The sequence below is a fragment of the Triticum aestivum genome, chromosome 1A (genome assembly GCF_018294505.1).
Source record: "Triticum aestivum cultivar Chinese Spring chromosome 1A, IWGSC CS RefSeq v2.1, whole genome shotgun sequence".
NCBI lineage: Eukaryota > Viridiplantae > Streptophyta > Magnoliopsida > Poales > Poaceae > Triticum > Triticum aestivum.
The window spans coordinates 300,813,343-300,885,431 of NC_057794.1; the positions used below are offsets into that span (position 1 = coordinate 300,813,343).

At 44.9% G+C, this 72,089-nt stretch overlaps 1 pseudogene; it reads left to right on the forward strand.

Annotated features, from left to right (window-relative positions):
- Positions 1-31,051: 31,051 nt before the first annotated feature.
- Positions 31,052-35,127, forward strand: LOC123182543 (disease resistance protein PIK5-NP-like; annotated as a pseudogene).
- The last annotated feature ends 36,962 nt before the right edge of the window (positions 35,128-72,089 follow it).

Sequence of the window (72,089 nt, forward strand, 5' to 3'; positions counted from 1 at the left end):
GCATTGCACCGGGGCAAAAAATTAGCATGTCCATCGAAGTGGCCATCAGCACGGCATATCTACATTGGAACGGTGCCATCCAGGGAAAAAATTGGCGGTGACCGTACGACAAGTTTCCAACCTATGATTTTTTCCTACATGGTAGATGCGTACACACTTAGGTATAAAAAACTGCAATAACTGCTCAATTAGCGTGTTTGCTTTTTCTCTTAAAAATTGAATTAATAATCCATCCTTAAAGATCAATTTGTGATTTATTTTTTAGCTGCGACCCTTTGTGGGTACCCAGGCTGTTTTTCTCGTATAGGGTACTCCCTCCGTTCCGATTTACTCGTCGTGCTTTTAGTTTAAATTTGAACTAAAACCACGACGAGTAAATCGGAACGGAGGGAGTACATAGGACCTATATCTCATCCTCCACTTCTTGTTGTGCCTGGCTTGTGACTATTACAATTTACGAGGGTATATAAGTTGGTAGAATTTTTTGTAAAGAGACAGGGTGGGACTATTGATTAGTTAATAAAGGAATTCAATTTTTAAGGCGGCATCAACTCTCTGGACTGGGCTGTTCAATTTAGGGGCCCATATATAATAGAGAAATCAGGCCGAGGTGTACACTACTGGATATGGAACATACCAGAGAGGAGGAGGCTCGATCGTGTGCTGGATCAGGCGGCGTACGGAGCAAAAGATTATTAAGTTTAGTACCACCTCGGATATAGAAAATAATATGGGCAAAGTGGACGGACGACGAACGGACAAAAAATGGACGAAATTACGGTGGTAAGAAGCAATATCCCCTTTATTATTAGCTATAGATAAATAATATTTTGAGTGGCATACTTTCATTGTCAACATAACAACCAAGAGATCTCGATACCTTCCATGCTACACACATTATAGGCGGTTCCCAAACAGAATGGTAAAGTTTATACTCCCCCTATCACCAACAAACATCAATCCATGGCTTGTCCGAAACAACGGGTGCCTCCAACTAACAACAATCCTGGGGGAGTTTTGTTTGCAATTATTTCAATTTAAGCATGGAACTGGGCATCCCGGTTACCACCCATTTTCTCGTGAATGGTGAATGGAGTCCACTCCTCGTGAGAATAACCCACCTAGCATGGAAGATATGGACATCCCTAGTTGATACATGAGCTATTCGAGCATACAAAACAGAATTTCATTTGAAGGTTTAGAGTTTGGCACATACAAATTTACTTGGAATGGCAGGTAGATACCACATATAGGAAGGTATGGTGGACTCATATGGAATAACTTTTGGGGTTTATGGAAGTGGATGCACAGGCAGTATTCCCGCTTAGTATAAGTGAAGGCTAGAAAGAGACTGGGAAGCGACCAACTAGAGAGCGACAACATTCATGAATATGCATTAAAATTAATCAACACTGAGTGCAAGCATGAGTAGGATATAATTCACCATGAACATAAATATCGTGGAGGCTATGTTGATTTTGTTTCAACTACATGCGTGAACATGTGCCAAGTCAAGCCACTCGAATCGTTCAAAGGAGGATACCAGCCTATCATACCACATCACAACCATTTTAATAGCATGTTGGCATGCAAGGTGAACCATTATAAACTCCTAGCTAATTAAGCATGGCATGAGCAACTATAATCTCTAATTGTCATTACAAACATGTTTCATTCATAATAGGCTGAATCAGGAATGATGAACTAATCATATTTACAAAAATAAGATAGCTCAAGTTCATACCAGCTTTTCTCATCTCAATCAGTTCATCATATATCATCATTATAGTCTTTCACTTGCACGACCGAACGGTGTGGACAACAATAATAGTGCACGTGCATTCGTCTAAGCTGGAATCTGCAAGCATTTAATACAAGGGAGAAGACAAGGTAATATGGGCTCTTGGTTAGATCAACAATAATGCATATGAGAGCCACTCAACATTTTCATCATGGTCTTCTCCTCCCGACCCCAAAGAAAAGAAAAGAAACAAAACTATTTACACGGGAAAGCTCCCAATAAGCAAAAGAAGAATGAGAAATCTTTTTGGGTTTTCTTTCAATTATTACTACTACATGCATGGAAAGTAAACTAGTTAAAAGCTACAACTAATTTTTTTGGTTTTTATTAAAGTTTTTCAAACACACAAGAGGAGGCTTAAAAAGAAAATAAACTAGCATGGTTAATACAATGAAAAAGTATGAGCACCGACAATTGGAATGAGTGTGTGAACATGAATGTAATGTTGGTGAGAAATACATACTCCCCCAAGCTTAGGCTTTTGGCCTAAGTTGGTCTATGGCCACGGCTCAAAGCTGCCCTCTCCGGTGTACGGAGGATGTCCTCTGGGTGCCACTGGTTGGCGATCTCCTCCGGATCCCACTGATAAACAGACTGGCGGTAAGGATCAAGTGGTGGCTCCGGCTCAGGCTCTGGAGCTGATGTCAGACTCCAGTATGCATGAACGGCCTCCGGCAACACGAGGTACGTGCCTGAAAATATGTTAAACAAAGAGGGAGCAGGCAAGGTAATAATCTCATAGTAGCACTTATCAAATATCAATCTATATTTAAGCATCTTCTTCTTATCCTTAACAATAAAATCATGTGCTACCATACTCTTATAATCTAGAAAAATAGGGGGCAGCAACATTTCCTCTTTCTCATAATGCCTAATAGGTATGTTAAAGTGTGCAGCGAGGCGTGAAGCAAAGATGCCTCCGAAGATGGGACCCTTTATACGGTTCAGATTTAACCGTTTAGCAACAATAGCGCCTAAACTGAAAGTGTTATCATGAAACAAAGCATGGCGCAAAATAACAATATCAGGAGCACTGAGATTTCCATTGTTCCCGCGACCAATTAAGCATCTACTCGCAAATATTGCAAAGTAACGTAGAACAGGAAAATGTATGCTAGTGATTCTTGCATCGGAAACTTTCCTCGTTTCCCCTACAACAATCATATCAATAAACCCTTCCACATCATTACGATGTGGTTCCTTTATGATGCCCGCAAAGGGTATCTTACAGACCCGGCAGAAATCATATAGTGACATCTCCTTAACCTCATCATATATGTGAAATTCCACCAAAGGTGGTGATTTCTTAGCATGAAAATAAAAATTTTGCACGAAAATATTAGTGAGGAGGAGATACTATTTGCGCTGGTCGCGGAGGAAGTCGATGAGGCCCGCATTCTTAGCCAAATAATAAAAGTCATCACGAATCCCGGCTGCTCTCAAGAACTCATCACAAGGACATTCGCATGGCCGAACCTCCGCAGTGCGAGGGATATTATATTTGGGCTTTTTATTCTCTTCACTTTGCTTATCCTTCGAGCTTAGGCTCAAAGAGGCCCTCAACGATCTCTTCATCATTTTCTTTCTCTGAAAAATTTCTGAAATTTTAAGTGACTCAAAATAGAAGTGAACCAAACTCAACAAGATTGATAGAAACTACTCATACAAGTGCCTAGAGGCCATATCATGCATTAAAACTATGTTTGACCACATAAATTTGACATGCAAGCTCAAGAACAGGGTCACCTAAGGAGCAAAAATTTGCAATAAATAAGGCACTAGAACAAAAACTAATTGGACCATTGGAGGAGTCACATACCGAAGAACAATCCCCCAAAGCAGTTTTGTGAACGGAGCTTTGAACAAGGAGATCGAAAATTGTAGCAAGATGAGCTAGAACTCCGGTTTGAGCTGGTGGGTGATTTTTTCTGGAGTAAGACCAAGTGTGTGGGTGCAAGAATATGTGGAGGGGCCCACGTGGGGTCCACGAGGCAGGGGCATGCCCTAGGGGGGTGGGCATGCCTTGGACCCTCGTGGCCAGGTGGTGAGGCCCCTGGTGTGTTCTCAGTGCCAATAATTCTTAAATATTCTAGAAAAAATCATATAAATTTTTTAGGGCATTTGGAGAACTTTTATTTTTGGGGGTTTTTAATGCAACGATAATGCAGAAAATAGACAGAAAATACTATTCTTGCTTTATTTAATCTAAATAACAGAAATTAAACAGAGGGTACAGAGAGTTGTGCTTTCTAACGTCATCCATCTCATGCTCATCAAAAGGAATCCAATAACAAGGTTGATCAAGTCTTGTTAACAAACTCTTTTCGAATAACATGAAACCGGAGAATTTTCGAATAACACTAAGTTACCTCAACGGGGATATGCATGTCCCCAACAATAAGAATATCATATTTCTTCTTGACAGTAGGAAGAGGAAATTCAAAACCTCCAATAGTAATTGTTGAAGTTTTTCCAATAGAATTGATACTGTGGACTTGAGGTTGTTTCCTCGGAAAGTGTACCGTATGCTCATTACCATTAACATGAAAAGTGACATTGCCTTTCTTGCAATCAATAACAGCCCCTGCAGTATTCAAAAAGGGTCTACCAAGAATAATAGACATACTATCGTCTTCGGGAATATCAAGAATAACAAAGTCTGTTAAAATAGTAATGTCTGCAACCACAACAGGAACATCCTCACAAATACCGACAGGTATAGCAGTTGATTTATCAGCCATTTGCAAAGATATTTCAGTAGGAGCCAACTTATTCAAATCAAGTGTACGATATAATGAGAGAGGCATAACACTAACACCTGCTCCAAGATCACATAAAGCAATTTTAACATAGTTTCTTTTAATGGAGCATGGTATAGTTGGTACTCTGGGATCTCCTAGTTTCTTTGGTATTCCACCCTTAAAAGTATAATTAGCAAGCATGGTGGAAATTTTAGCCTCCTGTATCTTTATTTTATTTGTAACAATATCTTTCATATACTTAGCATAAGGATTCATTTTAAGCATATTAGTCAAATGCATACGCAAAATGATAGGTCTAATCATTTCAGCAAAGCGCTCAAAATCCTCATCATCCTTTTTCTTGGATGGTTTAGGAGGAAAAGGCATGGGTTTCTGAACCCATGGTTCCCTTTCTTTACCGTGCTTCCTAGCAACGAAGTCTCTCTTATCATAACGTTGATTCTTTGATTGTGGGTTATCAAGATCAACAGCAGGTTGAATCTCTACATCATTGTCATTGCTAGTTGAGCATCAACATGAACATCATCATTAACATTATCAGTAGGTTCATGTTCATTACTAGATTGTGTTTCAGCATCAGAAATAGAAATATCACTGGGATTCTCAGGTGTGTCAACAACAGGTTCACTAGAAGCATGCAAAGTCTTATCATTTTTCTTTTTCTTCTTCTTAGAAGAACTAGGTGCATCAACATTAATTCCCTGAGAATCTTGCTCAATTCTCTTAGGGTGGCCCTCAGGATACAAAGGTTCCTGAGTCATTTTACCCCCTTTGGTCATAACTCTAACATCATTTTCATCTTTATTATTATTTAATTCATTGAGTAAATCATTCTGAGATTTAAGCACTTGTTCTACTTGAGTGGTAAACATAGAAGCATGTTTACTAATAAGTTTAAGCTCACCTTTAACTCTAGACATATAATCACTCAAGTGTTCAATCATACAAGCATTGTGTTTCAATTGTCTACCAACATAAGCATTGAAGTTTTCTTGCTTAACCATAAAATTATCAAACTCATCCAAGCATTGGCTAGCAAACTTAGTAGATGGGATTTCACCCTTATCAAATCTATAGAGAGAATTTACCTTTACTACTTGTGTCGGGTTATCAAGACCATGTATTTCTTCAATAGGTGGTAAAATCTTAACATCTTACACTTTAATAGCTTTTTATTTCATAGATTTCTTTGCCTCTTGCATATCTTCAAGACTGAGAAATAGAATACCCTTTTTTTGGAGTTGGCTTAGGAGTTGGTTCAGGAAGTGTCCAATCATTATCATTCCTCAAGATATTATTCTATAGCAATTCAGCTTGCCCAACAGTTCTTTCCCTTAAAACACAACCAACACAACTATCGAGGTGGTCTCTGGAAGCATTGGTTAGTCCATTATAAAAGATATCAAGTATTTTATTTTTATTGAGAGGATGATCAGGCAAAGCATTAAGTAATCGGAGAAGCCTCCCCCAAGCTTGTGGGAGACTCTTTTCTTCAATTTGCACAAAGTTATATATTTCCCTTAAGGCAGTTTGTTTCTTATGAGCGGGGAAATATTTAGCAGAGAAGTAATAAATCATATCCTGGGGACTACGCACACAACCAGGATCAAGAGAATTAAACCATGTTTTAGCATCACCCTTAATTGAGAACGAAAATAACTTAAGGATAAAGTAATAAAGAGTTTTCTCATCATAAGTAAATAGGGTGGCTATATCATTTAATTTAGTAAGATGTGCCACAACAGTTTCAGATTCATAGCCATAAAAAGGATCAGATTCGACCAAAGTAATTAACTCAGGATCGACAGAGAAATCATAATCCTTATCAGAGATACAGATAGGTGAAGTAGCAAAAGTAGGGTCATGTTTCATTCTAGCATTCAAGGATTTTTCTTTCAGCTTAGCTAACAGTTTCTTAAGATCATATCTATCATTGCAAGCTAAAAAGTCTCTAGCAGTTTCTTCATCCATAACATAACCCTCAGGCACAACAGGCAATTCATATCTAGGGGGAGAATCTTCATCATCACTTTCATCAATATTACCAGTTTCAATAATTTCATTCTCTCTAACCCTAACAAGTTGTTCATCAAAAAATTCACCTAGTGGCATAGTATTACCAAGCATAGAAGTGGTTTTATCATAAGCATCATGCAAAGCAGAAGTGGCATCATCAATAACATGCGACATATCAGAATGAATAGCAGGAGTAGGTGTCGCAAGTTTACTCATAACAGAAGGTGAATCAAGTGCAGAGCTAGATGGCAGTTCCTTACCTCCCCTCGTAGTTGAGGGATAAATCTTGGTTCTTCCATCTTTCAAGTTCTTCATAGTGATCAACAGATATAAATCCCAAGTGACTCAAAGAATAGAGCTATGCTCCCCGGCAACGGCGCCAGAAAATAGTCTTGATAACCCACAAGTATAGGGGATCGCAACAGTTTTCGAGGGTAGAGTATTCAACCCAAATTTATTGATTCGACACAAGTGGAGTGATACGTCTCCAACGTATCTATACTTTTTGATTGTTCCATGCTATTATATTATCAACCTTGGATGTTTTATATGCATTTATATGATATTTTATATGATTTTTGGGACTAACCTATTAACTTAGAGCCCAGTGCCAGTTTCTGTTTTTTCCTTGTTTTAGAGTATCGCAAAAAAGAAAAATCAAACGGAGTCCAATTGACCTGAAACTTCACGGAACTTATTTTTGACCAGAAGAAGCTCACGGAGTATCGGAGATGGACAACAAGAGTCCCAGGATGCCCACGAGGGTGGGGGGCGCGCCCACCCCCCTGGGCGCGCCCCCTGCCTCGTGGACAGCCCGGAGATCCACCGACATACTTCTTCCTCCTATATATACCCAAATACCCTAAAAACTTCAGGGAGCACAATAGATCAGGAGTTCCGCCGCCAGAAGCCTCCGTAGCCACCGAAAATCAATCTAGACCCGTTCCGGCACCCTGCTGGAGGGGGGAATCCCTCTCTGGTGGCCATCTTCATCATCCCGGCGCTCTCCATGACAAGGAGGGAGTAGTCCACCCTCGGGGCTGAGGGTATGTACCAGTAGCTATGTGTTTGATCTCTCTCTCTCTCTCTTTCTTTCGTGTTCTTGAGATGGTACGATCTTGATGTATCGCGAGCTTTGCTATTATAGTTGGATCTTATGATATTTTATCCCCCTCTACTCTCTTGTAATGGATTGATTTTTCCCTTTGAAGTTATCTTATCGGATTGAGTCTTTAAGGATTTGAGAACACTTGATGTATGTCTTGCGTGGGATACCCGTGGTGACAATGGGGTATTATATTGATCCACTTGATGTATGTTTTGGTGATCAACTTGCCGGTTCCTCCCATGAACCTATGCATAAGGGTTGGCACATGTTTTCGTCTTGACTCTTCAGTACAAACTTTGGGGCACTCTTTAAAGTACTTTGTGTTGGTTTGAATAGATGAATCTGAGATTGTGTGATGCATATCATATAATCATACCCACGGATACTTGAGGTGACATTGGAGTATCTAGGTGACATTAGGGTTTTGGTTGATTTGTGTCTTAAGGTGTTATTCTAGTACGAACTCTATGATAGATTGAACGGAAAGAATAGCTTCATGTTATTTTACTACAGACTCTTGAATAGATTGATCAGAAAGGATAACTTTGAGGTGGTTTCGTACCCTTCCATAATCTCTTCATTTGTTCTCCGCTATTAGTGACTTTGGAGTGACTCTTTGTTGCATGTTGAGGGATAGTTATGTGATCCAATTATGTTATTATTGTTGAGAGAACTTGCACTAGTGAAAGTATGAACCCTAGGCCTTGTTTCCTAGCACTGCAATACCGTTTTGCTCACTTTTATCATTAGTTACCTTGCTGTTTTTATATTTTCAGATTACAAAAACCTTTATCTACCATACATATACCACTTGTATCACCATCTCTTTGCCGAACTAGTGAACCTATACAATTTACCATTGTATTGGGTGTGTTGGGGACACAAGAGACTCTCTGTTATTTGGTTGCAGGGTTGTTTGAGAGAGACCATCTTCATCCTATGCCTCCCACGGATTGATAAACCTTAGGTCATCCACTTGAGGGAAATTTGCTACTGTCCTACAAACCTCTGCACTTGGAGGCCCAACGACGTCTACAAGAAGAAAGTTGTGTAGTAGACATCAAGCTATTTTCTGGCGCCGTTGCCGGGGAGGTTAGCGCTTGAAGGTATATCTTTAGATCTTGCAATTGAATCTTTTAGTTTCTTGTTTTATCACTAGTTTAGTTTATAAAAGAAAACTACAAAAAAATGGAATTGGGTTTTCCTCATACGCTTCATCTTTTTAATATCTTTCGTGAGTATGATGGAAAGGAAAATTGTGCCAAAGTTCTAGAAGAAGAATGCATTAGAATGTTTGGCACTAAATATTTGAATGATGAGCATGATTGCAATGTTGTTAGTATGAATTCCTTGAATATCCATGATGCTAATGATATGCAAAGCCACAAGCTTGGGGACGCTATGTTTGATGAAGATGATATTTTTTTCCCAAGCTTTGATGAGCAAATTTATTATGATGAAAGCATGCCTCCTATTTATGATTATTATATTGATGAAACAGGATTTGGAGAGGTCATGACTTTATTTTGTGATGAATCCACTATTTCGGAAGAGATTCCAATTGATTATGAGAACAAAGTTGCTATCTATGATGATTATTGTGATGACTTGTATGCTATAAAAAATAATGATATCCATGAAACTTGTCATCATGATTTTAGTTTTCAATTGGATTATGCCTCACATGATAATTATTTTGTTGAGTTTGCTCCCACTATTATTCATGAGAAGAATTTTGCTTGTGTGGAGAGTAATAAAATTTCTATGCTTGTAGATCATGAAAATAATGCTTTATGTAATAGTTATATTGTTGAATTCATTTATGATGCTACTGAAAATTATTATGAGGGAGGAATATATGCTTGTAGGAATTGCAATAATATCAAGTTCCCTCTCTATGTGCTTAAAGTTTTAAAGTTATGCTTGTTTTGCCTTCCTATGCTAGTTGATTATTGTTCCCATAAGTTGTTTGCTCACATTAACCCTATGCATAGGAAGTGGGTTAGACTTAAATGTGCTAGTCATATTCTTCAAGATGCTCTCTTTATGCTACAATTCTTATCTTTTATGTGAGCATCGTTGAAATCATCATGCCTAGCTAGGGGCATTAAACGATAGCACTTGTTGGGAGGCAACCCAATTTTTTTTAGCTCTTTGCTTTTTTTCCTGTTTAGTAATAAATTAATCATCTATCCTCTGTTATGATTGTTTTTTTTATGTTTTAATTAGTGTTTGTGCCAAGTAAAGCCTTTAGGACCTTCTTGGGTGATTGTTATTTGATCTTTCTGTAAAAAACAGAAAGTATGTGCTCACGAGAATAATTATCATTTCTTACCAGACAGCGATAAAATACCAATTCCAATTGAAGTAGATTAACGAACAAATTTCCTACGTCTTCCTAATTTCTAGGGATTTTTGGAGTTACAGAAGTATTTAGAACCTACAGATTACTACAGACTGTTCTGTTTTTGACAGATTCTGTTTTCTATGTGTTGTTTGCTTATTTCGATGAATCTATGAGTAGTATCGGAGGGTATGAACCATAGAGAAGTTGGAATACAGTTAGAATGAGTTCACAACAGTACCTAAGTGGTGATTTATTTTCTTATACTAATGGAGCTTACGATTTTTCTGTTAAGTTTTGTGTTGTGAAGTTTTCAAGTTTTGGGTAAAGATTCGATGAACTATGGAATAAGGAGTGGCAAGAGCCTAAGCTTAGGGATTCCCAAGGCGCCCCAAGGTAATATGCAAGGACAACCAAGAGCCTAATCTTGGGGATGCCCCGGAAGGCATCCCCTCTTTCGTCTTCATTCATCGGTAACTTTACTTGGAGCTATATTTTTATTCGCCACATGATATGTGTTTTGCTTGGAGCATCATTTTATTTTATTTAGTTTTGCTTGCTGTTTGCATAAAATACCAATATCTGAAATTCTTAAATGTTAGAGAGTCTTCACATAGTTGCATAATTATTCGACTACTCATTGATCTTCACCTATATCTTTCGGAGTAGTTTGTCGTTGCTCTAGTGCTTCACTTATATCCTTTTAGAGCACGGTGGTGGTTTTATTTCATAGAAATAGATGAACTCTCATGTGTCACTTATATTATTTTGAGAGTCTTTAGAACAACATGGTAGTTTGCTTTGGTTATGAATTTAGTCCTAATATGATGGGCATCCAAGAGGAATATAATAAAAACTTTCATATGAAGTGCATTGAATACTAAGAGAAGTTTGATACTTGATGATTGTTTTGAGATATGAAGATGGTGATATTAGAGTCATGCTAGTTGAGTAGTTGTGAATTTTAGAAATACTTGTGTTGAAGTTTGTGATTCTCGTAGCATGCACGTATGGTGAACCATTATGTGATGAAGTCGGAGCATGATTTATTTATTGATTGCCTTCCTTATGAGTGGCGGTCGGGGACGAGCGATGGTCTTTTCCAACCAATATATCCCCCTAGGAGCATGCGCATAGTACTTTGTTTCGATAACTAATAGATTTTTGCAATAAGTATGTGAGTTCTTTATGACTAATGTTGATTCCATGGATTATACACACTCTCACCCTTCCACCATTGCTAGCCTCTCTAATACCGCGCACTTTTCGCCGGTATCATACACCCACCATATACCTTCCTCAAAATAGCCACCATACCTACCTATTATGGCATTTTCATAGCCATTCCAAGATATATTGCCATGCAACTTTCCACCATTCTGTTTATCACACGCTTCATCATTGTCATATTGCTTTGCATGATCATGTAGCTGACATTGTATTTGTGGCAAAGCCACCGTTCATAATTCTTTCATACATGTCACTCATGCATCATTGCACATCCCGGTACACCATCGGAGGCATTCATATAGAGTCATATCTTGTTCTAAGTATCGAGTTGTAATTGTTGAGTTGTAAGTAAATAAAAGTGTGATGATCATCATTATTAGAGCATTGTCCCAGTGAGGAAAGGATGATGGAGATTATGATTCCCCCACAAGTCGGGATGAGACTCCGAACTAAGTAAAAAAAGAGGACATAAAAAGGAGAAAAGGTCCAAATAAATAAATAAAACAGGCCATAAAAAAGAGAAAAGGCCCAAATAAAAAATGAGAGAAAAATAGAGAAGGGGCAATGCTACTATCCTTTTACCACACTTGTGCTTCAAAGTAGCACCATGATCTTCATGATAGAGAGTCTCCTATGTTTTCACTTTCATATACTAGTGGGAATTTTTCATTATAGAACTTGGCTTGTATATGCCAATGATGGGCTTTCTCAAAATTCCCTAGGTCTTCGTGAGCAAGCGAGTTGGACACACACCCACTTAGTTTCTTTTTGAGCTTTCATACACTTATAGCTCTAGTGCATCCGTTGCATGGCAATCCCTACTCACTCACATTGATATCTATTGATGGGCATCTCCATAGCCCATTGATACGCCTAGTTGATGTGAGACTATCTTCTCCTTTTTGTCTTCTCCACAACCACCATTCTATTCCACCTATCGTGCTATGTTCATGGCTCACGCTCATGTATTGCGTGAAGATTGAAAAGGTTTGGGAACATCAAAAGTATGAAACAATTGCTCGGCTTGTCATCGGGGTTGTGCATGATTTAAATATTTTGTGTGGTGAAGATAGAGCATAGCCAGACTATATGATTTTGTAGGGATAGCTTTCTTTGGCCATGTTATTTTGAGAAGACATGATTGCTTTGTTAGTATGCTTCAAGCATTATTGTTTTCATGTCAATATTAAACTTTTGTCTTGAATCTTATGGATCTTAATATTCATGCCGCAATAAAGAAGATTATATGGATAAATATGTTAGGTAGCATTCCACATCAAAAATTCTGTTTTTTATCATTTACCTACTCGAGGATGAGCAGGAATTAAGCTTAGGGATGCTGATACGTCTCCAACGTATCTACAATTTTTGATTGTTCCATGCTATTATATTATCAACCTTGGATGTTTTATATGCATTTATATGATATTTTATATGATTTTTGGGACTAACCTATTAACCTAGAGCCCAGTGCCAGTTTTTGTTTTTTTCCTTGTTTTAGAGTATCACAGAAAAGGAAAATCAAACGGAGTCCAATTGACCTGAAACTTCACGGAACTTATTTTTGGACCAGAAGAAGCCCACGGAGTATCGGAGATGGACCATAAGAGTCTCGGGCTGCCCACGAGGGTGGGGGGCGCGCCCACCCCCCTGGGCGCGCCCCCTGCCTCGTGGACAGCCCGGAGATCCACCGACGTACTTCTTCCTCCTATATATACCCATATACCCTAAAAACTTCAAGGAGCACAATAGATTGGGAGTTCCGCCGCCAGAAGCCTCTGTAGCAACCGAAAATCAATCTAGACCCATTCCGGAACCCTGCTGGAGGGGGGAATCCCTCTCCGGTGGCCATCTTCATCATCCCGGCGCTGTCCATGACGAGGAGGGAGTAGTCCACCCTCAGGGCTGAGGGTATGTACCAGTAGCTATGTGTTTGATCTCTCTCTCTCTTTCGTGTTCTTGAGATGGTACGATCTTGATGTATCGCGAGCTTTGCTATTATAGTTGGATCTTATGATGTTTTCTCCCCCTCTACTCTCTTGTAATGGATTGATTTTTCCCTTTGAAGTTATCTTATCGGATTGAGTCTTTAAGGATTTGAGAACACTTGATGTATGTCTTGCGTGGGATACCCGTGGTGACAATGGGGTATTCTATTGATCCACTTGATGTATGTTTTGGTGATCAACTTGCGGGTTCTGCCCAAGAACCTATGCATAGGGGTTGGCACACGTTTTCGTCTTGACTCTCTGGTAGAAACTTTGGGGCACTCTTTGAAGTACTTTGTGTTGGTTTGAATAGATGAATCTGAGATTGTGTGGTGCATATCATATAATCATACCCACGGATACTTGAGGTGACATTGGAGTATCTAGGTGACATTAGGGTTTTGGGTGATTTTTGTGTTGGTACGAACTCTATGATAGATTGAACGGAAAGAATAGCTTCATGTTATTTTACTACGGACTCTTGAATAGATTGATCAGAAAGGATAACTTTGAGGTGGTTTCGTACCCTGCCATAATCTCTTCGTTTGTTCTCCGCTATTAGTGACTTTGGAGTGACTCTTTGTTGCATGTTGAGGGATAGTTATGTGATCCAATTATGTTATTATTGTCGAGAGAACTTGCACTAGTGAAAGTATGAACCCTAGGCCTTGTTTCCTAGCATTGCAATACCGTTTGTGCTCACTTTTATCATTAGTTACCTTTCTGTTTTTATATTTTCAGATTACAAAAACCTTTATCTACCATCCATATACCACCTGTATCACCATCTCTTCGCCGAACTAGTGCACCTATACAATTTACCATTGTATTGGGTGTGTTGGGGACACAAGAGACTCTCTGTTATTTGGTTGCAGGGTTGTTTGAGAGATACCATCTTCATCCTACGCCTCCCACGAATTGATAAACCTTAGGTCATCCACTTGAGGGAAATTTGCTACTGTCCTACAAACCTCTGCACTTGGAGGCCCAACAAATTCTACAAGAAGAAGGTTGTGTAGTAGACATCAGGGAGCCAAAGAATATTCTCAAGTATTAATAGTTGAGTTATAAATTCAACTGCACCTAAAAGACTTAATATCTGCAGCAAAGTATTTAGTAGCCAAGTAGTATGAAAGTAACGGTAACGATGGCAAACATAACAGTATTGGTTTTGTAGTGATTGTAACAGTGGCAATGGAAAACTAACTAAGCAAAGATATATATGTGAAAAGCTCGTAGGCAATGGATCAGTGATGGATAATTATGTCGAATGTGATTCCTCAGGCAACAGTTATAACATAGGGCGACACAGAACTAGCTCCAATTCATCAATGTAATGTAGGCATGTATTCCGAATATAGTCATACGTGCTTATGGAAAAGAACTTGCATGACATCTTTTGTCCTACCCTCCCATGGCTGCGGGGTCCTATTGGAAACTAAGGGATATTAAGGCCTCCTTTTAATAGAGTACCGGACCAAAGCATTAACACTTAGTGAATACATGAACTCCTCAAACTATGGTCATCACCGGGAGTGGTCCCGATTATTATCACTTCGGGGTTACCGGATCATAACACATAGCAGGTGACTATTGACTTGCAAAATAGGATCAATAACTCACATATATTCATGGAAACATAATAGGTCCAGATCTGAAATCATGGCACTCGGGCCCTAGTGACAAGCATTAAGCATAGCAAAGTCATAGCAACATCAATCTCAGAACATAATGGATACTAGGGATCAAACCCTAACAAAACTAACTCGATTAGATGATAAATCTCATCCAACCCATCACCGTCCAGCAAGCCTACAATGGAATTACTCACGCACGGCGGTGAGCATCATGAAATTGGTGATGAAGGAAGGTTGATGATGATGGCGACGGATTCCCCTCTCCGGAGCCCTGAACGGACTCCAGATCAGCCCTCCCGAGAGAGATTAGGGCTTGCCGGCGGCTCCGTATCATAAAACGCGATGAATCCTTCTCTCTGATTTTTTTTCTCCCCGAACGTGAATATATAATGTTGGAGTTGAGGTCGGTGGAGCCTTAGGGGGCCCACGAGATTGGGGGGCGTGCCCCAGGGGGTTGGGCGCGCGCCCCACCCTCGTGGACAGGGTGTGGGCCCTTTGGTGTTGATTCTTTCTCCAGTATTTTTTTATAAATTCCAAAAATATTCTCCGTGAAGTTTCAGGTCATTCCGAGAACTTCTATTTCTGCACAAAAATAACACCATGGCAATTCTGCTGAAAATAGTGTCAGTCCGGGTTAGTTCCATTAAAATCTTGCAAGTTAGAGTCCAAAACAAGGTCAAAAGTGTTTGGAAAAGTAGATATGATGGAGGCGTATCAGCCGTCCCTCCAGGAAGCATCTTCATGACCCGATGATGGGCCGAGGTTGCCCGTGGCTGCCGCATAGATGGGGCCCTCACCATCCACTTCAAGTACGATGGTGCCTCCATGCTGTTCTTTAAGGTCTTCGACGAGGAAGGCCGACAGTTGGAGTGCTGCCCCGGAGGAAGTAGCCCGCGTGGCGCGGCCGCGAGCATTGATCCTGCCCCCGACCTCATCGACGGCTCCTCCAACAGCAGCGATAACTCCTGGGAATCCAGCGACTCTCCCTACCCCAGGGAGTCCCCGGAGTCCAGCGACGACAGCTACATGCCCCCGAGCTCTCACCGTGCCTGGAGCGCGGCACCGACATCCGCTCGTGATCGGCGATGATCTGGATGGGGTTGGCGTCGGCCTCATGTGGCCCACTGTTGATGGTGGCATCGACGGTGATGCCCGTAGCTAGGGCTCCTTGAAGTTTTTCTTCTTTTGTTCCCTGCGAGGAATTGAGACAACCCCCACGGGGGTATGTAAAAAAAATTGTAATGCTTTAGCTTTGAAGTTTATTATTCCTAGTATGAGCTTGCAACTGTGTGTCTCACTCTAGCATTGCTCATTTTTGTTCTCGCAGTAGCTTTGCGCTCTACGCCGGCAGGTCCCAGTCCCCAGGCAGGCTTCAACCATCGATGGTATGCCAGGTCGCGATGCCGTGGTCAAAGCCAGGAGGTGAGCGGCCCGAGGTCCGGTAAGAGCTCCTGAGGCGCGATGCTCGGGAGGTCCCCTATGGCGTGCAAGCCGCTCCCTAGAGGCTGAAAAGGGAAGTAGCATTGCCGGAGCGAGATTACAGGAGTGGAAAACATCAGAAGGAGAGATTCACGCCGACATGCACATGTGAATTATCTTTTGGCAAGCCTGAGGTGATTCCTTCGTGAAGCGCCTGGCAGTATTAGCGGCGATGCTTCCAGGTAGGGCTCCTGCCGTCCTTTCCTTTCCCGCTCATCTGAGTGCTCTATGTCCTCGGGTCTCGACCCTCGAGCGCGGCTCAGCCGCCGCTGGTATGCCAGGTCGCGATGCCATGGTCAAGGCCAGGGGGAGAGCTGGAGAGTTAGTAGGAGCTCCTGAGTCGCGATGCTCAGGAGCCCCCCCCCTTTAATGTGCAAGCGAATTGCATGAAAAATGGATGGCCGGTAGGGCCGCCTGCACCAAACTCGAGGGCTCCTGTGGGTTAGTCCAAGAGAGGAGCATAACTCATAAGCGCGCTTGCTGTCCCGCCGCTGATCTTTCCGCAAGAAGATGAAGGCACTGAGGATCTAGTGAGGTGACATGTGCGGGTCAGGCCGCGAGTCAGAGCTCGATCCCTCAGTTTTGTCAGTGTTGCAGGGATGGACCCGGGCAGAAACGCCGTGGCAGCATGTGCAGCCCCAGTTGCGGGATGAGCAAGAGGCCGGTCAACAGCGCGGGAGGCCGCAAAGGGCGATAGGACATCAGGCAAGCAAGTGATAATCATAAAAAACACATGGAAGGAGGTAAGCCAGTTCTAATAGATGCAAACAACAGTACGTGCCACAGGGACAGACCCACGCAGCCTGGGCATGATACAGCCCAATGGGCGCACCCAGCTGAATGACTAGAAGATGCAGAAAGGATACATGTCGTAGGGACAGGCCCATGCGATCTGGGGATAATGTAGCCCATGGGGAGCCCCCAACTGAATAAACCAGAAAATGTCACCTAGCACCGTTGCTGAAGAGGTGTTGAAGTAGCTGAAGACACATGGTGAAGAAGTCGCTCCTCACAAGCCACCTGGGTCCTGAGCCTCGGGGGGCTCGGGAGGCTCAAGGGGCTTGCGAAGAACCGTCACCATCTTTGCCAGGACCGCCTGGTGTCTGGTCTCCTGAGCCATCATGACACTCCGCAGGTGGCACTAGAATGCAATGGCCGCGTTCGGCAAGCCAAAAGGCATGTGAACATAGATGTGAGGGGGGGGGGCTCGCACCGGCCAACACGGGACAACCAGTAGAGCCGCTAAGAGACGACCCTGCTGAGTCCTAGGATGTTGACGCAAACGTGTAGCTCACCGTCCTCGCCAAGACAGGGAGCCACGCCTGGTGGCGAACAATGGCCGCCGCGCATGGCTCTTGCCTCCTGAAGCTCCTCGGTTGCCTTGGTGATGAACTCCTGTGCACTCGGCGTCCCGTGTCGTGTGCCCTCCTGGTGGAAACGCGCGTTGAAGCATGCCTCCACGTGGTGCCCAAGCACCTCCCTCGTGACATTGGCTAAATCAGAGGCCCTCCAGAAGAGAGCCCCCGAGCCCAGCCTGAGGGGGCGCCCGATGCGCCTTCCTATGCAAGGGAGGGAGGCTCCCCATCCGTGGGCGCAGGTCCTAAGGTAGTGTCGCCGGATGCCCCGGTCCCCTGAGGTTCCTGATGGGGCAGCTGCTTCTTCTTGGGGATTCGAGCCTGGGGGGGGGGTAGATGGCGCCTTCATCATCGGGGTTCTCAACAGCTGCAGCCTAGAAGGCGCGCTCGAGGGAGCACACTGCATCCTTCTCCTCGCAAGCGACTAAAATGACATCACGGCTCCCTGGCATCTTTGAGGACATTGTAACCATGATGAGTCACTGCCATGAACTTGGCCAGCGTCGGGTACCCAACGATGGCGTTGTATGGAAGACGGATGTGGGCGACATCGAAGTCGATGAGCTCTGTGCGGTAGTTGTCGCGCTGGCCGAAGGTGACAGGGAGGCGGATCATCCCTATCAGGGTGGTGGAGCCGTCAGTCACTCCTAAGAAGGGTTTGGTGGGCTGCAGCTGGTCATAGGGCACCTGGAGTCGGTCGAACGTTTTGATAGACAGAACATTGAGCCCCGCACCGCCATCGACGAGGGTTTTGGTGACGAGGGCGTTGCTGATGACGGGTGAGCAGAGCATCGGGAGGGCGTCGGTAGTTGCCGCACACTTGAGCTAGTCAGACGAGCTGAAGGTGATGGTGCATTGGGACCACCTGAGATGGACGTGTAGCCTCGAGCTTGGGAAGGGCTGCATTCACCTCGTCGGCAAACTGCTTGAAGATGTGATGAGAGGCTGGGGCCTGGGCGCCGCCCAAGATGCAGGCTATGGCACGAGGTTCTTGGAAGCCCCCAGCCCCCTCTCCCTAGTGGTGGTCGTTGTTCCATCTTGGCGCTGGTGGCAGCGGAGGGAGGCCAGTGTTGCCCTGAGGATGATCCTCACGAGGCTGATCCCTCCAGGCGCCCTCGCGAGGTTGGGCCTGCCAACGTTCCTCACGAGGTTGGTCGTGCCACTCCTGGTGGGGGTCACGGTCGTCCCAGCGTCCTCCGCTTCGGCCTCCTCCGCGGCCGTAGCCTGGATCGCTATGCTCGGGGCGACGACTGAGGCGCCCGTCGCGGCTGGCCCTGAGCTCCTGACAGTTGGTGTTGTGGTTGTGCACATTGTGGAAGACGCAGAACGGACGGCTACTCTTGGATGACTCCGGGTGATCACAGTCGTGCTTCATCTCAGGTTCAGCCGCGAGCATGGCAGCCCCCTTGCGCTTCACGTCCTTGGACTTGGCTTTCTTGTCCTCCGGGTCGCTCTCTGGGAGCTCGAGGAGGGGGTGGGGCGTCCTTCCTTATCTCTCGCACATTTGGTTTCCATGTTGAACATCTCCAGAGCCGTGCACAGGTCCTCATGTATGCCGAGCTCCTCCTTCATCTTGACATCATGAACACCATCAGTGAATGCAGAGATGATGGCCTCGTCCGACACCATGGGGATCTTGAGACGAACGCTATTGAAGCACTGGATGTACTTCTACAGGGTCACCCCTAGCTGCTGCTTGATGCGCCGCAGGTCACCCGAGGCAGGCGGGCGGTCGTGAGTGCCCTAGAAGTTGGTGACGAAACGCTCACGCATCTCGCTCCACGAGGAGATCGACCCCACGGGCAGGATCAGGAGCCAAGAATGTGCCCCATCCTTGAGGTCCATGGGGAACCAGTTCACCATAACCTTCTCGTTGCAGTTGGCCGCCTCGATGCTCAGCTCATAGAGCTGCAAGAACTTAGCAGGGTCGAGGGTGCCGTCGTAGCGTGGAGGCAGGTCGGGCTTGAACTTCCCCGGCCAGACGATGTTGCATAGCTCTCGAGTGAAGGCGCGGCAGCCCGTGGTGGCCAGGAGTGCTCGTCGTGGGGGTGGAGCTTGATGTTGGGGCTTGCGCGCCACCACGACAGGTGGCGCGTGGTCCTGGCGTGGTGGTGCTGGGAGCGCACGTGCCCCTGCTTGCCGCCGCTGGACTACCTGGCAGCTTTCTTCTTCCCGCACGGACGCCTTGTGCGGTGGGACATGCCTTGGGGCCTCATGCCTTGGCTCGATGGTGGCACCTTGACGGGGAGGTGGAGGAGGCGCTCCGTGGGCTACATACCCACAGCAGGCGGCTGGCGAGACAGCGGGAGAGACGGTGCAGGAGATCCCCCGACGGTGCGGACGAGCTCGGCGATGCGGTCCAGCCAATCTTCATAGAGGTCGTCGATGGGGCGATAGCGAAGGAGCTCGAGCGCCATCATCAACACGGCATGCGCGTTCGCTGGGCCATGAAGAGCGTGAGACGACGAATCGGCCGGGGTCAGCGACGAGGTGGCGGTGCGCCCATCACACCACACAAAGGGGTGCAGCGATGAAGCTTGCTGCTCGTGCCTCGCCCGGCCAGTGACGGCGTTGGCGGTGGGCGACGGGGAACGACGGGGAGGCCCGCCAGCAAGCGCCGTCTAGGCGAAGCGGGTGGCGAGGGCGGCCCGATGCTCAGCATGGGCTCGACAGGTGTCAGCCATGTAAGCGATGGAGCGGTGGCAAATCGGTCGGTGGAAGAGAGGCTCCGACGCACCCCTACCTGGTGCGCCAAATGTTGGATATAGGGTTCTGCAGACCCTTGAGAGGTTCGAACACTGGGGTGCGTGCGAAGAACTCATCCTCCCCAACCTGCCTGCTCACCGATCCCATGGCCTAACTCGACGAACCTAACGGACAAGAGACACAACAGTTTACCCAGGTTCGGGCCACCTTGTGATGTAAAACCCTACTCCTTCTTTGTGGTGGATTGGCCTCGAGGGGTTGAGGATGAACTAGTACAGTGGAGAACAACCTCAGGAGGAGAGGTGTTCTTGCGCTCGATGAGCTGGTGGGTGTGACGATGATCTGAATGATCCGTCCCCCCTATGGGGCTGGCTAAGTCCTATTTATAGTGGCCTTAGTCCTCTTCCCAAATGTAACGCGGGAAGGGATCCCACAATGGCCAAATTCAAAGGGAGACAACTAGTACATGCTATCCTGACAAAAGTAGTCTTTGCCTGCAAAAGCTCCTAGTCATGACGCTGTGGTGGGCTCCGTGATGACCTCCGTGCTGCCATCCTGGCGGTCTTGGTCTTGTTGCACCGGAATGGAAACCTTTAACTGATCCCTTATGACTTCGCGCCTGCGCTTGCCTCCTTAGCACCAAAGAGGAAACTGGTACACTATGCCCGCTGGCGCCCGCCTGGCCTTGGTCGTCATGGCTCACGTCATCTAAACCTCGCGAGGTGCACCTTCCATTGATATCTCCGCTCCTCGGGAGCCAGCCTGGTGAGACTGCCCCCCAGGGAGGTCTTGGTGTCGTCCGCCTCACGAGACTTGGCCCCTCGCGAGGGTCTTGGGTTATCAATGTTGAAGCTGGGTCGTACCGGGCCATTGACAGAGCCACGCCATGGGCCGCAGGCAGGCAAGTCTTGGGTACCCCCGTTCCCAGAACACCGACAAACTATGTCATTTAACTTAGTAAGATGTGCCACAACAGTTTCAATTTCATAACCATGGAAAGGATCATATTCAACCAAGGTAATTAACTCTGGGTCGATAGAGAATTCGTAATCCTTATCATCAATAAAGATAGGTAAAGTAGCAAACTTATGATTATATTGCATTCTAGCATTCAGAGACTTTTATTTATACTTGCATAATAATTTCTCTAGATCATCTCTATCCTTACAAGCAAGAATATCCCTAGTTGTCTCCTCATTCATAACATAACCTTCTGGTACCTTAGGCAATTCATATCTAGGAAGGCTAGTCCTAGCAGGTGTTTTAGGAGTTTCAGTTTCAAGCTCATCATCTGATTCAACATCATGTTGTATTACTCTAGCAATTTGTTTATCAAGAAATTCACCAAGTGGCACATCATCATTATCAAGCAAGGTACTAGCATCATCATAAGCATTATCCATAGCAGAAGTAGCATCATCAATAACTTGCGACATATCAGAATTAAGAGCATGTGGTGGTGTTGCAAGTTTACTTATAACAGAAGGTGAATCTAAAGCAGAACTGGATGTCAGTTCCTTACCTCCCCTCGTCTTAGAGGAAAAAAAATCTTAGTCTTAGCATCCTTTAGATTCTTCATAGTGATTAATTGATAATAATCCCAAGTGACTCGACAAATATAGCTATGGTCCTCGGCAACGGCGCTAGAAAAATGTCTTGATAACCCACAAGTATAGGGGATCGCAACAGTTTTCGAGGCTAGAGTATTCAACCCAAATTTATAGATTCGACACAACGGGAGCAAAAGAATATTTGAAGGTATTAGCAGCTGAGTTGTCAATTCAACCACACCTGGAGATTAATTATCTGCAGCAACGTGATCAGTAGCAAAGTAATATGATAGTTTTGATACTAGTGACAACAGTAACAGTAACGGTAATAGTGATAGCAATAGTTTTGTAGCAAGTGCAACAGTAACGATAGCAGTAGTAACTTATCAAAAATAATATAAGATAAAGTGTAGGCATTGGATCGGTGACTTGTTGGATTATATTCATCATAAGACAGTTATAACCTAGGGTGATACGGCACTAGCTCCAGTTCATCAATATAATATAGGCATGTATTCCGTAAATAGTCATACGTGCTTATGGAAAGAACTTGCATGACATCTTTTATCCTACCCTCCCGTGGCAGCGGAGTCCAATTGGAAACTAAGGGAAGTTAAGGCCTCCTTCTAATAGAGAACCGGAATAAAGCATTAGCAACGGTGAATACATGAACTCCTCAAACTGCGATCATCATCGGGAGTGGTCCCGACTATTGTCACTCCGAGGTTGTTGGATCATAACGCGTAGTAGGTGACTATAGCTTGCAAGATCGGATCTAGAACATGGATATAATCACTACTGCAGGATACTCCTAACGTGACACTACGATCAGAGACCCTTTGCCAAAACTGTGTGCGATGCAATAATCGCAAATGGTGGTGTAAAAAAACAGCCAAAAAAGGTGCAAAACGTTTGCGATGGCGGAGCCATCAAACACGGTTCAGATTTTAGTTGCATGTGCGATGCAGGGCACACGGTTAATCCATTCAAACTGTTTGCAATGAGGCAGAACAACATAAATGGGAAGCCATATCAATGTGTGTGTGATGTAGGACACACGGTTAATCCATTCGAACTGTTTGCGATGAGGTAGAACAACAGAAATGGGGCAGCCATATCAATGTGTGTGCGATATACGGCATACGGTTCACTCGGACGAACTATTTTCCATTAGGGAACACAACAGAAATGGTTAAACTTAACAAGATGTGTGTGATATGCGGCATATAGTTCACATGGATAAACTATTTGCGATGAGCCAAAAGAACACAAACGAGTCGTGTAAACAAGATGTGTGTGATACGTGGCAAACAGCCGACTCGGATGAGCTGTTTGCGATGAGAAATTACAACACAGACGGTCAATACAGTTACTTGGTGTACGATTCTGTGTGTACAAAAAACGTTGAAAAATGTAAACTAGTTGCTTGCGGTGGCTAGGAGTATCGCACACGATGTGTCTACGAGTACTCGTGTGCGATGATTAGTATGTTACACATATGTTTCCTTATGTTAACATGTGTGTGAATTTGCAATATGGACAGTTAATATGCAAATGCCTTCTAGACATCGGGCACACGCTTAAACTCAATGAACTGTGTACGATACTAATAATTTCCATGAAATTTTATGAACTTGGGTAACATCATTTGAGTAACATATATATATTGGTTACACTATTCGACAAAAGGAGGATCTTCGTAACACGGTTTTGATAACCATATGGTCCATATCTACATACTTAACATAGTAATAACTATCACATTTTAAGAGGCTAAGGGCCAACAACCATATGGTCCATATATACATATTTAACATATATAGTAACAGCTAGCACATTTTAAGAGGCTGAGGGCCAACAACCATAACTTTCCACCGGAAGCAGCTTGATCACGGCGACTCGGCATTTCGTCAATGAAAAGGAAGAGCCCTCATGTGCCTTGGTAGAGCATGAGTATAACCGTGTCTCCAATTTTCTAATATGGATGCATTGCCACGAGAAGCGAGAACTTGTTAATTTGAATGGTTCCATTTCTGCGGGAAATGCAGTACCTTGCAATCACTTTGGCGTTATTAGCAGACACAAGTGTAATTCGACCATGCCGGGAAATTGATCCAGGAACTGCTACAGGGGCAATTTCTGTTGACATGTAGAATAAAAAACAATTGTAATATATCGTTGAAGATATATAGTTTATGAGCATCAACATTAAAATAAGACTTTTTACCAGCATTTTGTGCACATAATTGGTCTTGTTCAGTGTGTGCACCATAGGTCTAATTAACCCCATCCAAAATCCAGTGTTCATACGATGTGCTATCTCTGTGAGATTATCAACAAATTTTATGACATGCTTCAAGTCCTTCCAGTGAAATTTGGTACGCTTAGTAACATACAGATCGTTCACTATGCATCCAACATATCCTACTTAAAAGGTGGAAAGGTATTATTTACTTAGAACATGGCAGAAGAATATATAGTGTGAATAAATTGGTAAATAGAATTTGTTACTACCTAGGAACAGAGTCGGAATATGATATCACAATTGGTTGCTTAAATAGTGATCAATTGGTTGCTTAAATAGTAATATGACAGCATGGAGAAAGTTGAAAGGACACTAACCTCGATCAGACGTTGATCGACTGATGACGTTGGGGAAGTAAACATCCATGTTAATTAGACCAGGTTGTGGTGCAAGCACTAGAATTTTATTGCCAGCTTTCAGTTCATAACACTTACACATTTTTCTCCAAAGGTCCGTATTAAAATAGGAGTGACCATCTTTATCAAGTTTTATGCTAACCGTCATTGTAAATTCATGCCGCGTTGTCAATATGACATCCTGGGAGTCATCACAAAGTAAAGCCCAAGATTTCCTTCTACTCCTGTTCTTACAAAGCAAGGGATGTACTGCTTGAAATGAAAATTAAGATCGTAAATTAGATATATTGAAATAACAGAGCAAGATGAAAATATGGAAGTAACTAACAGAACAGATCAATATATAGATGAAATCAAAGTACAAAAATATAGAATTAGAAATAGATAATGTAACAAAGATTTGATGCAAATATATAGATAATGTAGCAACAGATGGTATATGTTCACAAATTTAGGCCATGCCGACTGTGGTAGGTTGAGATGGAACATACCGAGCGCTCCCTAAAGTCATACGGAATGGTGAGATAGAACTTCGTTTCCGACTGGCCACGACCACAGTTGCCTAATTTGTGCTCGCACTGTGGACACATGAATGAACACCCACGAATCATGTAGAACAAAAAAGATTCCATGGTGATTTCCGCCGGTTGATTAATAGCGACGGAAGGACTGCGATAAGAGATGAGTGAATATTTTGCTAATTAAGTTGTTTACCTTCTCCATGAGAAAAATCCCCGGTCCAATCCCGCAGAAAACTTCAGTCGACCAGAGTCTAGAATGTCGGTGCAGATAGGCGGCGGAAAGCGGTAGGGGCAAAATCCCGTGCCGTTTGGAGCGCGACCTACGCCCGCCGCCAACAGCCGTCGAGCTTAGGGTGCGGAGCTGCGGAGGAGTCTGCGGTGAGTGAGTGGAGACGAAGTGGGCGAGGGTTTTCTTTTTCCTTTTGCATGTGTGAGTGAACACACACAGTTCGCAGAGGTGATGGAGACGAATCGTGTGCGATAGTAAATCACCAAGATTGAATGGGAATCCAAATTTTATTTGTCCTTCATCCATGAGTTTTTTTCTATGATGAACATAAACCCAGCTAATCACCGTGTTCAAATTTGACACTTTTCCGAGTTCATTTACAATATTTAGGGGATTATGTGCATTTTGTAGGCATTAATGCACATAATTCAAATTGAAACAATTGGTGCTTGAAAAGGTGCACAAGAACGGTCTGGAAAAACCATACTCCTGGTATTTAGTAATTTCTCAAGCCTTTACAAGGAATGGGCAGAGATTTCAATGGAATGTGTGGCAATAGTCAACCATAAACACGTCATTTACCGGGTTATCAACTATAGAACAATGAAATATGTGCTTGAAAAACACGACGTCTGGCATGGTGCCATGGTATGGCCTCACCGTGCCCTGGTTAAAAGTTGAGAAGGTTTGATTTATGTCATTATGCACGCCCTTCATAAATCGAACCATCATCGAGGAAGTTCAATGCTTTCGAGAGGGAAATCACCAAGATTGAAGGGGAATCCAAATTTCCGTCCTAGTTTGTCATTCAGTTTTTTTCCAACGATCAACATACCGCCTCAAATGCAACGTGTTCAAATTTGACATTTTTCCGAACTCATTTGCCATATTTAGGGGATTGTGTGCGTTTTCTAAGCATTAATTATGCACATAATTCAAATTCGAACAATCGGTGCACGAAAAGGTGCACAAGAATGGTCTGGAAAACCATGCTCGTGCTATTTAGTACATTATCATTCCTTTTACAAGGAATGGGCAGATATTTCAAGGAAATGTGTGGCAATAGTCAACCATAAATGCATCCTTTACTGGGTTAACAAATATACAAAAATGAAATACATTCTTGGAAAACATGACGTCTGGTGTGATGACATGGTATGGTCTCACCGTTCCCTGGTAAAAATGTCGTCATGCACGCCTTTCATAAAACGAACCATCACCAAGGAAGTTTCATGGTTTCGAGGAGGAAATCACCTAGATTGAAGGGGGATCCAAATTTCCTTTGTCCTTTGTCCACGAGTTTTTTCTATGATGAACATACAACCTGCAAATCACGTTCAAATTTGGCACTTTTTCAGGTTCATTTGCCATATTTAGGGGATTATGTGCATTTCCTAGGTATTAATGCACATAATTCAAGTTCAAACAATTGGTGCATGAAAGGGTCCATAAGAACGGCCTGGAAAACCATGCTCGTGCCATTTAGTAAATTCTCATGCCTTTTACAAGGAATGGACATATATTTCGATGATATGTGTGGCAATAGTCAACCACAAATGTTTGTTTGTTGGGTTTTCAACTATAGAAAAAAGAAATAAATGCTTAAAAAATGACGCCTAGCATGGTGCCATGGTATGACCTCACCATGCCCTGGTAAAAATTTGAGAAGGTCTGGCTTATGTCGTCATGCACGCCCTTCATAAATCGAACCATCACCGAGGAAGTTCCATGCTTTCGAGAGGGAAATCCCCAAGATTGAAGGAGAATCCAAATTTCCGTCCTATTTTGTCATTCATTTTTTTCAACGACTAACATACCGCCTCAAATGCAACGTGTTCAAATTTGACATTTTTCTGGGCTCATTTACCATATTTATGGGATTATGTGCATTTTCTAGGCATTAATGGACATAATTCAAATTCAAACAATCGATGCATGAAAATGTGCACAAGAACGGTCTGGAAAACCATGCTCGTGTTATTTAGTACATTCTCATGCCTTTTATAAGGAATGGACAGATATTGCAAGGAAATGTGTGGCAATAGTCAACCATAAACGCATCGTTTACTGGGTTAACAAATATACAAAAAAATGAAACACGTGGTTGGAAAACATGACGCCTAGCGTGGTGCCATGGTATGGCTTCACCATGCCCTGGTAAAAATTGGAGAATGTTTTCCTTATGTCGTGATGCATGCCTTTCATAAATCGAATCGAGGAAGTTTCATGCTTTCGAGAGGGAAATCACCAAGATTGAAGGGGGATCCAAATTTCCTTTGTCCTTTGTCCATGAATTTTTTTGTAAGATGAACATACAACATGCAAATCACCGTGTTCAAATTTGGCACTTTTCCGGGTTCATTTGCCATATTTAGAGGATTATGTGCATTTCCTAGGCATTGATGCACATAATTCAAGTTTAAACAATCGATGCATGAAAGGGTGCACAAGAACGGTCTGGAAAATCATGCTCGTGCCATTTAGTAAATTCTCATGCCTTTTACAAGGAATGGACAGATATTTCAATGAAATGTATGACAATAGTCAACCACAAACGTTTGTTTATTGGGTTTTCAACTATAGAAAAAATGAAATAAATACTTGAAAAACATGACGCTTGGCATGATGTGCCGTGGTATGACCTCACTATGCACTCGGAAAAATTAGACAAGATTTGACTTATATCGTCATGCACGCCCTTCATAAATTGAAACATCACCAAAGAAGTTTGATACTTTCGAGAGGGAAATCACCAAGATTGAAGGGGAATTCAAATTTTCTTCGTTCTTTGCCCTGGAGTTATTTTCTACGATGAACAAATAACGGTGTTCAAATTTGGCATTTTTCGGGTTCATTTACCATATTTAGGGCATTATGTGCATTTTCTAGGCATTTAGCGCATATAAATCCAATCTAGTTACAAGTGCACGGGTGTGATGTGAGGGACGTGGATTGTCGTTCGATCGCGGCGCATCCTACGGTGCACATGCGCGATCCGTGTGGTTGGGGTTCCAGCCAATCATAACGCAACACAATAGGCTCAGCGCACACTGTTTCTAGAAGCGACGGAGATGAACCGTGTGCGATAATGAACGAGCAAAATTGTAAAGGAAGCTAAATTTCTATTGTCATTTGTCGTTGATCTCTTCAATACCATGGTTGCTCGTCCCCTCCGTTCCAGAGCTCTCTCTAGGCGCCGTTCATGGCACCGCGGCACACAGTAACTGGTAAGGAAGCGATGGCATCCCGCCGCGCCGCGTTCCTCGCCGCCTGCGACCGCACACATGGTAAGGAAGTGATGGCATCTCGCCGCGCCGAGTTCATCGTCGCCGGCGGCCAGACAGTTACATGGGCGGACTTTGAGGCTGCCATGGCCGAATGAGTGGTGGATCTAGAGGCGGCCAAAATCGCACAAAAGGAGCGGAAAAGGCAGAAAGCAGTCAAGAAAAGGGAGTCCCACAACCACAAGAAAAAAAGGCCGCACGCCGTGGTGAGGAGAGCTTGACTGAGATCGAAGCATGGTGGGCTGCCGCCTACAAGGTCGGGAAGGAGAACGCCGACGTCTGACCAGCATGCCACGATGGCAGCATGTGAGAAGTAGTTTAAGTTTGTAATATTTGAACAAATTACCAGTAGTACCTTAAGTTTGTAGTATTAGCGTACAATGTCGGTAAGAGCATCCTTTGAGGATTTTGAGCGTTGATGTGCCCGTGTGCCCATGTGCATTTTTTACGTTAATCATTAGAAGATCACAAAACACACGGTTTCTATGTCGTATCCGTCTGCGTTTTTTTGCGTTAATGACCCATAACTCAGTTACTTGTGCGATGTTTCCTAATAAACCAGGCATACCATTGAACGAAAAAAAATCAAGTACACATGTACATTTTTTTGGAGACGGGATCTGCCAACTTTATTTTTTCTCACACACGAGTATTTTATGTGCTTCGTCTGCGTTGTGTGGCGTCGTCATCCTCGACAGCGACGACGAGGAAGCACCTGGGACGTCCAACCCCCCGCGCACCGGCGACGCTGGTCAGGGGTGCAGCAGGGACGGCGGCGGCACTCAGCACAGTGGCGATGATGATGGCGACAACGACGGCGGCGGCAACTACACCCGGTTCTACAGGCTCCTTGTCATGTAGAAGGCGGGAGACGATGGTGGCTGGGCGTAGTTGTCTTTTTTAGTTTGTGTTTTTAATGTGTTTTTAAGTTTTTGTACAAATATCAATTAAATCATCTAGTTTGGACGAAATTGTATCATGTTTGACTGATTTTATGTTTCAAAAAACGGCGCCTGGGGACGGTGGCTAGGAACCCGATCAACCCCACGCCAAAATAATCGTCGGTTCGCCCCGAAATAATGCTATCTCAAGCCCCTAAGGGACCAAACGGCTGGAGATGCTCTCATTGGTTGCTGTTAGGGGCGCCCTACCGCTGGGGTCAGCATGTTTAGGCCAGTAACACGCGTACCGGCCGGCTCATGTACTAGCGTGCCATGCCAGGCCCATTTAACCTATCCGTGTCGGGCCGGCTCTTAGGCTAGTCATAGTGAGAATAACTTAGATAGTAACATAGAGCACTCCAAAAAAATTCTGCTTTTGTGACATGTAGTTGATGAGGAAAGAGGTGTTTTGAGTAACATAATATGTTACTATAGCATAGCGCTTTTCAAGAAAGAATAAGTCTAGAAATTAATAAATGAAGCCACATATGACATTACTATTATGTTACTTTACACTATAAAAATAGTAACTTAGACTAATGTCATATACATAACACTAGTCTAAGTTACTCCCCACTATACCAATTTTTTTTTTAAAAATACTCCCCACTATGACCAGCCTTAGTGTTCACAGTATGCGTTCTCACCCTCGCGTGAGTCGACTCACCCGATCCCTAGAGAGGGAAAAGCCCTAGGACTCCCCGTCCTTTCTCCTGTCTCCATTTTCTTTGGCGGCGGCGGCCGATTGATTCCCACGCGGCGCAGCAGCGGTGGATCGAATCCTGGAGGCGCTTCTCCTACGCAGAGGTTTACAGCGCGAATCATTGGCTGCTTGCGACGCGAGCGGCTGGCGGAATCAGGGACCAGGGAGGAGCGGCAGCAGCGACGGCTTGATCTTGGTGCGCTTCCAAGTGATGGCAAGCAGCGAAGGTTCTGTTCATTCTTATCCCGGGAATATACAAGGCTTGTTTTGGTAGGCGGCGGCTACACCTGGGCAGTGCGAGTCCGCCGCAGAGGCTTACAGCGTGAACCATTGGCTGCTTGCGACGAGAGCGACTGGCGGAATTAGGGCCCAGGGAGGAGCGGCAGCAGTGTCTTCAGCCGGTGGAAGAAGCGGCAAGGTTGCGACTCGGAGCTGAGATGATTAGAGCAAGCACAACCAAGTTGATGGCGATATGTGAAGGGGCTAGGCGCGCCACGGGAGACAAGGGTGAGGTGTTCTCTGGATGATGATGTTGCTGCTGCTCTGCTCTACATTCCGCCCATGGTTGTGATAGGAGGCATTGTGCTAAGGTCTAAGTCTCAGGCTCCGCGGCTAGAAAACTTTTGAAGTATTCATGCTAAATATTGCTCCTCTGGCACCTCGTGTTTGTGCCTTTTCTCCCCTGGTCTGTAATAGCTAGACCCAAACTAAGTAGGTGCTGTTAGGTTTTCACCCCATGGTGCTCGTTTTGATGGCGGGCGAGCACAGTGGGTTTTCTGGCAGTGCGTTGAACTCGCTGCTTCTCTTTCCTTGCTACCTGGATGTATCGGAGACTGTTGTATTTCCGTTTATCTTAAATGGAAAGGGGCATGCCCGGTTCAAAAAAAAAGGAGCGGCAGCAGTGACGGCTTGATATTGGTGCGCGTCCACCTCACTGCAAACAATAAGGTTCTCTTCGTTCTTCTCCCCTAATCAAGGCTCGCAAGCAACCATCTGTACGAGGCTGGTTTTGGTCAGCGGCGGCTACACCTGGGACGGCCGAGAGACATACATAAGATGAACTCAGTGACAGAGAGTGGATTGAACTCAGTTACAGAGAGTGTATTGAACTCGGTGACAGAAAGACGATTGAACTCAGTAAGAGAGAGAGGATTCTTCAGTTTGGTGGATGAACCTATGGTGACAGGATCGATCGACTCCCTGCTCGCTAAGCTCAACTTCACCACCAAACTGAACAAGAGGCGTGCCAAAGTAATGAAAGAACTATATCAAGATGTGTTGAAACTAAAGAAAGGTTTCGACAATCTTGGCGGGGGCCGGGTGATGGATCCATGTGCCCTATTGTGGATGCAGTTTGCTAGAGATCTGGTCTTTGACATTGAAGAGTGGGTTGATGCGAAGCCGGGTTCCGCAAATTCATCAAAGAGAGAGTTAATTGATCTGTTCAAGCACCGGATCCATAATGTGTTTGAGGAGTTCACGTGGTGCGACCTTCTCCGTCCTACCGAAGATCAGTTCAAGCTTATCCATGATTTGCATAAAGATTTGGAGAGCCTTAAGAAAGATCTCCCCTATAAGTTTGGCCCACCGGTGACTCCTGAGCAGTCAGTGTGGATGGATCAAACATGTGAGCTGGTCAGCAAGGTGGAAACTTTGGTCCATCAAAAGCCAATAAAGGACATGGATGAATCATGCGAAAAACTAATACAAGAGTACAAGGCCAAAATACAACAAACGCGTGATATACTCAGTACAGCCCCCATTTGCTGTCCACTGCTTTCTGAGGAGAAAACCCACAACCGCATTGCTCTCAAAGGACCAAGTAGTAAGCTTCTCATGCATCTGACTTCCTTGCAGGCGAGGCTAAAGCTGGTGTCTGTCATCGGAATGGAAGGCCTTGGTAAGACTACTCTTGCCAAGGAGGTATATGCAAAGCTTCAAAGCAAGTTCAAGTGCCGAGCTTTCGTTACTGTTGGCAAAAACGCGTATCTAACGGCCACTCTAGTTGATATACTTCATCAAGTAAAGCCACAGGGTACTATTCCTTGCAATGGCCCGGGAGCTCCTGAAATTAACCAAGTCGTAACCGAGCTCGGGAAATACCTCATCACAAAGAGGTATTTCTTGTTTACATTGTCATACTGTAGATAGACATGTTATTGGGCTTTCATGTAGCAAGACAATGCAAAAGAGCATCACCAAATGTAGACTAAGGCTGTTGACTAGATGTATTCATTTTGTTCTTTCTATTAATTTTAATCTGAAATCACATTGAATTAATGACGGTTAATGTTATTTGATGCTTCACAAGATAATTATGATAAAAAGATCAATCTTTTAGCAGGTTTTATCTCTGTTTTTGTTGTATTTTGTCAACCCTTTTATCCATGCAGACCGAACAATCATTATTTTTGCAGCTTTTCTGTTTAGCAGTATCAGCATATCAGAGACACTTTTAATGTATCGGTAACCAATAGAGCCATTGGTAGGATCTAACTGACTTGGAATTATTGAGTAGATAAGTAACAAAACAGAACCAACTTGCTATAATGTCATCTGTTTAAATTGATCTTCTTTTAGCTGATAACGCTAACTTTGTTCCTTTTCTATATGTCAGCTATTTCATCTTAATTGATGACATTTGGAGCATCCGGGTATGGGATATTCTTAATTGTGCTTTGCCTGAGAATGATCTTGGAAGTAGAGTATTGATCACAACTTGCATCAGCGATGTTGCCAAATGTTGTTCTATGCGCCCTGTTGATGCCATCCACCAGATGGAGCCTCTTAGCGAGGAAGACTCAAAGACATTATTTCACGAGGAGGCAAAAAGGCCAGCTGCAAATGAGTTGTTGAAAGTGTGTGGTGGCATGCCATTGGCAATAATTGTTGTAGCCGGCAGGAAATCTGCAGGACTAGCTGAGTCAGAGATCGGTGAGCGATGTATCCTTTCGACATCAGATCAATATTCCACATCAGATAGGATGAGAATGATATTGCAAATGAGCTATGATGAACTGCCTGCTCCCTTGAAGTCTTGTCTTCTATACCTTTGTGTTTTTCCAGAATATTATACCATCAAGAAAGAGCGTTTGATACGGCTGTGGATCGCTGAGGGATTTATCTTAGGAAGATGTGAAGAAAGCTTGTTGAGGAAAGGAGAAAGCTATTTCAACGAGCTCATCGGTAGGGGGCTGATTCAGCCAGTGTTTGGCTACGAAGATGGCCAGGCTGTGGCGTGTACGGTGCATGGTGTGATCCTTGAGTTCATCAAATCTTTGTCTAGGAAATACAAGTTTGCTACAACGGGTGCAGACTTGAGGTATGGAGTATGTCCTTGGTACCCAATTCGCCATTTCTCAGTCGATTACTGCAGTACGCAAGATGAAGCGAACACATTGGACTTAAGAACCCTGCACCTTTCTAGCATGCGGACCCTCCAAGTCTTTGGGCCTGTTGGATGGACAACTCTCCGCACAGGTTCTAAGGTTATGAAAGGGAAGGCTATTCCGGGGGATACTGAGGGGATCCCTCTTCTGTCAACCTTCAAAAATTTACGGGTACTCGATCTGGAAGATAATGAAAATTTGAGAAGCCACCATCTGAAAGGCATTGGGGGGGGGGTGGTTCTGCTAAGGTACCTGGGGCTTAGAGGGTCTGCTATCCATGCATTACCAGACGAAATAGGAAAGCTGGAGCACTTGTAGACGCTAGATGTCAGGCACACTAACTTGAGAAATCTGCCTGCATCTATAGTTGGATTGGAAAGGTTGGTATGCCTACTGATTGAAGATGTCGTGGAGATGCTGAGCAATATCCTTGTAATGCAAGGACTACAAGAAGTATCAACGATCAGGGTCAACAACATCGAGTCACTCCATGAGGTGGTGGAGCTGCTGGCTCGGTCGGAGAGGCTGAGCATCCTTGGCTTGAGCTTTGACGGACTAAGCACATCTCTGGATAGTGCACGTGCATTCACCGATTTATTGAGGGCGGTTGGACAGTCTAAACTTTGGTCCCTATCTCTGCATTGTCTTCATGGTGACTGGATTGGCCTACTGGACTCGAGACCATACCAGCTGCGAAGATTTGAGGTGTCTATACCTGTTCCAGTCTTGGAAAGTACTGTATTTATTATTCCCTGCTGTATCACACACTTGAATATTGAAGTGGCTCAGTTGGGAGAGGAAGGTCTCATTGTCATTGCGTCCATGCCCCAGCTTGTCCTTCTCAAGTTAGCATCTTCAGGACCTGCTGCTGCCACGATGGACACAGACACATCCTTACGAAAACAGAGAAGAAGAGCGAGAATTAGGAGGGGAGCCTTTATGTGTCTTAAGGTGTTCTGGTTCACATGCAAGGCTGGTGGGAATGAGGTGCAGTTTGATCCAGGAGCCATGCCACAGCTGCAGGGGCTGCGGCTCCACTTCAACACTCTAGAGACGCTGTCCCTTTATGGAGATTTTGAGTTTGGCATTGAGCATCTCTCTAGTCTCAACAGAATCCAAGCGACCTTCACATGTGAGGATACTGCCGCTCCAGAGGTGGGGCATGCAGAGGCTGCCATCAAACAGCAAGTATCTCAGATCTCCTCCACCAACACACCAACAATAGAGTTCAGCAGAGAGAAACCCAGGATGCTCGAGGAGAAAAAGAAGACGGTGGCCATGATCACCCAGAAAAGTAGCTTCAGTAGATGGTTGAGGGGAAAAAAGAGAGGATAGGCCCGCTTATAGAGAAGGAACATGATCACTCTGCACGAAATGATGATTGTATTTTTGGTTAAGCAAGTGGCGAAATATCAACCGTAGAGGTGACGACTCCCAACTTTGCTTTCCCTGTTTTGTTTGTGAGCTTTACAATTTGTAGGTGCCTTTCCCCATTGTGTGCAAAGTTATTTCTAGCTGACATGATGGTTCACGATTGATGGACTAGCTCAGGGCATGTACAATGGAGGCAGAATCAACGTGCTGCCCTAGCCGCCACGTAGACTAATTATGGTTGAAACCACCGAATGAATTGATCACCCCCCAACGCAGGCTATAAAATGGGTCGTACTCCATCCTTTCTTTACTACTTTCCTCTCACCGTCTTGCTAGTTTCCCCACGAAGCAACCGACTCTTCTGCAGGAAGCACTTGCCACCTATAGGGATGCACCTTTGCATCCATTTGGCATCCGAGCCTACATGGATAGGCGAGGCACCGGTCCAGGTTGGAGCGATGGCCATGCCCTCATGGTAATACTATAGTATAGCTCTATGCAAGTGTAAACTTTTTAACAAATGGTATTATGGTATGTAGCACCTGCGTTTTGCCCCGATGGTACTCCCTCCGTTCCTAAATGTAAGTCTTTTTAGACATATTTTAAAGTGTAGATTCACTCATTTGCTCCGTATGTAGTCACTTGTTGAAATCTCTATATAAAGACTTATATTTGGGAACAGAGGGAGTACCCGGAGACTGCGTCTTTCAAACTTTTATGTCTTCTCTAACACACATTCGTGTGCCTAGCGTCTGGGTAAATTTGATACATGCCAGTACAAAGTTTTAGTTTTGAAATATGCCACAAGGTACGTCGAGAATGAACTCCACTTCAATGGATCAATAGAACAGTCTGCTGGTTGTGGGCGCGTTTAGTACGGACGTAACAACATGCAAGGATACTCAGCATGAAACAGTCGCATACGGTCATGCGTATGACGGCGATGGAATATGACGACGCGATAACGGAAGTCTGTGCATATGTTTTGTTGGTACAGGAACCGGAACCACGTGCGGGCAAACGTTCCGGCGATATTCGTTACGATTAAGTTTGCTTCCAATGTTGCCCTCAAACACAAGTTTGCATCCAACGATTCAGTTTGCTTCCAGCTACGTGGTTCCGTTTAGGAGATCCTCCAAGACTAATGATTTGTTTACTTCACAGATTTATTAATTCTTCACATGCTCTGTGTTTCGTTTGAGCAACACATATTTGCTAACATGAAGTCAACTAGAAAATTTGCTTCCACCTAAACTTAAATTGGTTTGCATTGTAGCCAATACATTGTTTAGAAACAAAAAGACATCTTCCATCCAACAAAAAGGCTAGTACAATTAAAACAATACAAATTAGTTACACTATAAAACAAAAGAAGATACAAGATCCACGGCTAAGGGCATCTCCAACGCCGACATTTAAACCGCCCGCAAGCGTTCGGATCGCGCGGCCCTGACGTGTTGTGCCATCCAACGCGGGTTGTATCGGTCTGGACGCACGTTATCCTGCAAAATTGGAGATAAACGTTGGGGCGCTTTTAGGTGTTCACACAACAGCCACGCCCGCTTATGACCACTCTGGCCCACCCAAAACATTTTTCCTCACCCACGCGTGTTCTCGCCCGATGCTAGCTGCCCGTATTCATGTCGCTGTAGAGCGGCCGCTACACATCGAAGCCGGTCCAGAGCGAACACGCCTCCTCGCCGCATTCAAACATCTCCATTAAACCCGCGTGTGTGTGAGGAACCTACTTCGGCACACATCCCTTCACGAGCTGGTTGACATTAATCACAACGTTGGGTAGGCTCTGTAACGCCCCGGATTTAACTTACCATATTTGTACTCCAACTCTTGTCATTTTCGGCACTAAGTTATGAGATTCCCTCGTGGTTGGGTTTTGTCTTCGTTTTGCATTTTGTTCATGTCATGCATTTCATATCATGTCATTATGTGCATCCCTCTCAAATTTCTGGTCTAAACCCTAGTCTCCCCCTTCCTCTACGCGCCGGACACGTCCGCCGCCGTCCCCTCGCCCAATCCCGCGCCGACACGTCACCGGGCCGCGCCCACTTCACCGCCGAAGCCCACGGGGCCCGCGGGAGGCCCTCCCAGCTCGGATCTGAGCGCCGCCCCGCGCGGGACCCCGAGCGCCTCCTCCCTGAGCTCCAGCGAAGACCCCGGTCATCCTCGATCCGCGCGCCTAGATCCAGATCCGGAACCCTAGGTTGACCTCATTTTTTCCCTAAGTCTGCTATATTTCCTAGCTCTATTCATTGCATCATAACTCTGCATCCGTAGCTTCATTTTGCGCGTGTGATATATCAAATTGTTCATCTGGATGTGCTCTTCATTTTGTTCCATTGCACCATGCTTTTTTGAGTCCATCTTGATGCCCAAATCGCGGGTGCAAGAGTGCTATAAAATGTTAGTTCCTGATTCTTATCAGATTGTGAGCTTTTGTCATTTTTGCCATGATTATTGTGTGCTGCATATGAACCTGAGCCCTACATGTGTTTTGGGCTATGCCATGCCATCTTTACAGGGGTGTATTCCATGTATTTTTGTGATCAATGTGCTGACTAGCACAAGCATGCAAAGTAGCTCTCGTAATATTGCTGTTTTTAGAGACTAAGAATTTCACTTTTTCATGCAGTTATTTTTATGCCATGTATTCATGTTGCTACAGAGAGATCCATGCTTCTTTTGAGTATGTTCAGTAAGGATGTTTTGGACATATGGATGTGCTCTATCCATCCATGTCCCTGTTTGCATTTATGGAGTGCCCTAGCATGACTCAATCGTGCTCTACTTTTGCTATAAAATGTTCCTGGCAGATTGGTTACGTGTTAATCAATTTTGCCAAGGTTATTGTAGTTGATCCATGCATGCTATGAGATTGTTCTTGCCATGGTTAGCTTCTTAATCATGTCTTCTTGCTGGGAGTATGCTTAGTTTGTCATGCAAGGTCTTGTTTTGAGTGCATCGAGCTCACAAACGTGCCTTCATAACTCTACTTTTTCCATGTCCAGTTTTCTGCTAAGTCTGAATCTGTTAACGAAACTTGCTATGTTTACATGGGTGCCATCATATTTTCTGTGCCCTTTTGGCTTATGGTCAGTAAGGGACTTCTGTTATATGCTTTGATTAGATTCATTCCATGCCTTTGTTTGCTATGTTAAGTTCCTGTAGCATGTTTTTATCTTGCTCTAAACATTGCTTCCTGATGTTAATTCCTGGCATGTTATTTCCACTAAGTCTGTGATGCTGATATCTTTTGCACTTTTGCCATGCTTGTTTAAACATGCTCTTGTGTGATTTAGCTGTAGCTCAGTGTCCATATTTTGTCAAGCATCTTGAATAGATCACTGTCATGTGCTTTGTTGCTATGTTGGAGTGCAGTAGCTTAGTTTCTTGTTGCATTCTAGATGGCATTGTGCTGTTAATTGCAGAATTGTGCCATTATTGTTTTGCTTGCCATTTGCAAACCATGCATCCGATTCTGGTGATCTTTATATCGATTTTGACTGAAATCAACTCATCTTTCTAGCGGCACACTTGGTTTGCCAAGTTGATTCCTTGATCAATCTTTTCCTTCCGGAGCTCGCATATGCATTGCATATCACATCCCGCATATCATGCCATGTTTTGCATCATGTTGCTTGCGCATTGCACCGTGATTGATTGTTGGTGATTTGCTTGTGTTCTTGCTTTGGGTGGAGCTGGGAGACGAGTACGTGATCGAGGAACCCGTTGAGTACGCTTACGAGGATCAAGCCTACGTCAACTCGGAGAACTTTGCAGGCAAGATGACCATACCCTCGAAATCACTTCTATCTTTGCTTGCTAGTTGTTCGCTCTATTGATATGCCACGATACCTACCACATGCTTTACTATGCCTGCCATATTGCCATGTCAAGCCTCTAATCCACCTTTCCTAGCAAACCGTTGTTTGGCTATGTTACCGCTTTGCTCAGCCCCTCTTATAGCGTTGCTAGTTGCAGGTGAAGATGGAGTTTGTTCCTTGTTGGAACATGTTTATTGTTGGGATGTCATTATTATATCTTGTTTACTTTAATGCATATATATAATTGGTAAAGGGTGGAAGGCTCGGTCTTATGCCTGGTGTTTTGTTCCACTCCTGCCGCCCTAGTTTCCGCCATACCGGTGTTATGTTCCTTGATTTTGCGTTCCTTACGCGGTTGGGTTATAATGGGAACCCCTTGACAGTTCACCTTGAATAAAACTCCTCTAGCAAGGCCCAACCTTGGTTTTACCATTTGCCACCTAAGCCTTTTTCCCTTGGGTTCCACGGACTCAAGTGTCATCTTTATTTTAAACCCCCCCGGGCCAGTGCTCCTCTGAGTGTTGGTCCGAAACAAGTAGACTGCGGGGCCACCTCGGGGCAACTTGAGGTTTGGTTTTACTCGTAGGATGTCTCATCCGGTGTGCCCTGAGAACGAGATACGTGTGACTCCTATCGGGATTTGTCGGCACATCGGGCGGCTTTGCTGGTCTTGTTTTACCATTGTTGAGATGTCTTGTAACCGGGATTCCGAGTCTGATCGGGTCGTCCTGGGAGAAGGAATATCCTTCATTGACCGTGAGAGCTTGTGATGGGCTAAGTTGGGACACCCCTGCAGGGTTTTCAACTTTCGAAAGCCGTGCCCGCGGCTATGGGCAGATGGGAATTTGTTAATGTCCGGTTGTAGAGAACTTGACACTTAATTTAATTAAAATGAATCAACCGTGTGTGTAGCCGTGATGGTCTCTTTTCGGCGGAGTCCGGGAAGAGAACACGGTCTCGTGTTATGCTTAAACGTAAGTAGTTTCAGGATCACTTCTTGATCTTTTTAGCTTCTCGTCCGTGCTTTGCTTCTCTTCTCACTCTCATTTGCGTAAGTTAGCCACCATATATGCTAGTGCTTGCTGCAGCTCCACCTCACTACCCTTTCCTATCCATAAGCTTAAATAGTCTTGATCGCGAGGGTGTGAGATTGCTGAGTCCCAGTGACTCACAGATTACTTCCAAAACCAGATGCAGGTGCCGACGATGCCAGTACAGGGGATGCGGCCGAACTCAAGTGGGAGTTCGACGAGGATTCATGACGTTACTATGTTTCCTTTCCAGACAATCAGTAGTGGAGCCCAGTTGGGGCGATCGGGGGCCTATGCATTTGGGGTTGTCTTTATTTTGGTTCCGTAGTCGGACCTTGATTGTATTCTGGATGATGTAATGCTATATTTATGTATTGTGTCAAGTGGCGATTGTAAGCCAACTCTATATCCCTTTCTTATTCAGTACATGGGATGTGTAAAGATTACCCCTCTTGCGACATGCCTACTATGCGGCTATGCCTCTAAGTCGTGCTCCGACACGTGGGAGATATAACCGCATCGTGGGTGTTACAGGCTCCTCCCGTCAGTCGGCTACGCCGGGCAATAATCGCACCACTCCACCCTCCTCATCTCCTCCTTCCACCATTTTCTTCACCCTTTCGATGGCATCTGACGAGCAGGAAGAGCAGTTCTCCAGCATAAAAGCCGGCTAGGTGGCTAGTTGAGCCTGCCGGATACGAGCCACACAACTCGCTGCTCCACCTCCCTCGCCTAGCCGATGGAGCAAGTTGTCGCTTCAAGTCGGCGCGTGGTTCAACAACTCGCTGCTCCAAGCCAGTTCGCGAAGGAGTGGCAAGTTGCCCCAGGCAGGAACACGGGGAAAACGACGGAACGGTCATCGTGGCTACCATGGACGAGGCCAAACACTATGCCATCAACCATCAGCATTGGTGGAACAATGCCTAGTCGGTGGAGAAAGACGCGGAGATCGACAAGTCGGTGGCGAGTGCGTCTGCGCCCGCTGCTGTCGCCAATATTGAGGAAAAGTAGAACACGGGAGGCCGCCGCCGCTTGGGTCCTAGGAAGGCTACCGCCATCGCGTCACCAGCTTCCACAGCCGGTGACTTCCCCGTTTCAGCGCAGACTGAAAGCACAAGTTTACTCCCAAAGGGGGGATGAATGGGAGATTTTTAGAAATTCATCAAACTCTGATGAATTTGACGAAGATCAGAGTGAAGAAATAGAAACGTGAGTGAACTAAGTCACCACAAAAATGAAAAGCATGCATACAATATACATACAAACGAAGAACATGCAATCATATAGTCATACAAGCATGAGGAAGATGAGCTGAAGAAATAGTATACAACATGATGAAAGTCTTCAGTTCAAGTTCTTCAGAGAGTAGATCACAAAATTTTCAACAACGGAATAAAGTAAGGAATGGTGAGGAATTTGAAACCAGGTTGGCTCGGTGAAGATACAATGATTTGGTAGACCAGTTCCAGTTGTTGTATCAACTATACGTCTGGTTGAGGCGGCTGAGACGAACTCGGAGGACACGCAGTCCTCACTGTATTCCTCTTGAGCTAAGGTCACTTAGACCTTGCCCAATCACTCGTGGTAAGTCTTCAAGATAGACTTCCAAAACCTTCAGAAACTTGTTCACCGGCACACCACAATGACTCTTGGTGTGCTCAGAACATGATGCCTAACCGTCTGGAAGAATGACAGTCTTCGAAGGTAAAAGGCATCGGATCACATAGATCAATCTCTCAAGTGATGCTCAATTACTTTGGCTCTGGGGTTTTCCTTACTTTGGATTCTCTCAAAGTCGTCAGAGGATGGGTTGCTCTCAAATGACAAGTGTCAAGTTCTGTTGGAGCAGCCAACCAACAAGTGGTTCTGGGGGGCGGCTATTTATAGCCAGGGGAAACTCGACATGAATTGTCATAAATGGCCTTCTCTCATTCGACCATTGTCAGGATAAGGATCCACTCGACAGCTGGCCCGTGATGCGGCAACATCAGAATTTGAACTCTCAAATTCATCGGGGCACTCAATTTCCTCACCTTTAGGCAGATCGCACTGGCGAAATCCCGATTCCTCAGCGTGACCAAATTCGTCAATGACCAGATGAACTTCGTCACTGTCGCTAGCAAATGCGTCAGCTGTTTTGGAGATTTCCAAAGGCTTCACCTGAAGCAGCTTGAGTATGTATAGGTTTGAGCATCTGTAGCGACCCAACCTCAGACGGTCAAGTCTCTGTGCTTAAGTGTCATCCCTGGATCGGTATGCTGACACACACAATACTCGAGGAATTATAATAGAGATAAATCACATGTATAAAGTAACGTAAGTACTATTACCTCAAATCCAAACAACGGAAGTAACAACAAGGTTGTGGGTTCCCATCAACACCAACGACAAAGTTGATTGCAGAAATCGTAACCCTAACGTATCACTTACTCGTCGTAAGATAATCTTGCAACATGAGACATTGCAGCCACAAAGGGTCAGTACATTGAATGTACTGGCAATTTCACACTATAGAGCAATGCTGAATAATGGCTATCACTACATGCATATTTGGCTCATGGAAAACTCTAAGTTTATTTTTGCATAAAGCCAATTTTTCCCTACAGCAAAGGAATATATTTTATTTAACTACAAAGTTTGTTGAAAACATTGAGAAGGTTCCTCCAACTCAATCCCAAAATAATAGTTATAACCCAACAAATTAATTAAGTAAAGTGATGAGATCAACATGATAATTCAAGAACCAGATACTCAAGATGTTTGCGCACTTTTCCCCACAAGACTCGATCTCCTCCGCTGGATTTCTCGCACTACAAGGTGTTTGAGAAACAGATGACCGAGACATAGTCTTTCAGAAGCATTAACTCTAACCCCGGGTAGACCGTACCAACCTACATCCCCTACATTTGCTAGCCTACCACTGGAAGAGGTCGTGCAACTTACTCCACTATGCTAGAGCCCATAATAGCTTGTGGTTGCACATGGAAGTTTCTAGCATGAATAATCTTATGATCTCTTTGAGCCTGGGTGGCATTCCATAGGGTGATCACACGGGTACTCCGAGATCCCCTTGGGCAAGCACTGGGTTCTCCAGGTGCCCGGGCAAACCACTGAGTACTCCAGGGTGCCCCAACCAATCCACTCATATGTGTATGAAAGTAGCCACCTTAAGTTAAACCTTAATTAATAATCTCACATCTGTCATGGATGCATTCAAACCCAATCCACGTCTACGAGCATAGCATAGCAGTATAAGCATAACGTAGAAGTAACTCCCAAGATTTGAATAAAAGGGCAATAGGTTCTACCTCATCATCTACTTCCCAATACTCACAAGTTAACAAATACTACTCATGCAATGTTTGAGGGTTGAAACTAATGCATAAAAACTAGGTAAAAGGGATATGATCAAAGTGTGAACTTGCCTCGTACTGTTGATGAAGATGATTCTCACGCATAACTCCTGATAGTTCTACTCGTCACACTCCGGTTAATCTATCGTAAACAAGCAATTGCATACATAAGCACTCATGCAAAAAATCAAAGAAAAGATCTCGGAAAACTTCAAAAACAGACAAATAACTCTTGCAACAGAAAACAATTTCTAATAGTACCAAAATTGGGTGAATTTGGCCTTACAGAAAATTTAGGTCAAGAGCTTCGATTTGCAAAAAGAATCAACTCAATCGGAGTTACGAAACTCAAGTTATGATCAAAAAAAGTTTGAATATGAATCTGAACAAATTTTGAAATTTGAAAATTTCAAAAAGTTATGTGACAGGTTCACTGGATAGGTGAAAACAAGACAAAACTATAGACGCTGGTTTCATCTAATTTGGATGAACGACTAAAAAGTTATGGCTATTTAAAAAATCAGGGCCAAACTGTTTTACGGAAGAAAAATAGCTACGGCTAAACAAAAATCTAGGTCTAATGTATAAATACATAGACTAATTGATAATCTAATTAATCTATCATACTAATCTAGAAATAATAAACTATAGAAGTATAAAAAGAAAAAAAATGAAAAAATATATCTCTATAAGGCAGAGAAAAGACGACTTCGAAGAGAGTAGACAATTTTCAGAAGTCCCGACGAGGAGAAGAATTTTTTTTCTTTAATGAATCTAGTCAAACCAAAAATAGTGATTTAACTCGAATCGGATGATTTTTGGAGGCTCTATATTTATAGGTGAAAAAGAGGTTTATGGTTCAAAAGCTAGGCAATGTGGAACTAAACATCTATGTACGTAGATGAAATTTGAAAAAAACATGGGCTAAAAGTTAGGCCCGACTGCGCTGTAGTTTTTTTTCCTTTTTAAAACAAAATTCGGTCAAATAAAAAAAGGCTGGCTGGGCCTGGCCCATGTAGGAGAGAAGAGAAAAAAGTTAAATGATGGGGCGTCCGATGCCACTATGCTGCGCACGTAGGCGATAGTTAGTTCCACGCGCATGCACAGTTTTTTTAGAAACAGAAAAGGGATAAAAAGAATAACGAAAATAAAAGTAAAATTATATATAGACATATTATATATCAAAGTTTTAGGAAAAATATTTCTATAGCTTGAACATTTTTCTAGTGTCAAATAAAATCCACAAAAATTTAAATAAAGCAAAGAGTGCTGCTACTCTAATAAAATACAATAAAAATAATTTTAAAAATACCAAAATGATTTCAAATTTATTTCTCTCCAATTTTCTGATGTGGGGAATCATTTTACCCTATTTTCCATATATTTTATTTTTGGAGAAAAATAATTTGAATAAAAACCAAAATAACTCCAAATTGAAAATGATTTCAAAGGGGCGTTAAATTTGGTTTCTTTGAAACTTCCAACTAATATTTCATATAATTTGAAGAAGTCATTTTATCTTCTCTCGTGAAAATCATTGAGTTGCATAAAGTTTCTGAGTTGGAAAAATATTTATAAATAAAATTCAAATATTTTCAAAAACTCTTTTCATTTATTTAAATGGAAGAAGTCATTTCATCTTCTCTCTAGGGTTTTGTATCTGAAAAGAATTTGAATTCATGGAGATCATAAATGTAAAATGAAAGTTTGGGAAAGTCCTTTTATTCCCTCTCATTTAACTTTCAAAAAAAGTTTTGAATTTCACTCAATTTCACACAATCAATCAAACAGTCAATCATAACTATCTATTTAATATAACATTCCAAAATTTAGAATTTTGGGATGTTACAGTATCACTTTGGAAAAGTGAACTATGATTCACCTAGACCCCCTTTAAAAATACGTTTTTCCTATGACTCAAATAAGAAGAAAGAAACTACGAAAACATAAGTCCTCAAGCTTCATAGTCTTCACATCAATTTCTTCAAAGGCCATACCAATTTCATCACCAAAATCTTCACTCGAAGAAATCCATTTTTAGGGGTCGTCTTCCATGTGTTAAACCAAATCTCTAGGGGCTATAACTCCTGTGTACACTCACAAATACATTAGTCCCTCAAACTATTTGTCTTCAATACTCCAAAACCACTAAGGGGCACTTGATGAACTTACAATCTTCACCTTTTTGGCGATTGAATATAGATTGGTTAGGTTTTCAACGGGAGTAAATAATTAAAGTGTAAGTACAGAGTATGAAGAAATTGGTTATAAGATATTAAGGAACTCCCCTTGAAGATGTGCATATGAAGAATTTGCTTTGGATTGCAAATGCACATGGAAGGTTGAAATTGTGGAGATCTCCCCCCATATCTTGGAATCCAATCATGCATGATCATAAGATATTTGAAGAATATGAATGCATGATGAAAATTGGTGTCTGACGAAACTGTGAATGCATGAGCAGATATATTTAAGATCAGAGCATGCATCTATGAAGTAGAAAAAAGTCAGACAACCAACAATTATTTAAGTTACAACTCATCAAAGAGCAAATCAAATGAAGTGTAAGAGTTGTAACACAGCAAAAGCAGCACAATGTAACGACCCACTTGAAGACTAACTCAGACTTCTCCCCTTTTGTCATCATATGACCAAAAGAAGATGAAACTGAGGACTAATGCCCTTGAAGAAAAACAACACGAAGAAGTTGAGGGAGCGCCAGCGATGTCGGGGTCGCGTGAAGCACTGGGACCAGCATCAGTGTCTTCAACAGCCTCATTTTCATCAGTGGTGTGCAATGAAGACTCCAAGCTCGGCATGAGAGGGGGAACTTGAGTTTTCTTGAACTTCTTCCTAGGCGGTTCGGGCCAATCAAAGTTCATTTGAAAATCATAGCAGCAAGTTCTTCCTCTGACTTGAGGTGCGAGAGTATGGCCCATGTCGTGGATTTGTCACGGCAGATTTCCTTAGTGTGAGGACTTAGTCTTGAGGCCAACGCATATATGTGGTAGCTTGAGAGGTCTTGAGCGGGACGAGAGACGCGAGGTTTTTACCCAGGTTCGACCCCTCACGGTGGAGGCAAAAGCCTACATCCTGCTTCATTGATATTGATCATGGTGATGCTTGATAACCCACAAGTATAGGGGACCGCAATAGTTTTCGAGGGTAGAGTATTCAACCCAAGTTTATTGATTCGACACAAGAGGAGCCAAAGAATATTCTCAAGTATTAGCAGCTGAGTTGTCAATTCAACCACACCTGGAAACTTAATATCCACAGCAAAGTATTTAGTAGCAAAGTAATATGATAGTAGTGGTAACGGTAGCAAAACTTATGTTTTTGGTATTTTGTAGTGATGATAGCAATAGCAACGGAAAAGTAAATAAGCGAAGAACAATATATGGAAAGCTCGTAGGCAATGGATCGGTGATAGAGAATTATGTCGGATGCTGTTCATCATGTAACAGTCATAACCTAGGGTGACACAGAACTAGCTCCAATTCATCAATGTAATGTAGACATGTATTCTGAATATAGTCATACGTGCTTATGGAAAAGAACTTGCATGACATCTTTTGTCCTACCCTCCCGTGGCAATGGGGTCCTAGCAGAAACTAAGGGATATTAAGGCCTCCTTTTAATAGAGTACCGGACCAAAGCATTAACACATAGTGAATACATGAACTCCTCAAACTACGGTCATCACCGGGAGTGGTCCCGATTATTGTCACTTCGGTGTTGCCGGATCATAACACATAGTAGGTGACTATAGACTTGCAAGATAGGATCAATAACTCACATATATTCATGAAAACATAATAGGTTCAGATCTGAAATCATGGCACTCGGGCCCTAGTGACAAGCACTAAGCATAGCAAAGTCATAGCAACATCAATCTTAGAACATAGTGGATACTAGGGATCAAACCTTAACAAAACTAACTCGATTACATGATAAATCTCATCCAACCCATCACCGTCCAGCAAGCCTACGATGGAATTACTCATGCACGGCGGTGAGCATCATGAAATTGGTGATGGAGGATGGTTGATGATGACGACAGCGACAGATTCCCCTCTCCGGAGCCCCGAATGGACTCCAAATCAGCCCTCCCGAGAGGTTTTAGGGCTTGGCAGCGGCTCCGTATCGTAAAACGTGATGAATCCTTCTCTCTGATTTTTTTCTCCCCGAAAGTGAATATATAGAGTTGGAGTTGAGGTCGGAGGAGCTCCAGGGGGCCCACGAGGTAGGGGGCGCGCCCATGGGGGCAGGCGCGCCCCCCACCCTCGTGGCTAGGGTGTGGGCCCCCTGGTCTTGATCTTTTGCTAGTATTTTTTATTATTTCCAAAAATAATCTCCGTGAAGTTTGAGGTCATTCCGAGAACTTTTGTTTCTGCACATAAATAACACCATGGCAATTCTGCTGAAAACAGCGTCAGTCCGGGTTAGTTCCATTCAAATCATGCAAGTTAGAGTCCAAAACAAGGGCAAAAGTGTTTGGAAAAGTAGATACGATGGAGACGTATCAACTCCCCCAAGCTTAAATCTTTGCTTGTCCTCAAGCAATTCAGTTGATAAACTGAAAGTGCTAAAGAAAAACTTTTACAAACTCTATTTGCTGTTGTTGTTGTAAATTTGTAAAGCCAGCATTCATGTTTTCAGCAAAGATTATAGACTAACCATATTCACAATAACGCATAGGTCTCATGTTTACTCATATCAATGGCATAATCAACTAGCGAGCAATAATAATAAATCTTGGATGGCAACACTTTCTCAAAACAATCATAATATGATATAACAAGATGGTATCTCACTAGCCCTTTCTGAGACCGCAAAACATAAATGCAGAGCACCTTTAAAGATCAAGGACTGACTAGTCATTGTAATTCATGGTAAAAGAGATCCAGTCAAGTCATACTCAATGTAAACTAACAGTAATGAATGCAAATGACAGTGGTGCTCTCCAACTGGTGCTTTTTAATAAGACGATGATGACTCAACATGAAAGTAAATAGATACGCCCTTCGCAGAGGGAAGCGGGGATTTGTAGAGCCGCTAGAGCTCGGTTTTGAAATAGAGATGAATAATATTTTGAGCGATATACTTTCATTGTCAACATAACAACCAAGAGATGGCGATATCTTCCATGCTACACACATTATAGGCGGTTCCCAAACATAATGGTAAAGTTTATACTCCCCCTCCACCAACAAGCATAAATCCATGGCTTGCTCGAAACAATGAGTGCCTCCAACTAACAAGAGTCCCAGGGGGAGTTTGTTTGCAATTATTTTGATTTGATTTGCATAAAGCATGGGAATGGGCATCCCGGTAACTAGCCATTTTCTCGTGAATGAGGAGCGGAGTCCACTCCTCTTGAGAATAACCCGCCTAACATGGAAGATACGGACATCCCTAGTTGATACATGAGCTATTCGAGCATACAAAACAGAATGTTTATTTGAAGGTTTAGAGTTTGGCACATACAAATTTACTTGGAACGGCAGGTAGATACCGTATATAGGTAGGTATGGTGGACTCATATGGAATAACTTTGGGGTTTATGGTATTGGATGCACAAGCAGTATTCCCTCTTAGTACAGGTGAAGGCTAGAAAAAGACTGGGAAGTGACCATCTAGAGAGCGACAACAGTCATGAACATGCATTAAAATTAATCAACACCGAGTGCAAGCATGAGTAGGATATAATGCACAAGGAACATAAATATCGTAGAGGCTATGTTGTTCTGGTTTCAACTACATTCGTGAACATGTGCCAAGTCAAGTCACTTAAATCATTCAGAGGAGGATACCACCCTATCATACCACATCACAACCATTTTAATAGCATGTTGGCACGCAAGGTAAACCATTATAGGATCCTAGCTAATTAAGCATGGCACAAGAAACTATGATCTCTAGTTGTCATTGCAAACATGTTTATTCATAATAGGCCGAATCAGGAATGATGAACTAATCATATTTACAAAAACAAGAGAGGTCGAGTTCATACCAGCTTCTCCCATCTCAATCAGTCCATCATATATCGTCATAATTGCCTTTCACTTGCACAACCGAACAATGTGGATAATAATAATAGTGCGTGTGCATTGGACTAAGCTGGAATCTGCAAGCATTCAATAAACAGGAGAAGACAAGGCAATATGGGCTCTTTTTTCAGATCAACAATAATGCATAAAAGAGCAGCTTTAACAATTTAATCATGGTCTTATCCTATCGACCCCCAAAGAAAAGAAAATAAGTAAAACTATTTACGCGGGAAAGCTCCCAACAAGCAAAAAGAAGAACAAGAAATCTTTTTGGGTTTTCTTTTTAATTACTACTACAAGCATGGAAATTAAAACTAGCTAAAAGCTACAACTAATTTTTTGGGGGTTTTCTTAAGGTTTATTAAACACACAAGTGGAAAGCAAAAAAGGGTAAATAAACTAGCATGGATGATACAATGAAAAAGTATGAGCACCGACAACTAGCAATGAGTGTGTGAACATGAATGTAATGTCGGTGGGAAATACGTACTCCCCCAAGCTTAGGCTTTTAGCCTAAGTTGGTCTAATGCCACGGATGGCCTGGTGGATATCCAAAGTTGTAGTTGGGGTCGTACTGAGATGCAGCAGTCATTGCATCGTGGGCTGCAGCTTGGAGGCGAGCTATCTCAGCTCTCCTCTTATACTCTTCTGCCTCCTCTCTGGTTATAGAATATCTCCCTTTTGCCTCCTCACAAAGGAACTAGTGAGATAGTGGTACTGGTGGCACTTTTCCTCCTCGAAGCTCACAAGATCAGTGTTACACAAATATGCGTTAAATTCTTCCTTGATTCCCGCTCAATCCATAAAGTCCTCTAAAGGCCATTCACAGGGCCGCACTGGAGCGTTCCATGGTGGCTCATCGTCAGCATCACGCATCGCAAGCCTGGGTCCTTGCTTCCTTGAAGAACCACCTTGGTACATTTTCCTAAGCATATTTCTTACTTTGAAAAATTTCTGAAATTTTTAGTAACTTCAAATAAAAGTAAACCAAACTTAACAAAATTGATAGCAACTACTCCTACAAGTGCCTAGAGGCAATATCATGCACCAAAACTACCGTTGACCATATAAATTTGACATGCAAGCTCAAAAACAGGGTCACCTAAGCAGCAAAAATATGCAATGAATAAAATACTAGAACAAAAACTAATTGGACCATTGGAGGAGTCACATACCAAGGAACAATCCCCCAAAGCAGTTTTGTGAGAGGTGCTTTGAGCAAGGAGATGGAAAATCGCAGCAAAATGAGCTAGAACTCGTGCTTGAGCTGGATAATTGTGTTTGTGGGAGGAAGGAGTGTGTGGGTGCAGTAATAACTAGAGGAGGGCCACCGTGGGCCACGAGGCAGGGAGCGCGCCCAGGGGGGTAGGGCGCGACCTCCACCCTCGTGGCCAGGTGGATGCCCCCCTTCTGTGTTCTTAGTGCAAAATATTCTCAAATATTCCAGAAATAATCATATTTAAATTTCAGGGCATTTGGAGAACTTCTATTTTCGGGGTATTTTTATATTGCACGAATAATTAGAAAACAGACAGAAATTACTATTTTTGCTTTATTTAAGATAAATAACAGAAAGTAAAAGGAGGGTACAGGGGGGTTGTGCTTTCTAACTTCATCCATCTCATGATCATCAAAAGGAATCCATTAACAAGGTTGATCGAGTCTTGTTAACAAACTCATTCTGAATAACATGGAACCGGAGAATTTTCGAATAACACTAGGTTACCTCAATGGGGATATGCACATCCCCAACAATAAGAATATTATATTTCTTCTTGACAGTAGGCATAGGAAATTCAAAACCTCCAAAAATAATCGATGCAATTTTTCCAATAGAATTGATACTGTGGACTTGAGGTTGTTTCCTCGGAAAGTGTACCGTATGCTCATTGCCATTAACATGAAAAGTGACATTGCCCTTGTTGCAATCAATAACAGCCCCTACAGTATTTAAAAAGGGTCTTCCAAGAATAATAGACATACTATCGTCCTCGGTAATATCAAGAATAACAAAGTCCATTAAAATAGTAACGTTTGCAACCACAAAAGGCACATCCTCACAAATACCGACAGGTATAGCAGTTGATTTATCAGCCATTTGCAAAGATATTTCAGTAGGTGTCAACTTATTCAAATCAAGTCTACGACATAAAGCAGTTTTAACATAGTTTCTTTTAATGGAGCATGGTATAGTGGGTACTCCTGGATCTCCAAGTTTCTTTGGTATTCCACCCTGAAAAGTATAATTAGCAAGCATGGTGGAAATTTCAGCTTCCGGTATCTTTCTTTTATTAGTAACAATATCTTTCATATACTTAGCATAAGGATTCATTTTGAGCATATCAGTTAGTCGCATACGCAAAAGATAGGTCTAATCATTTCAGCAAAGCACTCAAAATCCTCATCATCCTTTTTCTTGGATGGTTTGGGAGGAAAAGGCATGGGTTTTTGAACCCAAGGCTCTCTTTCTTTACCATGTTTCCTAGCAACAAAGTCTCTCTTATCATAATGTTGATTCTTTGATTGTGGGTTATCAAGATCAACCGTAGGTTCAATTTCTATATCATTATAATTGCTAGGTTGCGCATCAACATGAACATTACCATTAACATTATCACTAGTTTCAGGTTCATTACCAGATTGTGTTTTAGCATCAGAAATAGAAATATCATTTGGATTCTCGGGTGTTTCAGTAATAGGTTCACTAGAAGCCTGCAAAGTCCGATCATTCTTCTTTTTCTTCCTCTTAGAAGGACTAGGTGCATCTATATTATTTTTCTGAGAATCTTGCTCAATTCTCTTAGGGTGGCCTTCAGGATACAAAGGTTCCTGAGTCATCTTACCAGTTCTAGTAGCCACTCTAACAGCATAGTCCTTATTCTTACTATTCAATTCATTGAGAAAATCATTTTGAGCTTTAAGTACTTGTTCTACTTGAGTGGTAACCATAGAAGCATGTTTACTAATAAGTTTAAGTTCACCTTTGACATTAGCCATATAATCACCCAAGTGTTCAAGCATATCAGCACTGCGTTTTAATTCTCTACCAAAATAAGCATTGAAGTCTTCTTGCATAACCATAAATTTATCAAACTCATCTAAGCATGGCTAGCAAACTTAGTAAATGGGATTTCAGCTTTATCATATCTATAGAGAGAATTTACCTTTACTACCTGTGTCGGGTTATCAAGACCATGTGTTTCTTCAATAGGCGGTAAATTAAGACCATGTATTTCTCAATAGGAGGTAAATTCTTAACATCTTCAGCTTTAATACCCTTTTCTTCCATGTATTTCTTTGCCTCTTGCATATCTTCAGGACTGAGAAATAGAACACCCCTTTTCTTCAGAGTTGGTTTAGGAATAGGCTTAGGAGTTGGCTCAGGAAGTGTCCAATTATTTTCATTTGTCAACATATTATTCAATAGAATTTCAGCTTCATCCAGTGTTCTTTCCCTGAAAATAGAACCAGCACAACTATCCAGGTAATCTCTGGAAGCATCGGTTAGTCCATTATAAAAGATATCAAGTATTTCATTTTTCTTAAGAGGATGATCAGGCAAAGCATTAAGTAATTGGAGAAGCCTCCCCCAAGCTTGTGGGAGACTCTCCTCTTCAATTTGCACAAAATTATATATATCCCTTAAAGCAGCTTGTTTCTTATGAGCATCGAAATATTTAGTAGAGAAGTAATAAATCATATCCTGGGGACTACGCACACAACCATGATCAAGAGAATTAAACCATATTTTAGCATCACCCTTTAATGAGAACGGAAATATTTTAAGGATATAAAAGTAGCGAGTTCTCTCATCATTAGCGAACAGGGTAGATATATCATTTAATTTAGTAAGATGTGCCACAACAGTTTCAGATTCATAGCCATAAAAAGGATCAGATTCAACCAAAGTAAGTATATCAGGATCAACAGAGAATTCATAATCCTTATCAGTAACATAGATAGGTGAAGTAGCAATAGCAGGGTCAGGTTTCATTCTAGCATTAAGGGATTGCCACTTCCATTTAGCTAATAACCTCTTTAGATCATATCTATCATTGCAAGCTAAAATAGCTCTAGTAGCTTCTTCATCCATAACATAACCCTCAGGAACAACAGGCAATTCATATTTATTAGGGGGAGAGTCTTCATCATCACTTTCATCAATATTATCAGTTTCAATAATTTCATTCTCTCTAGCCCTAGCAAGTTGTTCATCAAGAAATTCACCAAGTTGCATAGTAGTATCAAGCATAGAAGTAGTTTCATCATAAGTATCATGCATAGCAGAAGTGGCATCATGAATAACATGCGACATATCAGAATCAATAGCAGAAGCAGGTTTAGGTTTCGCAAGCTTACTGAAAACAGAAGGTGAATCAAGTGCAGAGCTAGATGGCAGTTCCTTATCTCCCCTCGTAGTTGAGGCATAAATCTTGGTTCTTGGATCTTTCAAGTTCTTCATAATGATAAGCAGATATAAATCCCAAGTGACTCAAAGAATAGAGCTATGCTCCCCGGTAACGGTGCCAGAAAATAGTCTTGATAACCCACAAGTATAGGGGATCGCAACAGTTTTCGAGGGTAGAGTATTCAACCCAAATTTATTGATTCAACACAAGGGGAGCCAAAGAATATTCTCAAGTATTAGCAACTGAGTTGTCAATTTAACCACACCTGGAAACTTAATATCTGCAGCAAAGTATTTAGTAGCAAAGTAATATGATAGTAGTGGTAACGGTAGTAAAAGTAATGTTTTTGGTATTTTGTAGTGATGATAGCAATAGCAACGGAAAAGTAAATAAGTGAAGAACAATATTTGGAAAGCTCGTAGGCAATGGATCGGTGACAGAGAATTATGCCGGATGCGGTTCATCATGTAACAGTCATAACCTAGGGTGACACAGAACTAGCTCCAATTCATCAATGCAATGTAGGCATGTATTCCGAATATAGTCATACGTGCTTATGGAAAAGAACTTGCATGACATCTTTTGTCCTACCCTCCCGTGGCAGCGGGGTCCTAGCGGAAACTAAGGGATATTAAGGCCTCCTTTTAATAGAGTACTGGACCAAAGCATTAACACATAGTGAATACATGAACTCCTCAAACTACGGTCATCACCGGGAGTGGTCCCGATTATTGTCACTTCGGTGTTGCCGGATCATAACACATAGTAGGTGACTATAGACTTGCAAGATAGGATCAAGAACTCACATATATTCATGAAAACATAATAGGTTCAGATCTGAAATCATGGCACTCGGGCCCTAGTGACAAGCACTAAGCATAGCAAAGTCATAGCAACATCAATCTTAGAACATAGTGGATACTAGGGCTCAAACCTTAACAAAACTAACTCGATTACATGATAAATCTCATCCAACCCATCACCGTCCAGCAAGCCTACGATGGAATTACTCACGCACGGAGGTGAGCATCATGAAATTGGTGATGGAGGATGGTTGATGATGACGACAGCGACGGATTCCCCTCTCCGGAGCCCCGAACGGACTCCGGATCAGCCCTCCCGAGAGGTTTTAGGGCTTGGCGGCGGCTCCATATCGTAAAACGTGATGAATCCTTCTCTCTGATTTTTCTCTCCCTGAAAGTGAATATATAGAGTTGGAGTTGAGGTCGAAGGAGCTCCAGGGGGCCCACGAGGTAGGGGGCGCGCCTAGGGGGGCAGGCGCCCCCCACCCTCGTGGCTAGGGTGTGTCCCCTGGTCTTGATCGTTTGCCAGTATTTTTTGTTATTTCCAAAAGTAGTCTCCGTGAAGTTTCAGGTCATTCTGAGAATTTTGTTTCTGCACATAAATAACACCATGGCAATTCTGCTGAAAACAGCGTCAGTCCGGGTTAGTTCCATTCAAATCATGCAAGTTAGAGTCCAAAACAAGGGCAAAAGTGTTTGGAAAAGTAGATACGACGGAGACGTATCAATGCTCACGATTACAAGGGTGCTATCTCGCTACCTCTATCTCGAGAGCTATTGATTTGTCTGTCTCAACTTGTGAAACTTGTCCCTGTTGGGGTGCCCTGTCCCTCCTTATATAAGTTGGAGGGGCGGGTTACATGTGGAGTCCCAGTAGGATTATGACTAGTCTATCTTCTATTACAAGTCGGATACAAGTCTGTGTCTTGCTTCCTTGTAAGGGAAATATTCCTCATGCCTTTCCTCTTAAGTCGGCCCACCATAATATGAGCCGGCCTTCCCACGAGCCACCTTCTGGGCTGTTGGGTCTTGTCAATCGTCTGAACCACCTGCCGGGTCACCAGGCCCTGCCGGGTCATCAGTGAGTCGCCAGTATTCGGGAGGGTTACCGATGAAACGCCAAGTCCCAGCCGGGTCATACCGCGGGGTATATCCCCGACAGCCCATGTTCTGTCAAATATGTCGTGGGCATAGTAGCAGTTCCTGTGCACGACGTTATGCGTCACAGTCATGTTGGCTTGAATTGCAGCAAACCAACGCTTAAACCAACGGAGATTCTTATCAACTTTCTGGTGCAAGCTTATGAGGAGTTCAAAGCCAGTCATGACACGTGATGCTTCTGGTGAAGAAGATGGTCCTGACGCTTTTGCAGCAGTGTCCTACCTGGCAGTTTCATCAGCAGTGGAGTTTGAGACAGACTGACAAAATTGTCCATCAAGGGTACAAATTCCTTCATTAATTACAGCCTTGCCCTTGCCAGGAACTGAAGAAATAGTGCTATGAAGAACTTCAACTTGTGGCCGATAGCTTAGTTGATTCTAATAATCAGCCTTATAATGAAATGTGGACCGGAATCTGATGAATCTCATGATCCATGGAGCATACGGCTTCAGATCAAAAGGTGATTGGGCCACTGTGACCAAACTTCTCATGAAGAAATCAGGAATGTTGATAGGAGAACCATGTATGATGTGGAACAATAGTTTCTTCATGACTCCCACAATTTCTTCGGTATTGGAGCTGTGACCTTTGATTGGACTGAGGGTTTTGACCAGAATATGATAGACTACTCTTGGCACATAGAGCAAATCCTTCACAAGGAAGGTTTTCCTTGGAGCTTCTCCTTCAGCCAATGGCTTCATAAGGGCTTGCATCAGATGATGTGGTAGCTCAGGTTCTTCATAGATCTTCTTAGCTTCTTCATGTGGTGGATCCACTGTGAAAGCGCAAGTGCTCCCTTGGTGGTTCTAGTAATTAATGTCAACATATCTTTTGTTGGATTAATAGTTTTATCTAGTATATTTCAGATAAGTTCAACAGTGGCGTGGCAAGGACAAGAGGATGTGGAACCCCTCAAAATGCTAAGGACAAGGATTGGAAAAATCTCAAGATTCTACATTTCGTTTTAGTGATCCAAGATCACATTGAGTCCATAGGAAAGCCAATACTATTAAAAGGGGATGAGGTGTTGCTTGATGACCTAGTTGCTCAAGTGCTTAGTGATATTGCTCCAAAATCCTCAACCACTTTCTCTATCCAAATATGTCCAAACCCTAAATTCCAACTCGGCCCCACGGATATTTCCTACCTGGATCCACCGAATTCATTTGGACTTAGCCACTGCCAAAACCCTAACAAATTGGATCCATCGATATGGATCTCGGTCCCACTGAGATGGCCTTGCCCACTCTCTGTTGCCTTGTTGCGATTATTTTGCTCTCACCGAGAATTGTAATAGGTACCACCGAGATGGCTTGCCAACTCTCTGTTGCCTTACTGCTTCGCTTCGGTCCCATCGAGTTGATGAAATCGGTGCCACCAAGATGCGGTTTTGCCCTAGCCATTGCACAGCAGTTCATCCGAGTTGTTCTAATCGGTCTCACTGAGATTCCAAACATTCACATTTTTACATAGATAGGTGCCATCGAGTTTCCTGATCAGTGCCACCGAGATGGGTCAAAAGTGTGTAACGGTTAGATTTTGTGTGGATGCTATATATACCCCTCCACCCCTTCTTTGTTAGAGGGGAGAGCCATCAGAACATGCCTACACTCCTGCCATTCATTTTCTTAGAGAGAACCACCTACTCATGTGTTGAGATCAAGAGATTCCAATCCTACCATTTGAATCTTGATTTCTAGCCTTCCCCAAGTTTCTTTCCACTCAAATCCCTCTTCCACCATATTCAAATCTATGTGAGAGAGTTGAGTGTTGGGGAGACTATCATTTGAAGCATAAGAGCAAGGACTTCATCATCAACACACCTCCTATTACCTGTTGGAGAGTGGTGTCTCCTAGACTGGTTTGGTGTCGCTTGGGAGCCTCCACATGATGTGGAGTTGAACCAAGAAGTTTGTAAGGGCAAGGAGATCGCCTACTTCGTGAAGATCTACCCGACTGAGGCATGTCCTTCGTGGATGATGACCCACAAGTATAGGGGATCTATCATAGTCCTTTCGATAAGTAAGAGTGTCGAACCCAACGAGGAGCAGAAGGAAATGACAAGCAGTTTTCAGTAAGGTATTCTCTGCAAGCACTGAAATTATCGGTAACAGATAGTTTTGTGATAAGGTAATTTGTAACAGGTAACAAGTAATAAAAGTAAACAAGGTGCAGCAAGGTGGCCCAATCCTTTTTGTAGCAAAGGAAAATCCTGGACAAACTCTTATATAAAGGAAAGCGCTCCCGAGGACACATGGGAATTATCATCAAGCTAGTTTTCATCACACTCATATGATTCGCATTCGTTACTTTGATAATTTGATATGTGGGTGGACCGGTGCTTGGGTACTGCCCTTACTTGGACATGCATCCCACTTATGATTAACCCCTCTGGCAAGCATCCACAACTACAAAATAAGTATTAAGGTAAACCTAACCATAGCATGAAACATGTGGATCCGAATCAGCCCCTTACGAAGCAACACATAAACTAGGGTTTAAGATTCTGTCACTCTAGCAACCCATCATCTACTTATTACTTCCCAATGCCTTCCCCTAGGCCCAAATAATGGTGAAGTGTCATGTAGTCGACATTCACATGACACCACTAGAGGAGAGACAACATACATCTCATCAAAATATCGAACGAATACCAAATTCACATGACTACTTATAGCAAGACTTCTCCCATGTCCTCAGGAACAAACGTAACTACTCACAAATCATATTCATGTTCATAATCAGAGGGGTATTAATATGCATAAAGGATCTGGACATATAATCTTCCACTGAATAAACCAACTAGCATCAACTACAAGGAGTAATCAACACTACTAGCAACCCACAGGTACCAATCTGAGGTTTTGAGACAACGATTGGATACAAGAGATGAACTAGGGTTTGAGAGGAGATGGTGCTGGTGAAGATGTTGATGGAGATTGACCCCCTCCCGATGAGAGGATCGATGGTGATGACGATGGTGATGATCTCCCCCTCCCGAAGGGATGTTTCCCCGGCAGAACAGCTCCGCCGGAGCCCTAGATTGGTTCCGGCAAGGTTCCGCCTCGAGACGGCGACACTTCGTCCCAAAAGCTTCCTTCTGATTTTTTCCAGGGCGAAAGACTTCATATAGCAAAAGATGGGCACCGGAGGCCTGCCAGGGGGCCCACGAGACAGGGGGCGCGCCCAGGGGGTAGGGCGCACCCCCACCCTCGTGGATGGTGGGTGGCCCCCCTCTGGTGCTTTCTTCGCCCAATATTTTTTATATATTCCAAAACCGACTTCCTTGGAGTTTCAGGACTTTTGGATTTGTGCAGAATAGGTCTCTAATATTTGCTCCTTTTCCAGCCCAGAATTCCAGTTGCCGACATTCTCCCACTTCGTGCAAACCTTATAAAATAAGAGAGAAAAGGCATAAGTGTTGTGACATAATGTGTAGTAACAGTCCATAATGCAATAAATATTGATATAAAAAGCATGATGCAGAATGGATGTATCAGTGGATGACGACCATGGTGGGATAGACAAGGTTGCTTCTTTGTGGACCCTTCGTGGGTGGAGCCCTCTGTGTACTCGCGCAACCGTTACCCTTCCTGGGTTGAAGTCTCCATCAACATGGACGTACAATAGCACCACCTATTAGAACCACACCAAAAATCTCCACGTCTCCATTGTGTTTGCACTTTCCAATTCCCATCCATTTACATTCTTGCACTTGCATGCTTTACTCTTTCCGCTGCTTATACTCTTTGTATTCTTGTGTGAAATGTCTCTTGTGCGCCTTAACATGTGCTAAAATCAACTAGAACTTAAAGAAAATAAAAAACTGCAACTTTATCTTGTTTAGGGTCTAACCCCCCCTCTAGACCCATTTTCTCGATCTTTCAATTGGTATCAGAGCTTTGGTCTCCATAGCTTTGGTTTAATCACCTTTGGAGGAAAATGGATGAGTCTACTTTGGGGAGTCTTAGTTGTAGTGTGCCCATTCTCAATGGAGAATACTGTAACTTTTGGAGAGATGAAATGCTTGATATCTTTGATAGATTTAACTTGAGCGAGTATGTTCATACTCCTTATGGGCTTCCTATTGATACCTTGCATCCTACTCATGAAGAGGAAATTGATATGCTTCATAATCTTAGAACTGTCAATCTTATCATTAAAGGATTACCAAATATTGTGCTTAGACAAGTGTAGAACTTTGAATGTGCTTACACTTTGTGGAAGAATCTTGAGATGCTCTATCCTAATTATTCTCTAAAGAGCCTTAATGTGATTCTTGAAAATACCATTGCTTTACATAAGATGGATCCTAGTGATCCTAAATTTGATGAATGTCTTTTTGAGCTTCGAGATCTTATGCGTGCTAAAGGAGATGTTAGAACCATTGGAAACATCATTATAGAAGCTATTAGAATTGAAAAACTTGAACATTGTCATGGTCGAAATTCTAACGAATCACTTGACCTAGGTGATGATCATATGCATGTTGATGATGATGTTGAGCATGGTTATTATGATGAAGACGAAGAATTTGACATTGAATACGAGAAGACTATGAGGAACCTTAATCCATGGAAAATCTTCACAATTACATGTCTGGAGGAAAGGAATGGATTCTTGATAGTGGATGTACCGATCACATGACCGGAGATAAAGACATGTTCTGTGAGCTTGCCAAAAATGATGGTCCATGCAAGTATGTGACTTTTGAAGATAACTCCAAGGGTAAGGTACTTGGCCTTGGTAAGGTGGCCATATCCAATGATAGCTCTATTCAAAATGTTATGCTCATTTATAACAGCTAACTGTTCATCAGGAAAGCTATCATCAATAGGTAGTGGGTCATCAAGAATATTTTCTAACCTAGACAAGTTGTCTGCTATGGGGTTCTCATCTCCCTTTCTATCAATAATATGTAAATCAAATTCTTGTATCAAGAGAACCTGCCTAATAAGTCCAGGTTTAGCATTTTTTCCATAAGATATTTAATAGCAACATGATCAGTGTGAACAGTTACCTTAGAATCAAAAATATAAGATCTGAACTTGTCACAAACAAATACAACTGCTAAAAATTCTTTTTCATTAGTAGTATAATTTCTTTGACCACTGTCTAGAGTTTTACTAACATAATGGATAACATTTAATTTCTTATCAATGTCCTAGAACAACACCAACATCATAATCACTAGCATCACACATAATTTCAAAGGATAGGTTCCAATCAGGTGGTTGAATAATAGGTGTAGAAATTAAGGCTTTCTTAAGGATTTCAAATGCTTCTACACAATCATCATCAAAAACAAATGGAACATCTTTTTGCAAGAGGCCTAGAAATTTTAGAGAAGTCTTTAATAAATCTCCTATAGAAACCAACACAACCAAGGAAACTTCTTATACCTTTGATATCTTTAGGACACGACCTTTTTTCAATAGCATACACTTTAGCTTTATCAACTTCAATACCTCTTTCAGAGATCTTATGCCCCAAGACAATACCTTCATTAACCATAAAGTAACACATCTCCCAATTCAAGACGAGTAGTTTTTTCATGATCCTCCTGTGTCATAGGTATTTGGGAAAAACCATAGTAACCATCTAGAAAGAAGAAATGTGTATGTTCTGACAGTCTTGTTGGGGAACATAGTATTTCAAAAATATTCCTATGATCACACAAGATCTATCTAGGAGAAGCATAGCAATGAGTGGGGAGAGTGTGTCCACGTACCCTAGTAGACCGAAAGTGGAAGTGTTTAGTAACGCGGTTGATGTATTCGAACGTCTTCATGATCCAACTGATCCAAGTACCAAACGTACGGCACCTTCGTGTTCAGCACATGTTCAGCACAATGACGTCCCTCTAGCTCTTGATCCAGTTGAGGATGAGGGAGAGTTTTGTCAGCATGACGGCGTGGCATTGGGATGATGAAGTTACTGGCGCAGGGCTTCGCCTAAGCACTATGAAGATATGATCGAGGTGTTAACTGTGGAGGGGGGCGCCGCACACGGCTAGGAACAATTGATGTGTGTTCTAGGGGTTCCCTCCCCACGTATATAAAGGAGGGAGAGGGAGGGAGGCAGCCTATGGAGTGCCCAAGTAGGAGGAATCCTACTTGGGCCCCTAGTCCAGTTTGGCCCCCCTTACCATATTTGGATAAGGGGGAAAGGAAGGAGGGGGAGGGGAAGGAAGTATCCTTTTCCTCCTCTCCTTTCCCTTTCTCCCCACGTGGCTGGCCCTATAGGGGGTGCACCAGCCCCTTGTGGGCTGGTGTGCTCCCTTACTTGGCCCACTAAGCCCATATATTTTCCGGGGGTTGCCTGTAACCCCTTCCGGTGACCCGGTATCACCCGGAACACTTCTGGTGTCCAAATACCATCGTCCTATATATGAATCTTTACCTCTAGACCATTTCGAGACTCCTCGTCATGTCCTTGATCTCATCCGGGACTCCCAACAAACTTTGATCATCAAATCACATAACTCATAATACAAATCGTCATCGACCGTTTAAGCGTGCGGACCCTACGGGTTCGAGAACTATGTAGACATGACCGAGACACATCTCCGGTCAATAACCAATAGCGGAACCTGGATGCTCATATTGGCTCCTACATATTCTACGAAGATCTTTATCGGTCAAACCGCATAACAACATACGTTGTTCCCTTTGTCATCGGTATGTTACTTGCCCGAGATTCGATCGTCATTATCTTCATACCTAGTTCAATCTCGTTACCGGCAAGTATCTTTACTCATTCCGTAATGCATCTGTCGGGGGAAACTGATCCACGAACACCTATGGGCCGGCGGACCGGGCCCCTTTCGGTTCGGCGGGGGGGGCGGAGATCGCATGAAGAGCAGATCGAGGCGAAGCACACGAGCAGTTTACCCAGCTTCGGAGCTCTCCGGAGAGATAACACTCCTACTGCTGCTTGTTTGATTATCTTGTGTTCTTGCTCTAGAGAGAGAGCGTAGTGTTTTTCTGGGTTACGAATGGATCGAGCTTCGCGAACCAGTCGAACCAAACCGAACCCCCTCTACGTTGCGCATGGGCCTCCTTTTATACGCTAAAGGGGTCACCGACAGGTGGCAACGCAGAGAAGGGTACAAATGTAAAAAGTGAGGTGGTTGGTACAGTTACTTGTACAGTGCACCCTACCTAACCCTGATGGCAGGGGACAAGGGCATTAAATGCCCGTCTGAGTCGCCCAAACAGTGCAGAAAAGGACCGTTAGGGGCACCACCGTTCGCCACGATGGCGATCTCGTCAGCTTCGCATGCCACTGCGCACCGCTGGCTGCACAGCCTCCTGCCACGCGCGCCTGGAGAGGCCCCCAGAGCGACACGTTGGTGGATGCGCTGGAGCGTGGGCACATAGTGACCGCCTGCCGCGGCAAGCGCCTTGCCGCTGCTGTTATCTTGTCGGGTCCGGAGGCTTGTCGCTCACCGGGCCTCGAGGTACCTTGGTTGGTCTTCCCGGCAAGCTCCTCTTGCCGGAGCCTTGTTGCCTTGCCGGAGCGCGTGGCGTGTTTCAGCAAGTTCCTTGGAGTGCCTCGGTTGGCCTTCCCGGCAAGCTCCTCTTGCCGGGGCCTTGTCTCCTGAGCTTAAATACTTTGTTCTTGAATGGCTCCAAGGGAACCACGGAGGATCTTGGTGTTAGCCCGGCAAGCCTTGCCGCGGGGTGCTGCAACTACCCGTGCACAAGTTCGGGGTACTAGGGTACCCCTATTCTAGTACACCGACAGGAGCCCACGGGCCTGGGCCAGACACGGTGCCGAGCGCTGTTGGGCCAGGCCCAAGACAGGGCACGGGCACACGCGGACTGGGCCACGCCGAATCTCGCTCCGTATCCACCGCGCTCTCCCCTAACGGCACACGTTGAATGCGGCATCGTGGGAGAGATCGTGGGTGGTTCTTTATTCGGAAGGGCGAAACGTCCGCCCCGTCCCTCTTTATAAGCAGAGGAAACAGGGGCAGTGCGTTCCCCTTCGCTGGTTGCTACTACTCTGTCTTCACGAACCCCGAGCGCTCCCCCCTTCTTCTCGAAGCCGAGAGAGCAGCGCTCCGCCCCCCATTGCCACCAGCATCACCAACGCCGTCGACCTCCCCCACCACCTCCGCCATGGCTCCGAAAGCCGACAAGGGAAAGGGCGTGAAGTCGGCCGAGGCGCAGCGGCTCGCGGCGCTGCGGAAGGAGCGGGCGATCTTCTCCCCCCAGCTCGGCGTGAAGGAGCTGAGGGAGTACTTCTACCTCTTTTGGGCGACGGAGACGCGGGCGCATCCGCGCACGAGGGTACTCCCGGCCGCTGCTTCGGAACTGGCTCCAAACGGGTACCCATTCTTCGCGCTGTTCTTCTATTGCGGGCTCTGCCCGCCCTTCTCAGAGTTCTTTTGCGATATCATGAACACTACGGCTTCCGCCTCCTTGATTTCACCCCCAACGCCGTTCTGACCATGGCAGTTTTCGCACATTTGTGTGAAAACTTTGTCGGAGTCCACCCCAATGTTGCCCTTTTCCGCCACTTCTTCATACCTCGGGTAGAGAGAGGAGAGCCGCTTGCCGGAGGGATCGCCTGGATCTCGAGAGTCGGCAAGAAGGAGGCGTACTTGGAGGGTGAGCTCCGCAGCAAGTGGGAGGAGTGGAGAGCGGAGTGGTGCTGGATCGTCGAGGAGAATCCGCAGCCCTTCACTGTCGTGTGCCAAGCTCCAATAGTGCGCGGCAATGACTGGAGCAACGTGGCCCCGGAAGACGAGAGGCTGAAGATCACCATTACTAGGATCCTTCGCCTCAGGCTTGCCGGGCTCACTGTAGGTGCTGTAGGCGCAGATTTCCTCCGCCGCCGCATCGCCCCCTGCAGGAGAGGGGGAGGCCCGCCTGGGAATTCAAGAACTCGGCGGACATCATGAGGCTGCGGCCGGGCCTCAACTACAAATTCACCGTCTTGGAGCTGGATGCAATGCTCCTGGAGTTGTTCAAACGCGACCCCCAGCACCCATTCACGCTGCCGAGGGGCGTTGTTCCATTGTGCAACAATTCTTCGCTTGACCGGATCCGCGCCATGATGCCGTTGTGCGATTCACACGGAATCGTTCCAACTTGGCAAGAGCCTGCGGATGACGTCGTGCAAGCGTTCTTCGACAACTTGGAAGAAGTGACGGTCCACGCTGACGAGCAGAAGAGCCTTACCCGTGACACCACCGACGAGGAGCTGCAGCGCATCGCCACTAGGGCGGAAGAGGTTGCGGCCGCAGCTGCCGCGGGCGCGTTCGGGTTCACTATGGAGGAGGCGGAGGCTGCAGAGGCGGCAAACCTCGCCGAGCGCGCGGCGTTCATTGGCGAGGAAGAGCCTGCCGGTTCTGAAGCTGAGCCGAGCGAGGCCGGCGAAGAAGAGCCCGAGCCTTCAGAAGGCTTGCCGCAGGCGGAGCCCCCAGCCCCGCCAAGAAGGCGTCTTCGCAGGGCCGCGGACGTAGCGGGGCGGCAGTCGGGTCAACAGCCGCCAAGCCGTGCGACGCGCTCTACCGCGGCAAGCAATGTTGCCGCGGGAGTGCCCCACGCAGCAGCGACAACTGGAGCGGGATCTTCCCGGGCCACCGCCACCGCCCCCGCCAAGCGGGCAAGGGATGCTACTCCTCCGCCTCGCCGCACCAGAAGGGAGCCGGACTTTGATCTTTCCGCGCTCAGCTCCGACGAGGAGGAAGAAGAGTAAGTTTCCTTGGTGCTCTTGTAGTTCTTCAATCTTGCTGTTTTTATCTTGTATCTGACTTGCTTCAATCTGGACTCCTTTCTTTTCAGGACGCTGGCCCAGAGAGCGGCGAAGAGGGCCAAGGCTGCGGTGATTGTCATCGAAGATGACCCCACTGTGTCAGCAGGGGGTGGGCCCGAGACCACCTTGACGGACCCGGCAATCACTCCTCAAAACAGCCCCCAGCGCAGCCCCCAGCGTAAGTTCATAGTTAGCTTTCCGCTGTCAGGCGCGCATAAGTGCTTTTTCCTTTGTTGATATCTTGCTTGTTGATTTGTGTAGGAGCAGAGCAGCCATATTAGGAGCGCCCAGAAGCTGGTCCCGAAGTGCCATCTGCTTCGACTACGCCGCTAAGGGAGGAGTTTCCGGTAAGGGAGCGCTCTCCGGCAAGGGAGAACTCTCCGGCAAGGGGCAGCACCGTCGATCCTACGGCGGCCGAGACCGCAACTGCAGATCTTGGCACAGGTAATTCACTTGCCCAAAAACTTTCCCTTGGGTTCTTCTTCTTCTGATTTTCTTCTCTTGGATTTTTGATTGATTTTTCTCCCTTCTTCGTTCTTCAGACCCATCTGCTGCTGAGCCAATGGAGACAGAGGGCGCCGGCGAGGAAGGGGCCGGTGCTGATGAGACCGCCGGCGAGGAGGCCGCCAAGGCTGCCGCCGCAGAAGCCGGCGAGGGGTCGGGCGATCGCACTGACGACCCTGAGGCCGCAGGAGCGCTAGGCGCTGCGCCGAGCGTCGATCCCTCTGCCGCTTCTGCGGAGCCGGGCTCCGAGGAGCCCTAGCCCGGCGCCTACTTGAAGGCCGGTGACGATATCTTCATCAAGCTACCCTGGGCATCGAGCTCCAAGGCGCCGGTCGAGGGGGAAACTTTCGATGAGGAGGTGCTCGCCTCTGCTGGACTGTCGTTGGTCGACGCGCCCAGCAGCAGCAGTGGCGAGCCTGAGGAGGAGCAGCTGCTGCGGAAGTTGCTGTCACTCTACCGCGCACGGCAAGCCAAGCTGGCTTCCTGGGAAGCGCTTGTCGCGAAGGCGGGAGTTGACATGGAGAAGCGCGCGGAGGAGCTCCGGGGCCACAATCAAGAAGCTCTCCGGTCCCTGGCACAGTAGCGGGAGCGACTCGACGAGGAGCGCACGGCCTTCCTTCTCGAGAAGGCCGAAGCTGAGGAGGAACAAAGGCTGGCCGCCGAGAAGTAGTCCGCGCGAGAAGGCGAATTGGTGCAGTGGAAGGCCAACCTCGACAGCTACGAGGAGGAGCTCGCCGAGCGCGAGCAAGCACTTGGCGAGGCGCTCAAGGAGGCAAAGGACGCTGCCGCAATCACAGAGGCTGCCAAGAAAGAGCTGGAGGAGAAGGTGGCGCAGCTGGAGGCCAACATCGGGAAGAGCGGCGAGGAGCTTGCCGCGCTCAAGCGTGAGCGTGAGAAGGATGCTGCCACCCACGGTGAGCTGCAAGGTCTTCTCGCTGAGAGGGGCAAGGAGCTCAGCGCCGCCAAGGATTCCAATGCGGACCTAGAGTTGAAGTTGGCCACGCTGATGCAGACGCTGGAGGCCGCCAAGGAGCGGGAGAAGACCTTGTCAGAGAAGGTCAAAGCTGACAAGGCGCTGCTGGAGAGCATCACAGTTACCCAGAACTCGTTCAGAGATACTCTGGAGCACTGGACCGAGGGTCTGGTGAATATTGCCGCAGTCATCGACGAGGAGCTAGCGCAGCTGGGGATGGAGGACTTTGGGTATCCCTCCGACGAGAATCTCCAACCCAGCGCCAAGCTCAGCCTGTTCTTCAAGGGCGTGGCGACGGCACTCCAGCGGCTCCGGGAGAGGATCCCAAAGCAGCTGGCCGATGAGTCGCGTAAAATCTGCGCCGGGGTTCTTCAGAAGGTGCTGATGAAGGTGGCCTTCCGCAATCCAGGCCTCAGCTTCACCAACGTCCTCAAGTCCTTGCCGCCTGACGCCGATCTGGATGCGCTCAAGGCCCTTGTCGCACCCATTGTGGACAAGGTGAGCGAGATCAAGAGGGTTGAGGGCGATCGCGTAGACTAGGCCGCCCGTTTTCTCTTTTCCCTTGTCGCTGCTAATCACGTTATGAAAACAGTCTGTTAGAGCTGCGACAAGTTATCTTGTAATATAGCTTTATTTCTGTTATCAATTGCTATGTTATTTCCTCTACTAGATTCCTTCCTTTGTATGTTTTTACCCTACGCTTCTAGGGAACTTGTCGGCGCAGGCACCCGAGCCGCGAGCACTGAGTGCGGAACTTCAGCAGCCTGCTGGCGGCGCTGCTTCCGACAAGAAACCTTCTCGCGACTAGATGCAGCACACTTAAGTTGTTGAGCGGACTCGAAACAAAGTAAGGGCGCAACTAGCCACGAGTTGGTTCCTCCGCGCACAGGTTTTCCATACAAAGCAGGGTCGTTCGAGGAAGATAACTCAAAAATTTAAAAACTGATTGCTCAAACTTTGGCAACTTAGCTTTTCTGTCGTTTGCTTCCCGGCAAAGCAAAACTTTGCTTGAACGACGCCTGGTCCATACCACAATCTTCTCCTTCCCCCCCGGCAAACTTGTGTGCGAGGGAACCTTCTTTTCCTTTGTTGAAAAGAATAAAGAAGAGAAAAATAATGATATGGAGCCCTTCGGTTCGTTATTGCTTACCGGATGTAGGTGCTGCACAAAAGTGTCAGATAACGCATGCAAGAAAGTAACTAACTAATGCATGAAATGGACAAGTTGTGCGGAGCACATGGGGTTCTATTTATGCACGGGATCTGCGCCCGACTTTGTACAAAGGATTACATGCAACAGCGGCAAGACTTGTACAAAAGGTGGTTGCCGGAACGGGCCCTACGGGAAAAACTTATGAAGATGTTCTATGTTCCAGGAGTTGCTCACCGGAATGCCATCTTCGGTCTCAAGGCGGACAGCGCCGGGTCTTGTGACTCGTTTCACCCGATAAGGGCCTTCCCACTTCAGCGTCAACTTGTTGGAATTCTTGGCGGACTGAACGCGCCGAAGAACAAGGTCGCCTTCCTCGAAGCTTCTGGCTTTAACTTTGCGGCTATGGTAGCGGCACAAAGCTTGCTGGTATCGAGCATCTCGTACAGCAGCCTGAAGATGATCTTCCTCAAGGAGCAACGCGTCGTCTTGTCACAGCTGTTCTTGCTCAAGCTCATCGTAAGCGAGCACTCGAGGCGATTCGTATACGAGTTCTGTGGGGAGAACTGCCTCTGCTCCATAGACTAGAGCGAAAGGCGTCTGGCCAGTGGCTCGATTTGGCGTCATTCTGATCGACCAAAGAACCACCGGCAGCTCCTCGATCCAGTTTCTTCCGCACTTGCACAGCCTGTTGAAAGTTCTGGTCTTGAGCCCGTGCAGCACTTCAGCATTTGCCCTCTCTGCTTGACCGTTGCTTCTTGGATGAGCAACAGAAGCGAAGCAGACCTTGGCGCCAAGGTCTTGGACGTACTGCATGAAGGTGCGGCTCGTGAATTGCGTGCCGTTGTCGGTGATGATCCTGTTAGGGATCCCGAAACGACAAACAATTGACCTGAAGAACTTGACTGCTGACTGTGCTGTCACCTTCCTCACTGGCTGCACTTCCGGCCACTTTGTGAACTTGTCGATTGCGACGTACAAGTACTCAAAGCCCCCGACAGCTCGGGGGAAAGGGCCGAGGATATCGAGCCCCCAGACCGAAAATGGCCAGGATAAAGGGATCGTCTGGAGAGCTTGAGCTGGCTGGTGTATCTGTTTGGAGTGGAACTGGCACGCTTCACACTTGGTTACTTGTGCAGTTGCATCCTGGAGGGCTGTCGGCCAAAAGAAACCTTGCCGGAAAGCTTTGCCGGCAAGTGCTCTTGCACCAATGTGGTGGCCACATATGCCTCCATGTATCTCTGCTAACAACTTTTGTCCATCTTCCCGGCAAATACACTTCAATTTCACACCGTTGAATCTTCTTCTGTACAGTATGCTATCGACAAACTGGTACATACTTGACTGCCGGGCTACTTTTTCCGCTTCTTCTTGCTTTTCGGGAAGTTCTCCTGTCTGAAGGAAATGGAAAATCTGTTGTGCCCATGCTGGAGCTTGTGGCTCGACAACAAGGACTAAAGGCACATCTGCTGCTGCGGGAACATCCGCTTCCACGGCAAGGACTTGCGGCCCTGCCGGAGCTTGATGTTCCCCGGCAAGCTTGCCGGAGCAAAACTTGTCGGGAGCGTCTGCTTCAACGGAACAAACCATAAGGCTTGCCGGAGCAGATTGCCCCTCAGCAACCTTGGTGTTGATCTTGGGGAATTTCTTGGCGGCGGCTTCGAGGAGCTCTGCCGGAAAGTAGTCACCAGAAACCAACTTCCTCTTCTTGCTTTGTCCAGTTGATGGTGTTACGGATGGTTGAGTCAACTTGAGCACAAAGATCCCTGGTTCCACAGGTAACTTTAGTGCGGCGCATTTTGACAGGCCATCAGCAATGACATTCTGAGCTCTTGGGATATGCTCCATCTGTAGGCCGTCAAAGTGCTCTTCTAGCTTCCTCACTTCATCAACATATGCTTCCATCAATGGACTCTGGTAGTTCTTGTTCACTTGGCGGACGACAAGCTGTGAGTCACCCCTGACAATGAGCTTCTTGATCCCAAGGTCTGCTGCAATTCTGAGACCGGCAAGCAATCCTTCATATTCTGCAGTATTGTTGGTTGCTTGCTCCTTGGGAAAGTGCATCTGGACTACGTACTTGAGGTGCTCTCCGGTGGGCGCGACAAGCAGCACGCCCGCACCGGCGCCTTGTAGCGAGAAGGCACCATCAAAGTACATCAGCCACTCTTTGCTTGCCTCTTTGACGGGGATGCTCGTCTCTGGAATTTCTTCATCTGGTGTTGGCGTCCATTCTGCTATGAACTCTGCCAACGCCCTGCTTTGGATAGTTGAAGTGCTCTCAAACTTGAGGCCAAAGCTTGACAGTTCCAGCGCCCACTCGACAATCCTGCCTGTCGCTTCTGGATTTTGCAGTATCCTCTTCAGCGGAAAGCGAGTGACGACTGTGATCTCATGTGCTTGGAAGTAATGGCGCAGCTTTCTCGAGGCCATGAGGAGGCCAAAAAGCAACTTCTGCACACCAGAGTACCTTGATCTAGCCCCCCTGTAGAAGGGAACTGACAAAGTAAACTAGACGCTGCACCATTCTCTTCTGCATCTTATCATGCTCTTGCGCAGATCCATCTCTGTCGGGACCAGAGCTTGTCGGCGAAGCCCCCTGCTTGTCGCTGGATGCATCTGCCGTGGTTGCTGGCTCATCATCTGCCTCCCTCTCCGCCACTAACGCAGCACTAACCACTTGATTGGTTGCCGCTATATACAGCAGCAACTTCTCTTGCGGCTTAGGTGCGACAAGTATTGGAGTGGAGGACAGGTATCTCTTCAAGTTCTACAGCGCAGCCTCCGCCTCCGGAGTCCATTTCATTGGACCTGCCTTTTTCAAAATTTTGAAAAATGGCAAGGCGCGCTCAGCAGATCTAGAGATAAACCTGTTGAGAGCAGCCATGCAACCGGCAAGCCTTCGTACATCCTTGACGCGCTTTGGTGCTTCAATCTGCTCAATGGCCTTGATCTTGTCGGGATTGGCTTCAATTCCCCGCTAAGACATGAAGAACCCGAGAAGCTTGCCGGATGGGACTCCAAACACGCACTTCTCGGGGTTAAGCTTGAGGTTGATCCTGCGCAGATTTGCAAATGTCTCGTCTAAATCTTGAATCAGGGTCGCCCTGTTCTTGCTTTTGACCACTATGTCATCCATGTAGGCTTCCACATTTCTGTGCATCTGCGGCTCAAAAGCGTGGTGGACTACCCTTGCAAATGTTGAACCAGCATTCTTCAAACCGAAAGGCATCCGTATGAAGCAGTACGTGCCACACGGGGTGATAAATGCGGTTTTCTCTTCATCCTCTTCTTCCATGAAGATCTGATGGTATCCTGAGTATGCATCAAGAAATGAAAGCAAATCACATCCGGCTGTGGAGTCAACAATCTGGTCAATGCGCGGCAAGGGAAATGGGTCTTTGGGACAAGCTTTATTAACATCAGTGAAGTCAATACAAAGCCTCCATTTCCCGTTAGCCTTGCGCACGACAACAGGATTGGCCAACCATGTGGGATGGAGTACTCCTCTGACAAGGCCTGCTGCTTCCAACTTCTTGATTTCTTCTGCGATGAATTCTTGGTGCTCCACGGCCTGTTTCCTGACTTTCTGCTTGTCGGGCCGCGCATGAGGACAAACGGCAAGGTGGTGCTCAATTACTTTCCTGGGAACACCGGGGATATCAGACGGTTGCCACGCAAACACGTCGACATTCGCCCGCAGGAAAGCAACGAGCGCGCTTTCCTATTTGGGGTCAAGAGTGGCGCTGATGGTGAAGGTACCACCAGCACCGTCCTCCTTGGCGGACACCTTCTTGGTCTCAGGTGGAGCTGTCATTGCCTTCTTACACTTGCCGGTGGATCTCGATGGTGCGTCCTCGACGGTAGCGCAGCACTCCGAAGAGGTGCGCTTGCCGGAGTGGGCATCAGAACTCTTGCCGGACTTGGTCTTCTTCTTCCCCCCGGGAGCTTCAGCGGCAAGTGT